Genomic DNA, 66,662 nt, shown 5'->3' with positions numbered 1-66,662 from the left:
ACCGCCCCTTCGACACGGGTTTGGCATTAGAACAATGTTGCGCCACGGACGTGTTAATTCTCTCGTTCTCTCTATCTCTCGAGCCACAGGAGGGCCTCACCCGTCGCCGATGACAGATGACATTTGATCGATAAAGTGCGAAAATTAATTTGTCATCCTCCGTCTGTACTTGAACCGCGCGCGGAGGTCGAATTCCGTGACACTCCCAGCACCGGGAGTGCAAATGCATGCCACGTTTCGGTATTACGGTTGCCCCAAGCCTGCCGCCAGGGGCGCGTGATCGTGGCTCAATATATCATCCTCGCGGTTGTGAGTCCCGGAATTTGCTGCCCTTCTGTTTTTCCCGCTCGTAGGGCGAGTTAGATCGCATATTTGGGAGGCCCGGTTTTCTTAATAGGTCAACCGATTTTCGTTCGTCCGCCCCCGGGCGCGATGGGTCACGGAGAATATCATCCGCGTGAAGATCGCGCGCCGGCACCACGCGCGCTAGCAAATTGCCAGCGATGGTGAGGTGCGATAGCGAGCGACATAAATTTTAGTGGCCCCTTTGCGCAAACAGGGGTGTGCGTTTCTGCGCTCGCACTCCGATGAGTTATGGCCGCAACGAAATGAAAAGTAATCGCTGGTTTTTGCGGACGAAACATAGCAACAAAAAAAAAAGGGAAGAACAAAAAAACCTCCTCACGTCGGCGCTGGAACGCTCGTTTTGGGGAGAAGTTTTCTCACGCTTCTTCGTTCGGTGGAGGTGATGGATATTTATTGGTGCGGTGCTTACCACAAAAAGGGATAGCAAAGGGCTATGACAAAGGTCGGAAAGATGTGCCAACGAGCGGTTTAATTTAATTCCACCCGAAGCGATGCGAATTAAAATCGACCATTTTCTCGCAAATGACCAACAGCGTGCGCTTCCCTTTCGGCTTTTATTAATAGGATATCAGTTTATCGGCACGAAAACGGTTTTTTTTTGTTTTAATTCAACCCCCAATCAAACGCCACCGCTTACGCTAATGGTCGATGCGGTCGTGCCGTGGAAATTATCCCAAGCCAGTAGCGCCAGTAGGTGGAAAATGCCGGGCTGCTAGCGAGAAGGATAATAACGAACCGTCGCTAATGCGGCTCTAACGGTGGCAAATTACGATTTGCATCGCCACCGACGCCGTATCGTATTTCACCGCCAGCGCCAAGCCCGATCCATCAAAGCCACCCCATTTGACATGCCCATCGTTGACCCCGCGGGTCGGAAGAGGCGTTTAGGGTGGCAAAATTTTTACACCCCCCAAAACGACGTGCATTGAGAAGGGGTTTTTCTTACAAAAAAAAAAAAGAAGCACTAGTACAATTATTTCCCTCGATGCAACCAATACAATGTTGCTCTCCGCGGGGTGATGTTTCGCAATCGGCGTGAGCTGCGGCATGTATCGGAATGAAAGCTCCCACATTTCACGGCTCGTTATCGTTCGCGATCGCACAAATCCGCACCACCGGCCAGAACCGTTCTCCTGGCGAAGTGAACGGGTTTACGAAGCGGGGGATTTTTCTCCCAGCTTAATTTTTGACATTCGCTCCGTGATTCGAGAGGGCGAAAATATGATGAAAAGCCCTTCGGGTGGAAGAGATGAGGAAGAAAAAAAAGCATCTCCTCCTGTTCGGGAAACCTCGATCCCTTTCGAACTCACCTTTGAGGTTAAGTGTTACGATCCAGAGTGTTGCGCGAACGCCAACCGAACGTTACGTACTTGCAAACCATCCTACCTACCTACCTACTCAGGCGGACGCTTCGTGAAAGGGGCCCCTTTTTCGGAGAGCACCCTCTAGTGGGCCGTAAAATTACTCTATCGCGGGGCGGAGGTGCGAAATTATCGCGATCGCGAGAAAATTCAATCAAAGCACCCAGCGCACGGCTCGATCCGTTTTCCAGCCATTTTTCCAGCCGTGCCGTAAATATTTACCGCCTCGCACCTTACCCACATCGCAGCCGGGCACGAAAAAGGTGTTAAATTGCACGTACCCCACATCAATCATCACATTCGCTGGAAGCGATCATCAGCCGAACCGCGAGCGTTTTGTTCGCGGGGCGACATCTTCACGGCAATAAAAATGGGTAGCTCGGCGGTTTAATGGTTGGCAATTAATTTTCGATTAAGACAAACCGAATGACTCCCAGCCGCGAGTAAACGGCGTGAAGGTGAGTAATAGCTGCTGGCGCACGTCCTTGACAGCCGAAATGTGGTTGTAAATATTATTACAACTCGTTGCTCTTTTTTTGCAGTTGCCTCGAGTGTCATCGATTATTTGTAATTAATCACACCTTGAGCATTCCTAGTTTGGAAGGAGGGAAAAAGGCGCCATTCAAAAAACCCCCCTTTTAGCGAGAACCTCGTTGGCAAATTCTGCGCATATGGAAAAATTCGCACAATCCTTCCCGGGGCTATGCAAATCGATAGAAAATGCAGCGAATGATTGATGACACACGTCCTGCAAAAAGGCCCCGTGTAATAAAAGGCAATTGCACGCATTTACTGCCCACCAGTGTGTGTCCCCTGTGTGTGTGGGGGAGGCCAGCTTTTATGTATGCGCTTTCTTTAAAGGATCAGTTCAGCAAATTGCCGCCCCGGATGGGCACGCAAATTGATTTCGATTTTCCATCCCAAACGCTCGCCCGTCGGTCCCGTTCGTCACTTATGCAACTTTTATGCACCAGTTTCCCGTGGTATATTGCCGCATGGTCGTTGATTTATGGCCACCGAGCGGCAGAAAAAAAAGCAAACACCGTGGACTGGAAAAGCTCTCAAGCTCCCAAGCTCGTTCCCTTCCCGACGCGGGTGAAATTGAAGCCCTGAACACCCGGCTGACCGTTGCGACAGGCCGATCGGTCATAAATCATTGCGCATTGTAATGACGTTTCTGAACTTTCCGGGGTTGCCTTGCCAAGACCCGCGGGCTCGGTGACAGATCCGACGCTCCGCCAGGACCTCCTCAGGTAATTGATCTGCCAAAAATACATACACACCCTTGCGAGAGCGTCCGGCTCGGGGCCGGCGCTTCAGTGCGAACCGAGAACAAGTTGCTTCACTTGACATTTCAATCGCGACCGCGAGACCCTGGGAAGCGCTTGGGTGCAATTAAGCGCCCCCGGAGGCTGGCTGGACCGTTGGCTGAAGTTTATGGAAATTGTTACTCTAATGTCCCGGTAACGGCCAGTGCCGAGTGCCGAGAATCTTTGCAAGGTCACTGGATGCGATCTTCGGGCGTTGAGAATCGATGAACTTTCAAGCGGACGCTCGAATCCGTCCCCTCAGCGGCGACATCGTTCTGATGAGCATTTAATAGTGACCATTTTATTCTTCTGCTCTTCTTAAAGCTCACTGAAAGCTCGATGAAGCACTGAAGCGATCGCGCTCGCGAGGATCTCGCTTGCCGGTCAATGGGATGGTTAATTCAGTTCACCTTTGGCCGGCTCCGGTAGCTAATTCATCTTCATCGCGTACCGGACTGGCATTTTGCGCGAGACATTCCTGATCCGTCAGCGGGCAGAGATGGTTAAGATGTCGGGGAACAAAACGACGCCAACCGACCGGTCCATCAATCTGCGGTCCGACGTTCAGCACGCGTCGAGCAAGGTGTCAAGCGGTGGTAAAAAAAGGGTGCTTAATTAAAACCGTTTGCAGGGAAATTTACGAGCCGCGAGGAGCTGTTTTATGGCGGTCCAGTTGGGCGCGAGCGTACACCACAGGTTTGACTGCCGTGGCCGTGGCGAAAGGGTTTCGAAATCAGCTGTTCACACGATCAACCTAAACAGTGGGGTGTTGACCGATGTTCAGGTTTATGGCCGTGTATGTACTTGTCTGCAATTAATACAAGATTAATATCTGGCTGACATATGAGATCTGATTTGGAGGGACTTCCGAAGTTATCTCAAACCATGGAAAGATGAAAGGAACCTAGATGAAACGAGACACAATTCAGTTTCAATTGGTTTACAACAACGCCAAGTGATATTTTTTTCTAAAAGACAACATAGCATAAACGTTTCGGTAGCGTAATGACCCGAACCGTCGTAATCTAAATGAAAAAGCTCAATGAAAGCTTTTAAAAGCTCTTTCATAACCAATGCATGTTATCCTTATGTTCCACTCATTTCTTATCGTATGCTTGCGAATATCTCTTTATCATGGCTTTCCAGGTTTCCCAGGAATTTTAACTTCGCGAAACTAATGCACAATGTATCCCCACAGGATCTTGGCACCGTTTGCATCGGAACTCAGCCGGACCTTCCGGATAAAGAATCCGATCGCACGTTCATTGCAACACCGCGGTGCCCGCTGGCTGCGGCGCTATGGAAATTGCTCTATCGACCCAATCGACTGCGGCACCGATGCACCCAGCTTTCAGCTTGCCGATGATGCAATGGACAAAGTGGTTTGTGCGCCACACAGTCGGGAGGATCCACCTACCCAGCCAACCGACACGAGCGCCATACCGGGGCCAGGCGTGCGCGCGTAAAATTGACTGACATTTAGCCGTTCCGCCAGGTTGGAATAATAAACTAATAATTTGTAATCGCGCTAAACAACCGGTGGTGCACCGGGTGGAGCAGCTTGCTCACGCGCGACCATCGCGAACGACATCATTAGCCAAACGGGGGTTTGGTTCGAGAACGGCTGCATCTTGTAAAAATTTTCGCACTGTGACAGCATCCGCCGCAGCGAAAATGAATGCATGAAACAAAAAACCCGGAGGGTCCCACCCCGACGAGAGACGCCTGGCCTTTCGATCAATCAAAACGGATCACGGTGGTGGCCCGCGTCGGTGGCCATTAGTTTTTTAAGCCCATTTCGATTTCGCACCTGCCCGATAAGCCTCCTGGCACGATCTGGCACGGCGGCATTCGGCTCATCATTCGGGGTGGTTGGGAAACGCGACCGCTCGATCCCGATCACGGACCGTTCGTGCTGGAGCTGGATCGTTCACACGTTCGTGCGTTAATGTCGACCCAAATCCACCCAGCGCTAAGCAACACCTCATTAGTGGGGGCAGCTTAAGCAGCCCAAATGGGGGGGGAGCTTTTTACTCTCGCCGATTCCGAAAAACCGATAACCGATTCTAACGTAATTAATTACGTCGCTCGATTTGGGGCGTAAAACCGTCGAAGAGGGTGGAAACTTTTTGTTTAGCGCCCACTTAAAGCTGCCTAATAATTTGTAATAATTTTTATTCCCACCCTCCAACGCCGTCCAACAAGGCACCTTTCGATTCCGTCCCGTCGGATTGCATTAGCCACGAGATGGGGGGGTTTTGAGCTTACCCACCGCATGACGGCTGCCGATCACGCCCCGAAAGGCGTTTTTATGCAACAACACCGAACACCGTTCTAATAAAGTGCGGAAAAATCCCTCATAAACGTGTCCTACCGCTTCTCATCGGTGGTGAGTCAGATTACCATACGAAGGCAGTCAATTATGGGGGATGGGCGATTGCATTTACCGCGCTCCGAATCCCCCTAGGGCTGATGTAACAACCGGCATGGCCAACCGAAGCGGCTGGCCTACATCCGGTCGGTGTTTGGTGGTGGTGCGCAATTACGGGTGGAATCTGTCAGCTGGCTCATCAGACGAGCGGGTCATCCAGGAAAAAATGTCCGATCTGTATCTCGAGGCCACGGCGGATCGGTTTTGATATTTAGTAATTGGGCAGCAAGACAACGAATGGCGTGACATTGGAGCCTCTAGTTCTTGAATAACAAGCTTTTGCTTTCGTGTACGATGGAGCACAATGTCCGAATAGATGGAAAAATATTAATAACACGCTTCAAAACCACCACAATTAGCTCGAATGACTTTCTTCGTGGCATTATACCACGCGAGCGTCACGATCACCGTGACACTCGCTCGATCGTCGCTCGATCGCCCTGCCACCGGTAACCTTTTCACTTTAGAAATCGATAGCGGTTTTGGCTATTAATTTAAATTACGATCGCTACTCCATTAAAGCCACCCTGGGCACGCTTATCCGTTTGGCGAGCTGCAACCGCAAGCAGACACCGCGAGATGACGCTTAAATGTCGAAATCCGAAGGATGAGTTAGTACTTTGTAGCGTTGCGATGAACCACGTGCGTGGGAAACACCGCCAGAGCCTGGGCCCTCTAGCAGAAGGGAGCATGGTGATGAGGGCACTGGTTCTAGACGAAAGGGACAAGGCATCGGTGGAGAAGAAGGTACTTACTCATACCACCCTGCGGTGCAGCGCAATATCGTAGGCGGCATCAAGGAGCGGAATGCGGACGCTCGTAAACATCCGGTTTAATTGAGGCTAGCGTTCGAAGTTGGCAAGCAGCGCACTTCCAAGGAATACGCCGAGCGCTTTTAATTGAATCGATGATTAATGAAGTTAGAATATAGCTGCCTCTTCTAAGTCCTTTCGGGGAAGGCTACCGGTTGTGCAGATAAAGAGCATTAATACGACGATGGCGCTCGAAAAACTCTCCTCCGTTTGCGTGGATTAGAACGGCGGCTGTGTAGATCTAGGAATGTACTTTCGCTTTTAAGGATTATTTTTTCTCGTTACCTCGTTTCTCGTAACCTGTTTCTTTTTTGCAGATAAAGCAAAAGCTCTATGCTTGGGAGCTTTCATCTAACGAAATGCATGCTTTTGGGTGGGAGAGTCCTTTTATAGGCTTATCGTGTTAAAAATGAGTTTAACTAGCAATACTAAGCTTCCTTACACCAAAGACTTTATTATTTTTTTAAAAACATTATAGACATTATAAACATAGTATTTCTTACAAACGTTAGTTTTGTTTCACTTAGATTAGTTTTTTTTTTCATGCCTAGGTATTGTAAATTTACATAAAATAATTAAGAGGCAATGTGAATAACAATATTACTCTGTACATCTACATTTTACCAAAGCATTCATAACAGACAATTCTCTTCCACAAATTCAAATGCAATGCCTCGGAACACCTTGACCATCTTAATTTACTGTTAAAGATTTTTTTATCATCACAAGATCAACTTTTCAGATCATTTTAAAAATAATAATGTCATTTTGAAACAAACCACCGTCACAGATGTTCATCGAGCGAAAATGTGGAACATTATTTCTTAAAACTTGTGCGTCAATTTCTCATCACACTATGTCGCAGTCCTCCGCAAACAATGACCCCTGTGTCCCATCGCCAAATAATTACATTTTCGCGTGTGTTCCACCCCTTGCTCTGTAGGCGGATGCGCCAACCGCGACCACACCAAACAAGCGCAACAGTGCGGATCTTTGCGGCCAGATTAAAACGCTATCATCGGCGCTCGGGTGGTCGTTCTCGAGTTCTCCCAAATAATGGATGATTAATTACCACCCGGGGTTGCTTCTCCAAGAGGACAAGCTTTCGGGCGAATCGCCCGGCCAGCTATTAGAACGACATTTACGCGTACACCGCGGTCACCGATCGCACCAGTTTCCGTCGCACGAAACTCCCAGCGTGCGCTGATCCTACAAAAACCCACCCCACAAGAGGGCGCATTTCGATCTAATCGTTTGGCACGGCACCGAACCTTGAAAACCGCCGCTGGCCACCATTCAAATGATGATCGCACAACTTCTCGGTGCGCGAGATCGTGTCACACTCCGCGCGACTGACCTTTTGGGGGGGGTGTTTGGGGATTGATGGAGGTGAGCTGGGGGAGGGCATTTGGAGGAAAAACCCCTAGGGTGATGAAGATCCGACCCCTTCTCACTCTCGTTGCCTTCCGGAAGCGCAATCTCACAGCGTTGAGTAAATAAATGAGAAAAAAACGCGCTCCAGCTTTGGGAACACGACACGTGGTTGGCAAGCTCCTAAAATGTCTCAAGGATCCCCACCAAAAAATTTGCCACGCAGGTGCGTGTGATCTCTCGCCAATCTTCTTCCTGCGCTCCACAGAGACCCCTTTATGTAACCGGCTACCGGTCAAGACCTGGTATGGGACATCAAATTAAAGTTCTTTACCTAGCTTCGGGCCCGCTTTGAAAGGCGGGAACATTAACCGCGAAGACCACGAAGAGGTCCACCAGACCTTTACCGTATCATCCCGCGTACCATCCCCTCCACAGGAACCCCTAGTGCTACGATCCCGACGGGTCGGCCTTTGATACTAAATTGTAACCCCCTCCGAAGAGGGCGCTAGAAGAGCGTACTCCCTCGAAGTACACCTGAACTGGCACTGCAACTGGCCTGCTGGGTTCGCAGGTGGGGCGTAGACGGGCTTCTGCAGCATCCGCGGCAAGCAAACAAACCCTCCCCCGAATCACCGACCCACTGGAAAGAAGGGAGAGGGCGTTAGACGGGCCGCGCATTTAATAATAATCATATTCTTTCTGCCTCGCGCGCTCGCGGCTCCAAAGCGCGCTTGCAAGTGTCTTCAGGAAGGGAGCCGGCACGTTGCTGTGGTTTGTTGCAGGCACCGGAGTTGGGTATAAATTCGCCCCGGTTGACCCATCACCGGTATCAGACCGCCGCCGAGCTTCTAGTGCGCCACATCGACTCAGATTCAGCGTTCCAGCGTCCTGTTCTACGAGTCCTTTCGCGACACACCGCAGGATAACTAGCAGCCACTTTTGTCAGCATTAGGTGCATTCGAGTTGCCGCAGCCATGAAATTCGTAAGTTGTGTCGGGTTGTTTTTTTTTTCTGTGTTAAACCGCGAACCCCAGTGGAACTGTGAAGTGACGATCCGAGGAGCTCCGGGAGGTCCTTGGCGAGTCCTTGGTGCATCAGTGCGCAATTCACGAGATGGAAGATGGCGTTTACGCTCAGTGCGTGTTGTTCGAGAGTGTGGAAGAGCTTTCGCGGTTCGTAGAAAAGACGGAAATGTGTACAGCAACAATCTATCGGGGATTTTAATGCTTAAATCCTCATCACACGTAAACGTTGATTTTGAATCTCTTAGTCAAATAGTAAGAGCAATCTACTCGCACAGAAATGACATGCGATCGAATGCCGTAAAGCATCTTCAAGAAGTAGTTTATAGCTCCCATCCTCTATTTAAATGTGAGCTGCTCTTACTCCAGATGGTGACTGGAGATGGCCAACACTCACATCCGGGATCAACAATATATTGTGGCATAAGAAGGGAACCTAGAATCCCTCATAAGGATACTATTTTGAACTATTTATCACTTGCCGGAAAGGCTTGTGAAAGCTATAAAAGATACACTGTTAATTAAGGCTATTAGGAGATTGAAAAAAAGACCCCATTTTACACATCTTTTTGTAACATTTTTCACTTCACTGTACCTACGATCATGGCACAGTTGGCTCCTTCCATCATGCTGATCTCCTCTCGATCCCGCGATCATCAGATGAAACGACGAATGAACGCTTTATCGATCCATCTATCGACCTCCTCAAACCGATCGCGATCCTCCCGCCATACGAATTGGCCACGTTTGGATTAAACCCGACCAATCGATCCATCTTCCATATGTGTGCGTGTGCGTGTGTGTGTGTGTCCTGACGAAAGAATTTACATCGCAACTAATCGTTCAATTACCGTCTCGGAGACACACAACACGCAGTTGACATTCGTAAAAACTCCGCAGTGGATTGAATGCGGATACCTAACTCAGCGTCCCCGTTGCGCCCTATCTGACGCATCGCATCTGCGCGATTTATAGTGTATGGAAATTGCACCACGTAAGGCAGGGGGTGGGCCCTTCCGAACACGGGCTGCAACAATGAAAAGCCTGCCTTCTGTAACACGCCAAGATCCGCCATAAAACCTGCCCCATTCGTCGTCATCCGTCAGCGAACCGTCTCTCGCACTAATCACTAATCGGCAACCGTCTCGTTGCGAATTTTCCCACCCCCTAGGTCGCTCTCGTTCTCTTCGCGTTCGTCGCCACCACCACGGCTCAGATCCGCCCGCTACCGATCCCACTCCAGCGAAACCCGGTGTACGGTGGTCCGGAGGCGAATGCCGTCATCCTGAACCACGTGTACGAACCGAACCCGGACGGTTCCTACATCTACAGCTACGAGACGAGCAACGGAATTCGGGCGGAGCAGCGTGGCTTCCTGAAGAACCCGGGTACGCCCGGTGAGGCTCAGGTCATGCAGGGTTCGTACTCGTACACCGGTCCGGATGGTGTCGTCTACACGATCAACTACATCGCCGATGAGAACGGGTATCGGGCTGAGGGCGCTCACATCCCATCCGCTCCACGGTACAACCCCGCACGCTATCCTGGCCAGTTCCAGTAAGGGGTCACAGTGGAAGGGAGCGGGGAAAAGGAGGGAAAGGAGGCAGGGAGGGAGGGAGGGAGCTGATATTTATTGGCTAAAGATCGCGCCTCGAAAAGATCATCCCACCGTTGCGCGCCAACAAAACCGATTGCAGGCGTAATGACGCGAACGCTCTCGTCCTCGTGCTGAAGGATGGAGGCCTTTTGCATGTGCTGCCGCTGGTCAGCAGCCCCCGGTGGCCATTTGCATCGTCGTGGGGGGGCCACCGCCAACCCTCTCCCTCCTCCTCAACCCTACGCTCTCTCTAGCGCGTGGTCCTGCATCGCGTGAGGCGGTGTGACAACGAAGACATTTAGCTGGCGGAAACCGCGGTTCGCACTAATGATGCCTAAGTCCGAGGCACTTTTGTAAAAAAAATTACTTTATACACCTCTAGCACAGCGCCCAGCCCTCCCCCCACCCACACCGGTTGGCGTCCCACAGCAGACCGTACACTTGGTTTGTTATTGCCAGCACCGTGCATTTGAATATTGTATTACGTACCCGTATGAGAATAAATCAGCGCAAACAGGCCTTCACGAAATAGGCCACACAGAAGCCGATTGAGCGTGCGTTAATCGTTGCCGATGGGTGCGATTCATCTTCCCCACGGTTGGCCAATCCGAACACCGAGAACACACACACTTGCTAGTTGAAGATCAGATGTTTGATCCTCGAAAATTTTGCCACCCCATGAATGGGGGTTAGTGTTTTTTTTTTGGGGTAATTCTTCCGCTTTCGCAAAACCACGCAGCTATTTCAGCAACACTAATTAGCCCCTAGCGAAGTCTCTGAATCACTCGCTTCGATGTCCACCCAAATATGGGTTTCTGCGCGGTTCGTTCCGCCCGAGTGCATCCGTTAGCTACGAGCGTAAAATTGACGTGGTGGAGGTCCTGAGCGGTGCTAACAGCCATCAAACCGTATCGTCGCTAAAAAATATCCATGCGACCCATCCCGGGAACCGCTGCTCTTATCACGGTGGCCTTGCCCAGCTGGCGCGTCGGTGGGGTTCGCCATCCGGTTCCGTCGGTGGGGCGATCCGCTTCCGAGAACGAGGATGCCCAGCTTCGTGGCAGCGAACGACAACACCGGGCTCTAATTGCTACGACGTATATTAACGGATCGGTGTAAACCAGGCACCGCAACCAGGTGGGGACGGATGGCGTACGGTGGCGGCCACCGGAAATCGGTATCACTTGCGAACGGAACGCTTACAGAATAAGTGGCTTGGAAAGGATGTTCCGTTGCATCAACGGGGCGGTTGCACATGAGGAATATTTTTCAAATAAGGATAATCAATTCCTTTATGAACTCTGCAAAAATCATGAAAGAAAATTGTAAACTGTGACTGTTTATAGCCCTGGAAATCCTGGACAAAATATACAAAATGCTTTAAAAAAATTTATTATAAAAATTTGTGTAGAGATCGTGAGAGAGTACACCACTGTTGCATCGCGAAAGACCACCTATTTGTTGTTTTGCTCCCGCTCCGTGTCTGTGGTGTCGAAAAATGGCCCGATAAACAAGCTGACCGCAAAGGACGAGATTTAAAAATATTTACCCACCGAACCCGAGCCCACTTATTTTGCGTTCGCGAACGACGCAACACCCTGCGTAGCGTAAGTGCACACACTGTTGCGCCTGCCGTTGGTATGTGGGCACGTTCCCCCGAAATCTCGTGCTAATGCGCTCCGGTAACTTCCGCCTTCATGCCCTAGCCCGTCCCTGTGGGCAGTTTTCAACCCCCCGAAGCTCGATGGCGCTAATCGATTCCTCCGAACACTCGATGTGTACACTAACCATCAGCAATGGGCAGCGAAAATGTGCTGCTCAATGGTTAACGTACTCGGGGAAGGCTGGCCTGGGTATGTAGTATACAGGCCTCGAGGCTTTTCCGGTGGGTGGCTTCCAGAGGTAATGGTAGTAGACGCGACCGCAGGCAAGGATAGCCGAACAAACAGCATAGTACAGGGCGAGTGCTAATTTGCAGCATGCTCTTTAATTTGCACTGTATTCCCTACGCCAAATTCCGGCCAGGTGGGCGGGGGATCGCTCCGAAGGCGTCTAGTTCGATATATATAAAGACCCAACGGCGCCATATTCTGGTGCAATCGATTTACTCGATCCGTGGAGCGTGTGATAAGCTGTGCTAAACTGAAGCTAAGCAACGAGAGACGATTCTTGTGTTTGCTAGAAATGCATAATTTGTATAAAGCGCTACAAGCCTTGTGTGCTGTGCTGGTGTTGTGCTTACTGTTTTCTGGAGAGGCGTCGAGTTCACCTTTGCCACAGCAAGGCATCCGAACAGTCGATGCTATCGATCAAGGACGAATTCTGTTCACCAGTGGTATCAGGCAGCGGGGCCATCGTAGGAAGTTTTTCCCAGCACCACCCGCCATTACTGGCAAATAGTGGAGTTCGGGGAAACTCGGCACAAAAGGACGTTATTTATAACATTCTTTGGAACTCTTACTTTGCATTCTTGCGGCCGGACGTGGCTTGATCGTGTTAAGAATCAGTGTGATCAGATCGATCAGTCGGTAAATTTAATTAGCGCATCGAATGCGTGCGTGTTGAGACGTGGAGTCGCGGATCTATATAAATTAGATCGTGCTTGAAGAAGCTGAATCTAACGTTCGAACGACTTCAAAGTAACGTAACGCACGGGAACTACAGTGCAGTTAAGCCGAAATTGCAATGGAGCTGCGATACCTTCTCGTCCTTTTCTGCCTGTTGTGTGCGGTGTTTGACGCAGTGGAGGGTCAGCGTTCGAATGGCTTTCCGACGTATGACGATCATCCTTCGCCGTTCCGGTTCAACAGGCCAATTTCAACGAGGAAACCGCGACGAAAATTCTTCCCCGCACCGCCTGCCATAGTGGGGTGATCTTTTACGAAACAAAAAACGGTGCCTGTGACTGTACCGTCCGTATTTGGCAGTAAAAACCTACTGGCCAGTAGTAAAATTGGAACAAACGGAGTTGTGCAAATATAAACCATTCATGTTTAGATAAGCATCCATGTATATAATAATATTTAAGAATTTATATGTTATGTGATATTTAAAACCATTATTATCCATAAAATTCGCTAATGTTAGCATATGATTTTAAAGGTATAATTTTTTCAATTCAGCACCAAATAATATCGAAATAAACCACCTTGAAATCAGCATTCATATTTAAAAAATGTGCTTTGATTCCTTACACGAATGATGCCATAGTGTAAATTTGAATTAAAATTCCAACTCGGTGAAACATCCAAATAAATAGCTACTGTTGGTTTTGAATGAAGCAATTCCCATATTTATTGGAACATAAGCAAGACTGGCAAAGTTATATCTATTTTATATTTTTTATGAAAATTATTTTCCCAACAGAAAAAGGAGGAGATTTTTAAAATCAACTGGTTTTCCCTATTTGACAGTTACGATGTCAAAAGAAGTTGCCGGTGTATACGCGCGTGTTGTGCATTGTTGTTTGGCTCTGTATAATACAAAGATTTACTTTATTAGTAGATTTATAACATTCAAAATACCCAACTGCATCGTTTCGTAGATTCTGTGAGAAAATAGCCGAGTAATTCTAATATTTTTTGTAGCGTGGTAAGTTAGTTGTTCAGCGTCAGAGAGTTTCAAATGATCATCAACAAACATTTGCCGGCAAACTGGTCAGTAAAGTTCAACATTTAGTATGGATCCTATAGATTTGAAAATTGTAAAGAAGAACATCGTCGATGGTATTGCTGAATGTGAAAAGCGCTGCTTAATGCAATGCACAAAGTGGTTGGCCGAATTAAACCATGGTATCACAGAGGCGCCGGTCGTGAGGAGCACCAAAAGCACGATAGATCAGTCACAAAGTGGTATCGCTGATTCTGAATTCGATTGCTACTTACTGTCGAAAAGCTATTTTCATGTACGCGAGTACGATCGTTCTGCATACTTCACAAGGAACTGCGTGTCACCGGTACCTAAGTTCTTGCATCTGTACGCTACGTATATGTCGAAGGAAAAGAAACGATTGGACAATATGACCGACAGTTCAGTCGTAAGCTCGGTGGCCCATGCGAAGGATTTCTCCGAGCTGCTGAGCACGCTACGGACCGAGCACAGCCAGAAGTCCTTAGATGGATTTTGCTTGTATCTTTATGGAGTGATACTAAAGAAGCTCGACCTCACCGAGATGGCAGTACGTGTGTTTGTCGAGGCGATCAACGCCGAACCAACGCTTTGGAGTGCCTGGTTGGAACTGGCCCCGCTTGTCACGGATAAGCGAATGCTGCACAATCTGAAGCTTCCGAATCACTGGATGAAGAGCATTTTCGAAGGGTACACATATATTGAGCTATTCCAGAACGATGAAGGAATCAAAATCTTCGAGCAATTGCAGAAGAACGGCTTCAGCAAATGTATATTCATACCGACCCTGCTTGCGATTGCCTATTCGAACAAACGTGATGTCGATCGGTCAATCGATATATTCCAGCATCTGCAGCACGTGGATCCGTATCGATTGGATAATTTGGATTCCTACTCGAATTTGCTCTTCGTTAAGGATATGAAAACGGAAATGTCCCATCTGGCACATAGAGTGGTTGAGATCAATAAATACAGCCCCGAAACATGTTGCGTGATAGGCAATTACTTCAGTATTCGATCTGACCACTACAAAGCCGTGTTGTACTTTCAACGTGCCCTGAAATTGAACCCCCGGTATCTGTCCGCCTGGACCCTGATGGGGCACGAGTTTATGGAAATGAAAAACACCAATGCAGCGATACAAAGCTACCGCCAGGCAGTCGGTTCGTAAATATTTGTTCACCAACGGCTATAGTTATATTAATCATATGTTTAATTAATTTTCTATCGCACAATTCACTTGCAGAGGTTAACAAAAGGGACTTCCGAGCCTGGTATGGACTGGGACAGGCGTACGAAATTCTCAAAATGACATTTTACAGCTTATACTACTACAAAGCCGCACAACAACTGCGTCCATACGATAGCCGCATGCTGGTTGCGCTTGGAGAAACATACGAAAAGTTAGATAAAGTAGCCGACGCATTAAAATGCTACCAGAAGGCTTACGACGTAGGAGATATCGAGGGAGTAGCCCTGTTCAGTATGGCAAAGCTGTATGAAAAGCAGGGTGAGATGAATAAAGCCATACCAGCCTACCTAAGCTTCTGTTCGGATGATAAACTGATAGCCGACAAAGCTTCGCTATGTCACGCTTACATTACGTTGGGAAATTATTACGAGAAAAATGAGGAATTCGACAAAGCATCCCATTTTGCATACAAGTGCTTGGACTATGAGGATACGAAGCGGGAAGCTGAATCATTACTCAAAACGATCACCAACAAACGAGCACATAAAGCAACTACATCAACGGCAACAGCTGCAGAGGCCGCGAAACCTGCACCCGTCGAAGGAACATCCGATAGAGATAATACGCAAAATTATGGTGAAGATATGGATATGGATGAATCCAACGCATCCAAACGAGTCGATATGGTAATGAGTGAAGAGGTGGCAACCGATGAAATGGTGGAAAGTTCTGGGATTCCTGAGTTTCATATGGAGGACACGTACGATGTGAATGAATAAATGAGTAATCACGTTGTCCAATTGCTGTTTTTTTTTACTTTTTAAAAGTTTTAAATTGATAACATGCTCCACAGTGTGGTTTGGTAATGGAGTCAAATTAAGGAACATCGGCCGCTTGCTATGAATAAATTTTGAAAGAACTTGACGATTTTTTTCACACATTTCTGTCATAGAAAATGAAAGATATGAAATTCTGACAATGGTGTTTTACGTTTGGCGATGTAGAAATAGCTACCATTAGTTGCCTAGCAACGCGCTCTCTACAACAAACTATCAAGAACAGGTGGCATCGTGAGGTTTTCTTAAGAAGGATTCAAACTAGCATCAAGCCATGATACGCAGCGCAAATACGACGACGATACTGTGCGATGAGCAGACAAAATTCATCCTCGAACGGATTAGTGCCGTTGAGAAGCACTTCGGAGAGCTGTGTGGAGCGTTCGCGGAATACACCAGAAAAATCGCCCGATTACGCGATAAAACCGACGAGCTGGCCCACGCAACGCAAGAGTACTGCGATGCGGAAAAATACAGCAGTACGCTGGGCACTGCCCTGTCGAGTCTGGCCAAGGCGGTAACACTGATAGGGGATTTCCACGACACGCGTGTGCGACGATTGGAGACGAAAATCATAGCCGAGCTTTCGCATTACGAAACCGTCTGCAAGCACAGCAAAGAGAGTGTTAAGGAAGCGCTGCTCGTGCGGGACAAAGATCTGACCAAGCGGAAGCACCTTGATCAGAGCAAAACCCGCAATGGACGGTTGAAACGAAATACGAACGACACAGAGATCATCAAATCGAACCTGGAGGTGGAGAAATCGCTGAAGGAGGTCGAACAGCAGGTGGAGCGGTTCGAGAGGCAAAAGCTGCACGATCTGAAGGAGTTGCTGTTGAATTTTGTGATGATCGAACTGAAAATGCACACACAAACGGTGGAAGTGCTTTCCGCTACGTACCAGGACATCAGTGACATCGATGAGTCAAAGGATCTTCAGGTAATTATCACCCTTATTTAGCCTCTTTATAGGAAATCTGGGACCAAGTATATTATTCAAATTCATTCATTATTCGCTTACACACTGTCCGTTATATCCGTACGGTAGGGAGTACACAAGGAATTGAAGAGACAAAACCGGGTAAAGCCATCCACCGTGGACCATCGTAATGGATGCAAATTTTTAACACACACGTGTTTATGTATGTTTCCAGCAATTCAAAAAGTACCTACAACAGGATACTGTTCGTGATCGATATTTTCTGCAGCGCATTAAAAGCCAATCGATGGGAGCGCTGAACGCAACGCTGGCAGGGTTTTCCACAAGTCGCAAAAACAAAAGCCTGAGCTCTAACTCACTGGAATCATCTCAGGAACAGGAGCAGGAACAGGCTGGTTCCGAACCAATGGAACGTACCCAAAGACAGGTTCCCGTTGCAAGGCGTTCCAACAAAACCTCGGCAAATTCAATCGAATCATTGGTATGGTACATCTCACATTATTCTGGTAAAAAAATTTTAATATTCTGGAGATTTCTAACGTTTATTTCCCAAAGGATTCATTGAAGCGCGATATATCTTCCGAATCTAAATCATCATCAGAAGAAGACGATAGCGAGGAGAGTGAAACCCTAACAGAGGATAACTCGGACCCTCCTGTCAACCCGCAAAGGAATGTTCCTCCATTGGATCGTACTAAAACGAGTCACGTGGATTCAAAGTTTAAAATTATCAAGCTAAAGGACTGTAACTCATAATAGCGAACAGTGCGACAAGGTTGCGTGCAATTTAAACCTATTGATATGTCTTCGTACAATTTGGAAAATTATCTTCGTAAGCCAGAGCTTTGCATGACGGGAGCTGTTACAAAAAGAGATTGTCCCTTACGAAAAATGAATCGCCGTTACATAGCAACGGAGGTCGTTGAATCGAATCCAACCATGGTAAGCGTAGTAAACGTTACTGGAATTGTGCTGTTCTGCATTGCCTTATGGTCACGATCGATAGGCGGATGGCTAACAGGGTTGCTATGGATTCATAGATTTATTTACCGCTCCAAATGCATTAAATTGCAGTACCAATGTTAAGCAGAATTTATGAACAAGAAACATTTCTCCATCTTATAAATGATTGCTTTTTACGTTTGGTCTTACGTGTTCTATATTGTAGATTCGTTCTTAGTGCTTAGTGTACATATTTTCTTTATCAATAATGTTGCCATTCCATGCATGATCTGTGCAATAAATTTTCATCCGAGGACCATATCTGAGGGTGCCGTTCTGTTAATTGAACGCTTGCAAACCGATTAATTGCCAGCAGCTTGCCAGAAGAAGCTCTCCCTTTGCTGACGAGTTGTGTGTTTTTCAATGATCCGATAATAAATGCATACGTGTTGGTGAGGAATAATGTATAGCAAATGATGGAACACAGCGAATCCCAACGGATGGCCTACATCCCGCAGGACGAGTTGTTTCCGTTTGGAGCAGATTATTTGTCCTGCCCTTCGACGCCGGCTTGCTGCATCAGATCGGCGATGCTTTTTTCAAGGTCATCTATCCTGGTACCCATGTCGTCGATGCGGGAAATGATTTGATCCGACATAGTCTGGAACTTATCCTGTACGTTTTGGAGCAAATTTTGAACCTGTCGATAAAGATCAAACGCAACGATCAAATGGTGAAACAAGCTCCTTAACTCATAGCAATTCTGGTAAACTTACGTATATCGTTAGTTCCTGCATGTTTTTTGGATCAACGTTGCTGTTGAGCGAATAGTTTTGCTCAGCATCGCTGTCGATTTCCGACTTTGCGTCAGCCATTACACTACTTGATAGTTTCTGATTCTTACGAGTATAACGTTCTGTTGTACGCCTCTCGCTATCCGTGGAGCTTATGCGTGCAGTAGTTTTAGTTCGCCGATCGAGGCACGGCACGCATATAAAAACACCCACCCACTTTGGAATCGAATAAACAAACCATAGGAAAAAGGCAAGCAGACGGTCTGCCTCTTTTTCGTGCTTCTGTCAAAGTTACATCTTGACAGAAGCCGGCATCGTTGTAAGTCGCAGTGTTTCTCAATCATAACAGTGAGTCTAGATTCTAGTGTGTTCTGGAAAATAATTCAAATTAGCGTGTTTCATGAGCGCGAATAGAAAATAAGTTTAACATTTCCAGTTTATTTACATTGTGTATTGCTACTACTATCGTTCCTATATAATTTGTTAGCCCTTTAGTGTTCATCGATTTCAACACATTATAATTTGGAGATACTGTTGGTTACAATAAAAAAGAACCAAATAAATTAAACAACGCGTTTCTTTTTCCATAGTTACAATGAGGAATTGATTTGAATTAGATTTTGGTTCAGTTCTATTTTGATTCAGTTATTGCATCAAATTTCTCTCATGTTACTTATTGATCCCTGCAAAAAAGCATACATAAATGATCATCATGGTCAGTACAAATAGCTGCCACATTCATTATCACGGTTGTGGAGAAACATAAAGTAAGCATATATCTACTAGGTAAGTAAGATCTACTAGGTAAAACGATTGCAAGCTACTCAAGGATATTTTACTTGCGACGGCTGCCGCCACCGGCGAGAATTGTTGCGATTCGAATGAAAATATTCAACGTATCCATGTAGATCGAAATAGCACTGCAATTAGAAGAATGAACCCGGAATACGCAGGCATAAAATAGCATCTTCAGTAAATAGCATGTCCTTCAGCAATACTCACCAGTTGACTGGATCGAATGGTCGAGCGGCGTAAAGCGGATGCATTTCTGCCCGCTTCACGATCTTTTGCGTGTCGTATAGCAGAAAACCACTGAAAAGCAACAGACCTCCGTACAGAGACAGCGACGCAATGCCAGCGCCGAGAGCCGTTGTTGGGGGGAGCCACATCGAAGCCAGTGAAGACGCAAACACCACACCCAACCCGATCGCTAGTGGGCCTCCCATGTAGAGAAATTTGTCGCTTGGTGCACATACAGCCACCGTTGACAGGCCACCGACAATACCCGCCGTGTACCAGGCTGCGCGAGTTAGAATAGCACCTCCGACGAAGCACATCGGTGCAATCACTGCACCGAGGATAGCCGAATGCGTCGCCCATGCAAGCTGCTTCGTCCCGAGTCCTGGACTGTACGGGATGGACTGTGCTACCATGCCGGAACCAATCATCAGCGCGACCGTGCCGAGAATCGACTAGCAAAGGAAAGAAGAAAATGGTTGTAAGTCATGCTGTATGAGAATCATCGTACGGTCGTGTTCTAAACAAGTTACCATCCATCCATTTCTCGACACAATACTGAGCAGTCTGGGCGAACGAAATACGGCCATGGCGCTGGCCGCTGAAATAGCCAGTGATCCACCGAAATATAGGTACGTATCTTGGATACGCTGCTTGACGAATTCCGGCCACAGATGCGAATTTTCAAGTGTACTTGTTCCGCTGCCCAGCCCGAGGCCATAAAAACATAAGGCTCCAAGTCCAAGGGCCGCACCGCCCGCCACAGCACCCTTTCCGATCGCGTAGGCATTTGGACCGGGTGGGGCCATGGAACGCTCACGCAGTGACGTTCGTTCCGCACGAGCCGTCCATCCCGTGTTGCTTCCGCCCTTTACATCGCGTGCGTATTGTCGGAATACTTGCTGCTGACGTCTTGGAACCGTTTGTAGCGCTGATTTCACCAGCGCCGACGAAACCTGTGGTCTAGCACACGCCAAGCGAGACAGCATTGTGGAAAGGGCTGCCGAGGAAAATGTGAAAATATAGTAAAATATCTAACGATTATATCAACGATTGATACGGTTGCGTAAATCCATTTTTGAGCGTTGGCTATGCTTCCGTATTCGCATCCCAAACATGATGACGAAATCGCTTGCAAACATTGCATCTCGAACGATGCAATAGATTTCTAAACTACTAACCTGTGTTATCGTGAAAAAGGATGAAAGGAGGTATTCGTCTGTTGAAAATTCGAGATGTTCGATGTATTTCACAACCACTGCAAAAAGAGCGCTTTAAGAATCACGTTTGATAACGCAAAAATGAACAATATTAGTCACTCTTCTATGCACCCTGCTGTTTTCATTGCGTTTTACAGATGGAACAAAAACTTGGCTTTGCCAATGACGTTTTCTAGAACGTCCCTTCAACAGAGCATACGGGTGCCGGGGCTCTCGAACCCTCTGAGGCTGCAGCTACACGTCAAAATAAATATTCGCACAATTTCAGATTTCAAATAGTTCGTTATTGTTGATTATTCTATCAGTTATATCCATATAAAACCAAAATGATGTTTCATAAATTTTTAAAACCAAAATCACTGAATTTTTTAAATAAGGCCTACTTAATTCAAAACGTTTCTATCGCAACATATTTCTGTCAACCAACATGGAGAAAATACAAATAAAATTTTACGGTTTTAAAATCGAGAAAATATAATTGGAAGCATGAAACAATGAAGCTATGAAAAAGAACCAATCCATACTCAACGAGATATATAAAAGGCTTTCAGCTGAAAACAAGAGGCTTGTTTAAACAAAAGCTTTTAAGGATGTATGTTTCAATGGGAGGAGCTGCGGTCACAGCAGGTCACAGCCTGCTACGAATATTAGTGTTTCCATGGTAACCGGTTACATGGTCGTTATATAATAAAGTATTCCATTGAAAGGGTCAATTGACAATAGCACCTAACATTACTATAAGTTCTTGTTCGTTGCTAGCCGGTGGATCTATGCAGAATAATTCTTAAGAAACGGGTCAAAAATGGTGATTCTAGAAAAAATTAAACAGCATATTGAAAAACTATGCGCAATCGAGGAGATTCCTGATTTGTTGAAAGCAACCGAAAAATTTTTAACCTATTTCCATAAATGGTTGAGAGAAGAGCTTGAGGTTGATGAATATTTTTTTAGAGCGAATAGATTATTCGAAGTAAGTATGCACCGGTAAGAACTGTACCACCGTAAATGATATTTGTCAACTTTCCCGCCTATCAGCTAAGGTTTTTTCTATTTTTTTCTGTGGCTGGATTGAACTATTTTGCAGACTGCTGTACTGGATTGCGATGATAGTAACGACAACTACGAATATATTTCAAAGGGCTTGAAATGTTTGTTCGACCTGTGCCAGCAGGATTTTGTGCGACAAAACTTAGTGTATGAGATTCTTAGTACCATCAGCAGAACTATCGCCAATCTCAGCCAAAATAAAGTGGAACAAATGAAGGAACTCTTTAATATAAAAATGTAAGTGCAATGTTTATCAAATTGGTCACTTGTACTTCAATGCGAAAATGTAACAATTTCATATCGTTTGCTTTCTTCTTTAGCCCTAAACTGATGGTGCATTTATCACGAATGGATAATTATGGCATTATGCGTTACGTACTGGTAATCATTTTCGAGTATCTCATCAAATTTGATGAAAAGGAAAAACATGATTCCTTTATCAAAATTGCGCAAGGTATCAAAGGCCAGCAACTGCAGCTTCTAGAGGCGTCTAATATAATGGCTTGGTCGCCGGAGTTATTTGAAATTGTAAATTGCAACAAATGTATAATAGCAGTTTTTACGCCGTATTCTAATTCGCTTTTGCTATCTTACTACAGAGATCAAGAACTTTCCTGAACTCGATACCGGACAAGAAATGTTATTCCCTCGCAGCTACTTCCGCCATCCTAGGAGTTGTGAAGCTAGTTCCCATTCCAGTAAGTTTTGTGGACCAGTTTAAGTAATCATTTTTTCACTTCGTACTTTCGATCATTTCTTTAGGGACGTGACTTTATATCATTCGAATGGAACAGCAATCCAAGGGAGCTTCACTTCGAGGCATTGATTGGCGGCGATGATACCGTAAAAACGATCGAGGCTAGTATAGAACTCGATAGCATGAAGGATTTAATCATTTTAGGGTAAATTGCTAAAGTAAGTGAGGTTTGTAAACCAAAACTCATATACGAAATTGTCTTTTTGTTCCTCGACAGCAACGACAACAATCCACAAATAAGATGCTTTTACGATAAAATAGCAGTAACGGGTTATATAAGCGAAACATATGAGCTGCTCATAAATGTGCTTAACGAGAACGATGTGCAACAGCTGGGATCTTTTATTCGACCACGGATGGAGTCCGTGAAGATCATTAACGCAAACAATAAATGTGATAGCGTTTGTGACGAGCAGATGATACGGCGAGAAAAGTTTTACAATACAGCGGATTTAAGCATCATCTGCGCTTCGGCTGCAAATTGCAGTAAGACATCAGCCGCCTTCCATTCGGTCTCAACCAATCCAGTTGAAGCTCTAAGCATTCAGGAAAATGAAAGCATTGGTCCAGTTGCAGCTCAAAGTATCCCGGATAACGAGAACATAGGGGCACTAGCAAATGAATCGACTCATAAAGACACCGGAAATACCTCCGGTAACGTTTCCGGTCAAAAGAACCAACAATGTAATAGCACCATGCTAGCAAATGTTGGCCATTTAAGATCCACACCCGTCGAACAAAACAGATCAAAAGCAGAAAACATCACATATGACCCGTATGATCTCGAAAACTATTGCGAGGACGAATCGAGCATATACTTAAAATCAAGATCGAAGAAAAGAACGGGAAAAGGCAGATCGGCTAGCAAACAGAAGATGAGACAGGGCAGTACAAAAAAACCAATAATTAATCCTCGATCTTCCACTCCAACTAAGCGACCGATAAAACCACTATTGGAACCAACTATTTCTGCCATTCGTGCGAAGTATATCGACGACTTGTCATCTATCGAAAGCGGTAGCGAAGTTGAGAAAAGTTACGATAGCGATAGCAGCTTCCAACCATACGAAATGTTGAGTAGAAAATTCAGTTACATTGCAAGTGGCCCGAAACGAATTACACGTAGCAGTGTATTGTCTAATGATCGGAACAAAAGCTCAAAGACATTGGATTGGGTTAAACAATCCTTTAAGACCAATCATGGTAAGTCGTGAGTTTTCGATACGTGCAAATGCGTTTTGCAATGTAATTTTCCTTTCTATTCCTTGTTTTCGTTAAAATATTTTTAGAAAAAAGCTCGTTGAATCCAGAAAATACAAATCAAAGCGGTAACAAACCAAACACTGGTGAAGAAAAGCATACCACGGATGATGGCGAGTTGAATCATTCGCTTAATTCAAAAATACTGCAGCAACACCGAAATATGAACATGATCCTCAATTCGGAAAGTTTGTCTTCAAATTTTCAAACGCAGTCTCTAAAAAGAAAACAACAAATGTTCTCCCGCACGAATCAAATTATTAGCATCGATTCAACATCTGTTGAGCCAACGATTAACTTATGCTCGCCACCGAAGCGTAGCTCTCCTTCTCCGTACGCGCCAAGGCGAAACGGAGTCGTGATGACCGGACAGTCGCTAATGGATCTAGTTCCGAGACAACACGTGGACAATTCTTCCTTTTTAGTTGACTCTGACGAGATGCAACATGAAGGAACAGCGTTCACGCATGTGCAGCGTGTGCTTGATTCCATTATTGAAACTAACGTACATGGTATAGAAAAATCGTATAAAGAACGCGTGGCGAAGATTTCTGATATTGTGCAAAAGAATATTAACTCTCGATTGTCCGAGTATAACAACATCAAGCAAAAGTATGAACGATACGTGCAGAAGAAACAAGACATGCTTAATGAGAGGAATGAGCTGCAAAAAATGGCCATTCAATTCAAACGGTAAGTAGGCTACTTTTTTCTTTTTTGTTTGTTATACAGGCTGCGAAGGACATCGCAAGAATTTTAACTTTCCTTTTCCGTTTTCGATTGCTTAAGGAATCGTAAAAACTTTGACGAAATTGATCGCATGATAGCTAATTCTATCCAGAGCGACACAATGCTTGTCGAAAAAATTAGATCACAGAGCGCGGACATGCAGAAAGTCTTCCAAGATGCCAACGCAAAGGATTGGCAACAATGCAAAGCATCTTTTTTGCGGCAGGTGCAGATGGTGCTCTTTGGAAACGACGCCGACATCCTGTAAGGCATCGGCCAGAGCCTTTTTATGATTTAACGCTATCATAATCGGAAGTTCAACTAGATATAATATTTCATTTCCTCATCTTATTTATTTTGCATGGTAAATCTCTAGATTGAGATAAACCATCATGTCGATAGGGTATCCCTTTACGTTTCATTCGCTAATACGCAGTTAATAAATGATTCAGATAACAACACGTGGTTCCTATACAATGATTTGTAATATATATATATTTTTAGTGTCCTAAAATCTGTAACTATTCAAATATAGCCGTTGAAAAAGAAAGGAATCTTAGCGCTCTTTTCGATACGATGCCGATTACATGCCCAAAAGTACACTGGTGCTAGTTGGAGCGACAATTGTCGGGTTTGGCGAGCAGGCCTGTCTTACCGACATCTCCCACGTGTCCAGAAGATGCGACAACGTGAAAAGTCCCGGTAGCTTACAGATACGCGCCATCAGCGATTTCTGCACCAGAATTAGGAATGGTGTCGCGTTGTACTCCTGCTCTATCAGCGAACAGCTCGGTGCTGTGAAGGGATAATCTTCCGGGATGGTGACGGCTACCGGCGGCACGCAGGGCAAGTTTTTATCGTCCAGCCAGCAGATCAGCTTAATCGTTCTTGTGCCACTGATGGCGCATTGGTCTAGTGATACCTTAAACTTCTGGTCAAGTCGTGCAATTTCCCCCTGCAGAATGTGCGGGATCTCTTGGGGTGTAGACATGGTCGATACGGTGCTGCTACCGCTAACCGTCGTTGCCGTCCCGGTCCCGCTAGTTGTGCCCCCATTGGACGCATTAGCAGTTGAATCCTCTTGCGCTAGTCTCACTTGTTTCGCCGGCGGGGGCAGATTTTTGATGTCCGGCCCAAACAACGCTTCTAAGCAGGGCCGGAACGTTCGTTGCAGCGTATGGTTCCCGGTTGCGCTCTGAAGACTGCTCGAAACGGCTTCCACCAGCGGGTTGTTGGTAGGTGTCTCACGGATTGAACCTAGTTGGCTCGTCAAAGCCGCCTCACACTTGTGCAGCGTCTCCAGCGGAATGCGAACGCTTGGATTGCTGAGAATCTCGAGCAGCCGCTTCATCTTGGCGATCTTATCGATGTCGTCGTTTTCCATCTTGGCAATCATCCGCTTCAGTGGCTCGATGTATTTCGTTAACGATCGATACTTTTCCCGGTAGAGCTGCTCGTCCTGCGGATTGAGCGGACTCGGTACGGCGCCTCCAGGTTGGCCGGGGGTGTTAAGCGATCCACCGGGTGACTGGCCGATTGTCGAACGTTGACCAACGCCGCCCATGTGCGGATTTGGCGAAGGGATAAGTGCCGGCGATGGAATCATTTGGCCCGGGTGTGACTGTGGTCCATGCGCACCAGGTCCAACGGGCGATGGTACGGAAGGGGAAGGAGATTGGCGCAAGAAATTGTTTGGCGTTACACTGCGCACCGCTCCACCGCTCCCAGGGTACACATTCGCTCCAGGCATCATATCCGGAGGCTTGCGAACCATTGCATTTGCTCCCATCCCAACAAAATTACCCTGTTGTCCGGCCGGTCCTCCACCACCCCCACCCAGCATCTGACCAGGACCGGGCCCCATCACTCCACCACCGGTAGGGCCCACTCCTCCCGGTCCCATTCCAACGCCAGTGTTCATTTGATTAGGTCCTCCCGCACCCATGGCAGCCGCCTGCTGTTGTTGCTGCATTGCTTGCTGCATAGGAACGTTGGGGCCACCGGGTCCTCCGATTGGTCCCCCCATTGGCCCAACTGGTCCAACTCCGGCCCCTTGACCGATGGCATTCAGGAGAACCTGCTGCTGTTGTTGTTGCTGCTGATGTTGCTGGTGCTGCTGTTGCTGCTGCTGCTGAAGTTGAGGATGTTGGCCATGCTGCGGCAACTGCTGATGTTGCTGCGGATGTTGTGGATGCTGTTGTCCTAGCTGTTGGTGCTGCTGGTGTTGCTGATGCGGTTGCATCTGTTGATGCTGCTGATGCTGCATTTGTTGTTGCTGAAGCTGTGGTTGATGCTGCTGCTGTTGTTGCATTTGTTGCTGAGGATGCTGTTGCAAATGTTGTAGCTGCTGATGTTGTTGTTGTTGCTGTTGGACTACAACTTGTTGCTGCACTTGCGCCATATTTGGGCCAGGACCGCCATGACCGACATTCCCTTGCACGGCAGCACTCAGCTGCCCCATCTGTCCCGGTCCCAGACCCATCTGTACCTGGTTCGGGTTGACTACTTGCGGCATTCCCTGCTGTTGTTGCTGCTGGCGAAGCACCTGGCCGGGACCCATTCCCATCGTTTGGGGGTTCATTCCGTTATTAGCACCCACCATCGGTCCCATCTGGTTTCCGGGATTCATTGGACCACCGACCGCTCCCATCTGCTGACCACCCATTGCGTTTTGGTTCTGTAATTGCGCTTGAATTTGTCCCATCACCATTGGATTCATCTGGCTTGGTCCGCTCGGTCCTACAGACATCTGCTGCACAGGGCCACCGGAAGCTTGAGCCATGCCACCCTGTTGTTGCTGCTGCTGTTGGGACATTCCGCTCTGTTGCTGCTGCTGCTGTTGAGCCTGCTGCATTTGGTTCACCTGCATCGCGTTCATTTGCGCCATCTGCTGCTGCTGGCCGCCCATGCCCACGATCTTTCCGCCACTCATTCCTCCGGGACCAATGCCGACGCCCATCTGGCCCGGTACCATTCCTGCAACCATTGCACCACCCGGTCCACCAGGGCCTTGCATCTGGTTCGGTCCCATCATGCCACCCATTTGATTTCCCGGTCCCGGACCCATTCCGACCCGATTGCCCTGCATAGGACCTCCCATGCCTCCCATCTGCATTTGCGGGCGCAGAGAATGTAGCAAATTTGAAGCGTTACCGGCACCCCCCATCTGACCTCCCATGGGTCCCCCAGGACCAACACCCATTTGTCCCATCATTTGCGGCCGGGTTCCTTGCGATGCTAGGTTCTGCAAGGCGTTGATCGGATCCGGCATACCTCCGCCACCCTGGCTCGTGTTACCGGTTCCGTCCTGCTGTGCTTGCTGGGCTGCTGCCGCTGCAGCGTTTTGCTGGTTTTTGTGTTTTGTATCTAATCGTGTAAGAAGGTATATAAGTTGACAGTTTAGCAACATAAATCAATGTTATTGTTCACTATATACAGATGCGTCTATGTACTTACTCATTTCTCGAACGTGCAAGATTAACCGGGCTACGAAACCAAGATATTCGTCCTTGTTGCGCGCCTTGTGAAAAACATGGTTTTCCATTTCGATTCCATTTTTTGACGACGTCATACCCGTCTGCTGAATGGCTTCATTGCTGCAATACCAAAAGAAGAACAGCGGGTCGTTATAGGTACTTTCTTCCGAAACATGAGCCACGAACGAGAAATCTGATGAGTTTTAGAGTAACCCACTCCAACAATATTAACGATGCTTACATTTTATTAACAACACTTTGTCGAAAATTGCTCGTTTTCCAGGAGTTATCTTCTGCCATCTTCAGTGTGAGATATGCTACAAAATCCGTAAAATGCGTAAAATCGAATCAACAATTGCTTTTTGCTGCTTCTTGCAATTGGTTTTCTATTTTTTGTTCATTTTTCTATGTGATGTTGAGAAAATTATGACATTTTGTTTACTGTACTAACCTCAATACTTTATCAGCTCACCCATTTAGATTTTTACACTGTGGTAAATGTGAATTAAATAAATATTCTTCACAATTTTATTTGCGCGGTTCATTTCATTATTGTTTTAAATAATTTTTATAACATTTCTCGTAGTTGAGTTGCAAATTTATAGTTATTTACTCTTTGACTTTATGGTATAATCTGATCACATGTAGCTGATAGATTTTCACCTGTCAACGTGAACTGGGAAGTCTTGGAAGTTGTACACTTCAAATCAAAACAGGAAAAGCTAAATTGTTCATATACATTTCGTCTGAAACATTGTATATTGCTGATGCAAGAGCGTCTGATTATTAATTGAGTCCTTAATCTTTGCAGCGTCTCTTTTGTTTAAGTACACGACGACGTAGCGTTGACTAATCCAGTTTCTGAAAAAAATGGCGAAAACCGAAATTCTAAAGGGCAAAATGCCAGTTGCTTTGCTGCAAGAAATGTGCTTTAAGGTACAAGGACCGCCTCCTATTTATCAGTACTTGGGAGAGGAAAGTGTTCACTTTAGCAACACAAAGAAATTTACACACGCCGTTTCTGCTCTGGGCAAGATAGCAAAGGGGGCCGGAAGATCAAAACAGGAGTCGAAACATGAGGCTGCGTGGCAACTTATACGCCAGCTATTGGACCTCCCGGAGGCTGACACAGACACAGGAGCTGACAATCAAGACGGAACGGCAGTCCCAGACTTGTGTTTGGATCGCGTTACCCAAGTGCGAGATATTTGCATTCAGCGTAATTTTCCTTTGCCTGAGTTTGAGCTAGTACGTAGTTACGGCCCTTCACATGCACCGGTTTTCGAATATGAGTGTCGTATCCGTGATATTGTACGACGAGGCACCCATTCCACCAAAAAAGGCGCAAAGCAGAATGCTTGCCAAGAAATGATTGCAACGCTTCAATCGGTATGTTTTTCATCACAATACTTACGCGATAATGGTTAATTTATGTGCTCGCCTTTCTCGTAATGTTGATTTGGGGGTGCTTACTTTCACGTTTACTTACTTCTAGATGCCAGTGGAAGAATCTGCATTGCAGATCCAAGTACTAGATATGGCTCTAGAAGCGGTAGAAGAGGACGTCGAAAATGTTGTTCGAACGTACCGCGAATACACTCAGTCGGATAACAAAAAGAAGCTTGGAGTTAGTATTGCAGATAGGCATACATTTTTCCTCGATTTACCAAAGGATCGGATCGAAGAGTCACGTCGAATGTTGGAAAATCCTGATTTAACGCTTAGCGAGAAATGTTATCAAATCCCTCTATCGCTTGGACTGAAGACGAAACTGACGATATCTAATGGCAATATGCCCACCATAAAGGGTAGCTGTCTGAACACTTTCGAGCTGCTTCATCCTGAGTATGACTGTTTCATATATGGTCAGGGAGAAGCAATTTATCAAAAAATATTTGATTATTTTGAAAAAATGCTTAAAGCTCAGGTAAATTGAAAAAAAGAATGTTCAGAGAACATGCTAGTAAAGATGATAATAAGTTTGTGATAATTAACAAAGCTAATTTAACTATTTGTCCACAATCACTTATATTTTATATATTTGATTGTGTCGACATTGCACCACCCGGTCCACCAGGGCCTTGCATCTGGTTCGGTCCCATCATGCCACCCATTTGATTTCCCGGTCCCGGACCCATTCCGACCCGATTGCCCTGCATAGGACCTCCCATGCCTCCCATCTGCATTTGCGGGCGCAGAGAATGTAGCAAATTTGAAGCGTTACCGGCACCCCCCATCTGACCTCCCATGGGTCCCCCAGGACCAACACCCATTTGTCCCATCATTTGCGGCCGGGTTCCTTGCGATGCTAGGTTCTGCAAGGCGTTGATCGGATCCGGCATACCTCCGCCACCCTGGCTCGTGTTACCGGTTCCGTCCTGCTGTGCTTGCTGGGCTGCTGCCGCTGCAGCGTTTTGCTGGTTTTTGTGTTTTGTATCTAATCGTGTAAGAAGGTATATAAGTTGACAGTTTAGCAACATAAATCAATGTTATTGTTCACTATATACAGATGCGTCTATGTACTTACTCATTTCTCGAACGCGCAAGATATACCGGGCTACGAAACGAAGATATTCGTCCTTGTTGCACGTCTTGTGAAAAACACGGTTTTCCATTTCGATTCCATTTTTTGAGTTATCTTCTGCCATCTTCAGTATGAGATATGCTACAAAACCCGTAAAATGCGTAAAATCGAATCAACAATTGCTTTTTGCTGCTTCTTGCAATTGGTTTTCTATTTTTTGTTCATTTTTCTATGTGATGTTGAGAAAATTATGACATTTTGTTTACTGTACTAACCTCAATACTTTATCAGCTCACCCATTTAGATTTTTACACTGTGGTAAATGTGAATTAAATAAATATTCTTCACAATTTTATTTGCGCGGTTCATTTCATTATTGTTTTAAATAATTTTTATAACATTTCTCGTAGTTGAGTTGCAAATTTATAGTTATTTACTCTTTGACTTTATGGTATAATCTGATCACATGTAGCTGATAGATTTTCACCTGTCAACGTGAACTGGGAAGTCTTGGAAGTTGTACACTTCAAATCAAAACAGGAAAAGCTAAATTGTTCATATACATTTCGTCTGAAACATTGTATATTGCTGATGCAAGAGCGTCTGATTATTAATTGAGTCCTTAATCTTTGCAGCGTCTCTTTTGTTTAAGTACACGACGACGTAGCGTTGACTAATCCAGTTTCTGAAAAAAATGGCGAAAACCGAAATTCTAAAGGGCAAAATGCCAGTTGCTTTGCTGCAAGAAATGTGCTTTAAGGTACAAGGACCGCCTCCTATTTATCAGTACTTGGGAGAGGAAAGTGTTCACTTTAGCAACACAAAGAAATTTACACACGCCGTTTCTGCTCTGGGCAAGATAGCAAAGGGGGCCGGAAGATCAAAACAGGAGTCGAAACATGAGGCTGCGTGGCAACTTATACGCCAGCTATTGGACCTCCCGGAGGCTGACACAGACACAGGAGCTGACAATCAAGACGGAACGGCAGTCCCAGACTTGTGTTTGGATCGCGTTACCCAAGTGCGAGATATTTGCATTCAGCGTAATTTTCCTTTGCCTGAGTTTGAGCTAGTACGTAGTTACGGCCCTTCACATGCACCGGTTTTCGAATATGAGTGTCGTATCCGTGATATTGTACGACGAGGCACCCATTCCACCAAAAAAGGCGCAAAGCAGAATGCTTGCCAAGAAATGATTGCAACGCTTCAATCGGTATGTTTTTCATCACAATACTTACGCGATAATGGTTAATTTATGTGCTCGCCTTTCTCGTAATGTTGATTTGGGGAAGCTTACTTTCACGTTTACTTACTTCTAGATGCCAGTGGAAGAATCTGCATTGCAGATCCAAGTACTAGATATGGCTCTAGAAGCGGTAGAAGAGGACGTCAAAAATGTTGTTCGAACGTACCGCGAATACACTCAGTCGGATAACAAAAAGAAGCTTGGAGTTAGTATTGCAGATAGGCATACATTTTTCCTCGATTTACCAAAGGATCGGATCGAAGAGTCACGTCGAATATTGGAAAATCCTGATTTAACGCTTAGCGAGAAATGTTATCAAATCCCTCTATCGCTTGGACTGAAGACGAAACTGACGATATCTAATGGCAATATGCCCACCATAAAGGGTAGCTGTATGAACACTTTCGAGCTGCTTCATCCTGAGTATGACTGTTTCATATATGGTCAGGGAGAAGCAATTTATCAAAAAATATTTGATTATTTTGAAAAAATGCTTAAAGCTCAGGTAAATTGAAAAAAAGAATGTTCAGAGAACATGCTAGTAAAGATGATAATAAGTTTGTGATAATTAACAAAGCTAATTTAACTATTTGTCCACAATCACTTATATTTTATATATTTGATTGTGTCGACGGGTACGAAGACAATTGAGCGAGCCTTCTGAGACACGCGAAATAAAACGATTCGCCAGTTTCTGGAACTAAGCGTTCTACGTGAACTGTTCTGTTATCGATAGCGGCCATATAAGCAGATCAATCAAATATCATCCTGCGTATCGAACTGTCCAGAAGTGGGTCAAATGTGTACTTTTCCAATGCGTATATTAATGTGTGCGTGGAAGATACCTTTGCTCTTGTCTCTACCTAAAACTAAGAAGATGACTGTTAAGAATGATTGCACATGAAGTCCCATGAAATAGCATAACGGTTTTCTACAATAAACCAGCCAAACAAATGACAAAACTGAATCAACTGTTGACCAATGCATTGTTGTAGACAATCGTGCTGCTTCCATGGTTTTCTAGACTGAATTGTGATAAAAATCTGCTTAAAATGCTCAAAGTGACCCTAATAACAGTCTTTTCTTCTCACATGAACTCCAGCAAAACAACGGTGTTCGAGCGATGTTATAGATTGGTAGAAACATACTGGTTACATATTCATATAGAAACATACTGGTACATATTCAATAATTCATATTGCAACATTTTACAAACCTATAGTTTTAACTTCTTTCAGATTCCCAAAAACTACGAAAATGATTCTCCCGTCAACTTGTTGACGATGAATCTTGAAATGATCATGATATCAAATATGGTCCCACTTGACTTGAAAAGACGCGCAAGATGCTCCGACTATGAACATAAGACGATAAAAAAACCGAAAATAGAATAGATGCATTTGATTATTCGTTCCAATAAAAATTATTAGTAAGATTTTGTTTATGTTAACATGTAGGGTGTGAATACGAAATCCTTATAAAAAAATCGAACTATAACGTGTGTTGCTAGATATGTTTCGAATACTAGCACCTTTGGAGTATCCTTTCATACTATAACACAACCTGAAAATAAGATTATGAACCGTGTATAATTATGGCTTAATCAGGCCACAGTTGCAATTCTCATGTTCGTTATTACCATTTGAAAAAGGATATTTGACAGATCCAACGCTCTTGATTCCTTTTAGATTTCCCATTTAGACGTTTGCATTGACAGTTCGTTGTTTACTAACGATACTTTGCAGAATTAGCATCATTTATAACGAAACAGCTAAAGAGGTGAAGCTTATTACAGTGAATTATGAATTCTGCTACGAAGGTATAGATTATACACTCAATCCGATCTCTGCGCAAATAAACACGCAGTTGGTCAATGAACATGTTTTGTTTTTTTTTAAAGGTAGGAGAGATTTTTACAGCAGCCGGCGCTGCATTCAACAGCCTGGGAGAACTAACAATGCAACTTCATCCTTCGTCAGATTCACCAACAGGGTAAGATAAGCATCGATAGTGTCTTTCGAGGTTATCCTTGCGATACCATGTTAATCTGGCGTCATTTTATTCTCAAATGATCCCAAGGAGCAAATGGACAGATGAAGAAATAGACATGCTCCGCTCCGCAGTCACACGTTTCAGTGAAGATCTTAACAAAATCAGCCAACGTATCAAGGGGAGAACGGTGTAAGTGTTCTTTTTTTGCTAAACAATTTTGCTCGGTTGTTGTTCTATTTCTTCATCTGATCCTACCGGTACTAACATTTGGTTGGCAAATATTAAACTTAAGCTTTGCTTTATTTCAGCTCTCAAATCCGACACACACTTAAAAAGAAAGCTTTCGAAGATGCTGGTCTCCCTATGAGACAAAACTCACAAGCTTCACATATTCAGCCGCCCCTTCAGTTACAACAGCAACCTCAACAGCAAATCATAGTTACATCGACGCAAGTTGCACATTATGAAGAAGCTGGTCCACCCTCGACCGTGATCGCCGATCCGATGGTGATGGAATCGGTAATAAAAGACGACAATTCCGATTCCACTGGACTTTTGTGCCAACCGGCGGACATTTCCATGACACTGAATCGCCTCAATACCCAGGAGCACGAGGCAGATGTAGTAGGAATGGGTTCGGGTGAAATGAAGCTCGAGTTTGAACCCGGAACAGAAGAAGTAGCCGGGTGAAACGAGGAGGACTACTATTACAGCGAACCGAAAGATTAGTGTTGTATAAACAGCTCTTTTCGGACGGCATGTTCCTGGCACAGGCACGATGAAGGCAATTAAACGGCAATGGGAAATCGTCAATCGAGAATAGGTTTAATAAAGCCATGCTACACAAGAGATTCCTGCAAGGTTAACTCGACGGCAAATGGATGGCTGCGATGAGCTGTTACTAAATTATACCGGTAGGATGTTGCACGTTCGGGTTGTGCGAATTCTTTGCGATGATGGTATGCGTTTACTTTGCATGTGCATTTTCCAGAGATCAATTACCTTATACTATAGTGCGCTAACGTGTGGAAATAAATTTGTGTATTTTGAATCAGAATATCGTAAAGTGTTCATACACAAAATATTTTTTGTGCTATTATAATATTATGCTATTTTAAAGCTTCTCTTGTTAACTAACTTTTAAATGTTGGCAATCAAATCTCAGTATGAGAGATAGTAATAGATGTAATCAGATCCCAGTACGAGAGATTGTAGTCATAGAATATTTTTTTACTACATATGATGTAATATTCCTTTCAATTCCCTCTGGGATAAGTTTTTTACATTACCGTTAAAAAGGTTTAAATAATTTTACCATCACTAAAGTATCACAAAGTAGTTGACTCGCATACGAAGTAAGAATAAGATTCTCTTTCCATTGTAACACCAAACAAGCTGTAAGATGCTATCAATGTGTATCATGGCCAGGCCTAGGGTTAACGCTGAAACAACAAACAAAAGCTTCAAAACATCTCCAACCGGACCCCTGCTACGCAAATACTTTGTCATCTAGCCTTGAGAATCAATACCCCCCAGTGTAAAGAGTAAACACACAGGGTTACAGCACCCGCATCACACATACCAAGGTTGCACCTGGACAGCTTAATTTCTCTCCCAAAGCGTCTCATTCCGGCTTGAGGAAAGGTTTCAAACAACGTGGTCAGTGTAGCAGCAATTGAGCATGCGAATTTGCCCAGGTTTTGTGAGGTGTTTTATGTGCAAAATGTGCTGGAAAAAGTGCCGAACCGTAATGCAGAAGAAAAGAAGCAACAATCAATCAGAATCCCCGCCGTGACCGGTGTCCATTACCGATCGGTTTGTAGCGTACGCGTTCCACAAAACCCCTTCAAGTGAATACGTAATGCTCGACCGTCTGACCGCTGGAACAAAACAAAAAAAGGTATACCCCACGAAGAAAAATGCGCAAACCGCACCGGGGAGTGGATTTTAAAAACATCACAACCGGCTCAAAGTGGTTTCTCTAACCGGCTTTGCAGACGAGCCGGTTATTTTTGTTCCGTGCTATCAATTCAAGCGACCCCTCGTGTTCGCTCTCTCCCTCTCCATGTCAGCATGTCGCACCCCTCGGACCACGACGCTGTGCTTAATTCGATTTCCTTCGTGACCCCCTTCATTCCGTGCCGCAAGCCAGTAAACCGGGTGCGGGTTGTTGTTCGTAAACATTTCGCGCCAACGGGCCTCCTCCGTTTTGGGTGGGATGAGAAGCCCACACCGTCACGCCGGCACAGTAGCGCATCAGTGCCGGTGTATGCGTGTGCGCTGGCAGAACCAGATTCTACCGGTTCGCCCGCCATTATGTAGATCAGCGGGCGCGCACTGGAACCGGTTGTGTTTCGGTGCTGGTGGCGTCGTCGTCGTCGCCGTTGTCTAGCGGAAGTGACTCGCCCCTCCCCACTATCACCCCAAGGGTGTCGTTTTTTTCTTCTTCTTTGTTTTCGTGCGCGTGGATGAACGAACTGTGACCGACCGTGGGGTAGCGCACGTCGCCCAACACACGGCCACAGTCTCCGGGCGAAGGTCCTTCGCTTTGTCGAAGGCCAACGCCGATCGTCGCCCGTGCTGAAGGAAGTTCAATCGATCAACACATTTACTTTCCGGTGTGCTGCAGGTAAATGAGAGTGAAAGTGACGGTTCACCATTCCCGGAGGATGCCGTTGATTGTTTAAATGCACCAAAATGCATTTAATGCACCAGCAGGAATTTGGATGCATTTGTGACCTAATTCCTGCTGGGTCTGGGCTTGACAGATCACGCTTGTGTTGAGTTATCAACACCGGCTTCTCTTCACGGCAAAAAAAATCTGTTCTGTAGGGGGCCACTGTTGGGTGGGGGTGGCGAGGGTGCGCCAATAAATTCCGCCTCTAAAAATAAACCCCATTCGCACGGGTCGTGTTGCGCTTATCATCCATCCCGTCCAAACGCCGGCTACGCAACAATGTTCGGCCCATCGCGATGGTCACGCACGCATACACGCACGAACGATCTTCCTCTAGCGAAGGGAGCACCGGCCATCGTCGATGACGCGATGGCCTTTTCAGACACACAACCGTTGCTAGGGGGACGGTTGGCCTCCCACGAGCTGTCACAATGACAGTCCGCGTTCATGCACGTGCCCCGTGAAACCGCGTGACAAGGTTAACCCAAAATCCAGCCCGCAACCTTGACGGTGCGGTTTTCCGAACCAAACCTTCCGATAAGCGAAACCTGGCGACCGAAAAGACCATTGTCCGACGCCAATGCCAGCTGAGAAGGGCGTGTGTTTTCATCCCTCTCTCTCTCTCTCTCTCTCTCTCTCACTCTCTCTCTCTCTCTCTCTCTCTCTGTTCTTTTCCCTTCCGTTGTTGTTGTCGTTACTGCGTCGCTTATCTGCATCACACGTTCGTGATTATTCGTTTTGTCTTTGCTTCCGCGCGGTTTGCTTGGGGCTCACCTAAATTTTGTGGCCTTCCGCGCGCGGCTAGGGTTAGTGCACCAGCGCCAACTAGCACGCCTGCGTGTGGCCTTCTTTCGGTGCCGGTGACTCGCGAAAAGTCACTCGCGGTTATCTGTCAACGGAGCGAGCTACTATATAGGCGTGTGTACACGGAGCCCGTTTCTAGGTCGTTCACGTTCAACCGAGAAGCGAGAGCAAACGAGAGAGAGAGAGAGAGAGAGAGAGTGAGACAGCGCACATAAGAAGCTAGAAACCCTACTCCCCACAGGCTATCAGCAACGCTCAGTGGCACGGTTTCAAGAGGCAGGTCTTCAAGCACAGGCACACACACACACACACACACAAAACGCACGAAAGATAGGACACAGGACCTTCCATCCCATCCCGTCTGACCCCACCGACCACTAGAGAGGGTGCATTGTGATGGGCGAAGGTTTTTCGGTTCCGGTTTTCGACTCTCTCAGCCAGCGTCGCATCGGAAATAAATGAGGGTGGAATGACCACGGCCAAGGCTGCCAAAACAGCGACGTTAAACCCCAGCATACACACACGGGGACACGCGCATCTTCCGGTGCATCGGAGGAGTGTGGTGCAGCAAAAGAAGCAAAAAACCAACCACTCGCAAAGAAATCCTTGAACGCCGCCCCATTCGCCGGTCGTCGATCTCTTTTTTTTTCTTCTCCCGGCAACTTCACGGGGTTGGAACTTTGTCATTAAAGTCAGTCAGTCAGTCGGTCGGTCGGTCGGTCGATGAACGTGAATGATGGGGCACCAGGAAGCGATGACGCTCTGTGCCAAGGAGGCAAGCCACCGTGTGTGTGTGTGTCCTTCAACGCGGACTTATCCTTCGGACCGCGTGGGTTCACACCCGCTTTTTGCAAACGCCACAACGTGGAAAGCAAACCGTCGTGACCTCCCTTGACCACTTGTGTGAGGGGGAGGGAGGGTGGTAAAGGCAGGTTGGGTTTTAGGGGGGGGGGGGGGTTTGAGTCCACTTTGGAAGCGCCCACAAAAGTGTGCCAACTTATCTGACACGTTGGGGATGGTTGCTTATCAACCGGCGCTGTGAAACCCAGCTAGTGACTGTGAACCACCCCTTACTTGGGGTGGTTCTAAGCTCCACCCTGTCGTCATTAGGGGTGCGAGGGTGCACGAAAATTAGCACAACGCCCTTCCACTATCAGCTAGCGTGGTGCGTTCCCAATTCCGGGCTCAGCCTCAAACCGCCCATGATTCGCATTATTCGAGCATTATCAATCCACCCCACTGGTTTCTCAGCGGGAGGCCCATCATCGATCCCCCACGATCACCGTTCTTCGATCACGCTCCGGGAACGTGCCGCACGCGTGATCATCCTCGCGATCAAGGATCTTCAACCTCGGGTCAAAAAGAAAAAAAAACCCGCGGCGCACAATCACTCCCGGACCGATCTTCCGATCCGGCTGTGCTGCTCTCGAGCTTCTGGCTAGAGGCCACCGCTGGAATGTGAACTTGCGCCGCTGTTGTCGGCGATCCTGCGCCAGCGACAGGGAGAACCCGCACAATCAGATCTTATTATTTCGCGCAACCTCCCGCAGGCCGAACTCAAACCAACCCTGCAACGCACCCCACTGGTGCGGCTGGTGGCTGGTCGATTTTTCCCACGCGTTTAGCTAATGTGTGGTGGCTTTGGTGGGGGGTCGGGAGGGTGCGGGCGGGGGAAGGGAGGGGGGAGGGGGAGGGCGGAGAATCGGGACTATCTCCGGATCCCATTGACGTCATCCTGGGGCGGATCTAGCCGGCTTCTAGCAGGGCCATCGTTTTTTTATTTGTTTTGCAACTACTTGATTATGTGTGTGTAGGGGGGGGGGGGGAGGGAGAGGGATGGTGAAAGAGGGGAGGGGAGGTGGGGGGCTCGAGTGAAAACCTTTTTCTGATCCCGATTGCAGTTGCGACCGGTTTCGCGAGCCGTCCTTATCAGGCTGTTGGAAGGGGGTGGTGGGGTCAAGAGATGGAGAGGGAGGAGAGAGGGGGGAGGGAGTGGAGAGAAGAAACGCTCTCTTTCGCACCTCCCTCTTGGGGGAGGGGGGCGGATTTTGCAGGCAATTGGCAATTTATCACGCCGTACTATTGTGGGGTGTGTTTTGATTATATTTGCCCTTTTCTTCGTTGGATCCGTTTGCTCCTTAATCTCCTTTTACTCCAGCTGCGAACTCGGCGGGTGACCCACCGCCCTCCCCTTCCTTCGCCTTGATAAGGAGCCCTTGATGTGGCCCTTCTCTTCCCACTCCTAGCGAGAAGCTGGCGCGGAATGCCCTCGGTGTGACACGAAATTGCGCTGTGCAATCGAACGAATCTAGCGTAAAATTCCTGACGTAAATCGGTAGGGTTGAACCAGCGAAACCACCCCCTTGCTAGGGAAGCAAATGAGGATGAGGATTTTTTGTTTCTCCTCCAAAATCCACCACCCGTGAACAAATTTCCAATTTTTCCAACCACAAAACCGCCTTCCAGTTGTGGCTCCAGATGGCACACAAATGAAACGTGCATTCGCTCCGTGCGTGATCGATGCCGTTATCGGGCGGCTTTTCGACGTTATTCTTTTTTTTATCTCCTTCACAGGGCTGTGTGTGTGTGTGTGTGTGCCCTCGAATGGTAAGAGGGCCAACCCTCTTTGGGGGTTGGGTGGAAAACATACAAAAAAAAACCTTCCCTCGGAAGCCACACGGAAGGTAAACACTCATAAGCCCTCAAAGCCCTACGAAAGCGCACCCCTTTCGCCAATCGGCCCTAATCAGCTGACTCGAAGCGGTCGAAGTGGTCACGATGACACGATGGTTCACGATAAGCCACCCAAACCAAACCGGTTGAGCAAATTGTTTGATAAAACAAAAAACCGGTATGCCCATAGCAGCATAAAATAGGGTCTTTGATCAATTGACAATGGGGCCCTTTCGTCGTGCGCAATCGCATCGCCCCACCGGGGTTCGCGGTTATCGTGACACGCACGTTCAAGGGTTCAAAGTCTCAAGGCACGCGCGCGCGCCCGTGTGTATGTGCGTCCTTCAGGGCGTGTTTTGGGGGGAGGCCTCGCCTATCGCACGAGCCCTACGCGTGATTCCAAAGTAAAAACGCATCACCGGCGTGTTGGATGGAGGCCGGCATTTTGGTGACGTGTTGCCGTGTTGCCTGGCCCTCGAAGGGCCAGTGGGATCCTCTTTTTTTTTTGCGACGCAACCGCCGCACCCGCACACGTGGAACTTCCTGCTGGGCAAGGGATGGCCTTCCTGGCAGCCGTTTCGGTCTCAAGGTTGCGTTTTGAGGAACGGTCGCCTGAAGTAGGAAGTAAACATGTTTACCCATCGCACGCCAGCCATTTTGCGCCCCCCAACCCCGGAAGTTTGACCGGCATTTTGTTTTTTAGGGCAAGCGGGTGGGAAGGCCCTTTTAAGATGTTTACGGGGTGTGGATTTGATGGACGAACGAGGAAAAGACACCCTCAAGATTCCACGTGGCGTTGTTTGGGGGGGTGATCTTTTTTGGGGGCATCAACGCTGTTTAATATATGTTATCTGTTATTTTCGTTTTTGTTTCTTTTTTGCATAAAAAATGGCGGTTTAATTTATATCTGTTATGACAACAATCAGGCTGTGTTGTCACAAAAATGTCTGTGTTGCCAAAAAACACCTGTCTACCTTTATTAGAGGGATTTTAGGAGGCTTTCTGTTATCAGCAAATTGCATGTAAAATACTAAGAGATACAATGCTTGTCCCAAGGTTTAAGTGGACCAAATATATGCTCTTGCTCGCCGCGAGCCAGGCCAGTTCTGGGAAATGCAATTATCTGCCAATTCTCGGAACGCGCGGAAGGCCTTCGGGGGGTTTTATTTTGCTTTATTTTGTGGGTGCACATTTTTTTTCATCCTCCCACCCAACGCATCGCTTCGCGGAAACATCGCGAGTGCAAACAACGTGACGGGGTTTAAGCGAGAGTAAACAGCGCGAGGATCACACGCCCGTACGGCGTGTAATTTTTCACACACCCCTCCGGAAAAAAAGAAAAGAAAAAAGAAAGCAAAACGAGTCCACCATCAAAACGTCACCGCTTTCTTCGGGGAATTTTCGAACGGCTTTGTATTTGGGCCATCCCCAACCGGAAGGGGTTGGCGCAAAAAGCTAGCAAAAACCAGTCCGAGAACCGGTCTGGAAAAGCCGGGTGTGGAAAATCCCACCGATCGGTACCGGTGGGGTTCGATTCCAAGCCTCGAAAGCCTTCGTCATCGGGCTATTGAACCTGTTAAGGGTGTGTGAATGAATGAATGCCTTTTACTTATCTTTTCTATGGCAACCCCCGGAATTGGAAACTAATTTCTGGTGACGAGATTGCACGATTGTTTATTTCATTTTATTTCTTTCCAAACCTCCCCAGTGGCATTTGGACGTCATCTAGTAACGATTGTGGGTAGACTAATTGCATAAAATGCCGGACTTATTGGCGATGTACAGAAAAATCGATCCTTTCCAGCCGCTGAATTTACGTCACGAATTGGCCCTTCCACGCCTATATCCGCTGACGCATGCGCGCCCTGGCGAGGGTTGCGTATCGAGTTTAAAAGGGTGTTACACGAAGCAGAAGGTTGCGCTGATAAGCAACTGTGAATATATGCTCAACGATTGCTCAAGCCTGGTTTTTGTTCCAGCTCGCCCTTTTGTTTTCTCCCAGTTTCTTTCGATCTCCTTTTCCGCTCCCCACAAGTAAATGAAACACAAATTTGTTTTCGATTGATCAGAAGAATGTATATTACTGGATGCTTTTTTGTTTGCAAACTCTCGAATTAATATATGTAATTTTTGCACGCTTTCTTAAGCCTTGCTTCATTCATTTTCATAACATTCACCATTAATTTGGCATTGTTTTTTTTGATACATTAATGAAGAGTTTAATACAACGCATCTTTCCCTCTCTCTTACTTCTCGCACTGTCACTCACATGCCTACCTCTTCGCTTTCTTCCTTGCGCATCCCGTCTTACTGTGGCATCATTAAAAGCTAGCGAATTAAGGGCTAAAATAAATAAACGATATAACCTTCAACGGAGGGGCCTGGCCTGTGTGTGTTAACCCTTACGCCCTAGTGAAAAATGATACAGGAACCCAACCGTCCCTAACCTTAACGTTACAACAGTGAATAAAAAGGAAAAAAAAAACAAACAAACACGTAAAGGAAATTTCCGTCGAGCGCGAAATTCAACGACATATAGCTAAAACATACAGGCGCTTAGGTAAATCTTACAAAAAAACAGACAGTAGAACCAAACCGTGGCGAGTCTTCTTTTCTGTTCTCCTTGTGAAGCCGTTTGTATCTCTCTCACTCTCTCTCTTTCTATTTCTCTTTTTTTTCTACACTCCTACCACTCGTCTTTGTACACAACCCAACCGTGACCTTCGTCTCTGACTACTAGATTCTAGGACTGGATCGCTGGTTTACGATAAAGAGTTAGAGAGTTAACCGCTACTACCGCTGGTCAGTGTGTGCGTTCGGATTCTTGACGGGGAAGGGGGACAGTGGGGAGTTGGGTGTTCCGAACACACACACAGCCACACGCACACACGCACATTCACGATCACAGATAGTGGGAACCTAACCCTCCCCCCCAGCGGTTGGGAGAGAAAGAGGAAAAGTCAGTCGCGCTGAAGTTTTTAGGGGTTTACGGGGATTGGGGTCGCTTGAAACGTGGCGGTGTGGTGGTGTTGGTAAAGGGCCGACGCGGCAGCAGCAGCTGTCGCTGCTGCCACCGCCGCCGCTGCCGCTCCCCGTCGTCCTGCCGTCAACACGCCGGCCGCTTTTCCACCCGTGTCCTTGTTGTGGCGCTTGACGTGCTTCGACAGGTGGTCGCTGCGCATGAATCGCCGTTCGCACACGTGACAGATGAACTTCTTCTCGCCGGTGTGGGTGCGCTTGTGGCGGGAAAGCTCGTCGGAGCGGGAAAACCGGCGGCCACAGTCGGGCCACTTGCAGTTGAACGGACGCTCGCCGGTGTGGATGCGCTGGTGCGCCTTTAGGTGGCTCGATTTGAAGTAATTTTTGCCACAGTTTGGATGATCACACTCGTATATTCGGCGCCGTTCCGGTTTGCTGCCGGTGGGGGCGTTTGGTGTGCCGGTGGTTGGGCGTTTTTCCAGATCGATGGGTTCCGTGGGTGAGCGGGGAGATGCTGCTTTTGGGGTGGCGGATGCAGCGGGTGGTGATCGGTGAACGAGCGGCAGAAGAAGGTAGCCGTTGGGTGTGGCCAGGATGAAGGGTGATGTGGTGGGCGTCGGGTTAGCCGCCATTTTGGGCGCTATCACAGGAAGCGTCGTTGGGCTGACGGCAACCGGGCCAGGGGATGGAAGGACCTTCGGGAGGAGGATCGGTTGCGTGGAGGGAGTGGTGGTTTCCGGCTTCTTCTTACGTCGAGCTGCAACGGGTGCGAATACTGGGGTGGAAACCTTCGCGGGTGAGGAGTTCGTGTCCTTCACATGACCTTGTTCGCTTGTCGGGTGTGGCTCCACAGGAACGGCGGGTACGGCCGGTGGTGGAGGTGACATGCGAGGTCCCATTTTGAATTTGTAACTGCGGAAAATGTTTGGCCCTTGTTCGGTACCACCCGCCGCATCCTCCGTGGCTCCTCGCGTCTTCGTGCACGAACCATCCTTGTTGATGCGCATGATGACGCTTTCGCGCTGGGGTGTGGTCGTGTCCGGGAAATAGCAACGCTCCTCATCGGAACCCGACTTTGTGGTTTCGTCCTCCGAGCCGGAAAACTCCGACGGTGGTGGCGTTGGCGCACCATTGGAGCCACTTAGCTGGCGTTGGCGCTGATGCAACTGATGCAATTGCTGCTGCAGCGCTGCGTGCGATTCCAGCTGGTCTGGGTTGCGTACGTACTGGCGCTTGCGTGGTGGTAGATCCGATTCATCCTCCGACGCGTCCGATTGGTTTGGGGTCGCAAACCCACCGCTAGGTGGCGCTGCTGTACTCGTCGTCACATCGGCAGGTGCGTTTTCCAACTTCCGCTTCAACGCCTGACGGATGGCACTGCTTGTCTATTGAGGGAGAGCGAGAGAAAAAAAAGGTGAGGTTAGAAACCCTATCATTGAATTCCTTTTCCCTCCCCCCCACCAAGGGTGTGGTCATATGAAAAGCGATTCATTACTAGAGTGTCATCGTGCGAGATAAGCTCGCTGTTTCACCATTTTGCGTTAGTAACGAAAAACCTACACACACGCACGCCCTGTTCGAGCACTTATCAATCGCACACGCGGGCACGAGACCCACCAGATTGGCCGGGATCGGGATCACTGCCCCCCCCCCCCCCCCCCCACCCGCCTGCTGGGGGAAAAATTTCCTACAATCGCGCAACCGAAATATGGGGGTGTCTCGGGCTTTGAGCAGGGTGGCTATTATTCATCCCACCCTGTGTCTCAAGCAAACAAGCGCGCGCCAAAAGCGAAAAAATCCGGTTCGCCTGTGAAACGTCGCGGTCGCGATCTCTCGCGGACGGGTGCGAACGAGGGCACACACCTTACCGAGCCGTGGAGGCGAGTGAGAGAGAGAGAGAGAGAGAGAGAGAGATCCCGTGAGCGTGCCGGTGCGAGTGAGCACGGGCTGTCTCGCCAGAGCGACGTCATCGCGTGGCGCAAATGTGGATTAACCGAGCCCCAAAGCAGGCGGTGCGAAAATAGGTGAATTTCGAAGCGGCGAGCGAGCGAGCGAGAGAAAGAGAGCGAGAGCGAGAGAGTTTGAACGTGCGCCGAGACACGCAGGCCTGGGGGGCTGAGTCCAAAGTTCGCAATGGCCCTCGCTTTGGATGGTGTTCACGTGAACACCAGCTGATCGCGGTCGGGTCGCTGCGTGATCCGAGCGTGATCGTGGTTTCTCGCTCTGGCGTGAGCGCGACGGAACGATGTTTGTGTTCAAACTGTTCGCGCGCGTGAGCGAGCTGGTGCGATCTCGCGTAAACGCGCGCGCACACACCTTTTTTCCTTTTTTTTCGTTTCTCTCCCTCCGCGCATCGATCGCGCACCCTCCCTCATTCGCTCTCCCACTCTCTCGCTCTAGCTCAAGCGTGTTACTCTACGGCCTGGCGTGGGGTGGTTTTTTTTTTTGCGCGCGCGTTTGGGCGCGTCACGCTGCTCCACGCGCGAGAGAGGTTTCGGAATTTTTGTGCTGACGTACGCGCGGCGCTACCGGTTGGGGTTGCCGTTTATGTCTTTTTTTTTTTTTTTGCTTTTGGAGAATGCGCACGAGATAGAGGGGAACAACAAATGCAAGAACAAGAACGGGGCCCCAAATTCGCTCGCTGGTGGTGGCCTTGGGTGTAAAAGGCGCAAGGGTGGTCCACATCCGGTTCGCGTACGAAGTGCATACCGCGCCCACTATTAGGGGTGTGTGTGTGTGTGAGTGTGTGCAGGGTGGTTATTTTTATCGTGCGCGCCCTGTTCCACCCATCTCCCCCCCCCCCTTTCACCCACCATCTCTCGCGTCGTGTAAAATGCACTTGACACCGAGAAACGACGAATGCATCATCGTTGGGTGGATTCTGTCCACAGACGTTTTTTTTCTTTTGCTGGTCGTGCTTCAATTTATCAACCCCCGCGCCACGTCACCTCTTCGGGTTCACTTCCCTGGCACTACCCCACCCCAGGCCAGCCACTGTGGAATGGGGCAAAGATTTGTTTTGTGTGGTTTAAATTTCACAAGAATTAAATTATCACGCTCGCGGCGCGTGATAGAGAGACCCCCTAGCGAAGAAGCGTCTGGGATTGATACACACGCGCCACGACGGGCAGGAGCGAAAGGATGCTTTTTAAAAATAGTTTGCAGCAAATTTCACCCGAATTTGTCAGCTGTGCTCCTTTTCCACACGCGTGCGGAGGAGAAGAAAAGCCCCATTTCATTTTCCGGTGCGAATAGGGGAGCGGGAAAATAAATGAAACACGCTGAAAAATTCACGCCACGAGCCACGCCACCCCTTTTAGTGGGGGGGAATAATGGCTACAGCCGCCTCGCTTAAGGGCACGTGTGCTCACTTTACTTTGCTCTCATCCGCCAGCTGCTGGTACCGTTTCAGGGACGTCCCCACTTTGGCCCTTCGCGAGGCCAATTTGAGAATGAATTTGAAAAAAAAAATACCGTTCTCATTGAAACACACTCAACAAAAGTAAATTGCAAAAACACAAGGTGTTTTTCTTCTTCAAAAAATAAAACACTTTCAAACGTTTCAACACTTTGCGTAATCTACACCGTCTCGAATATTCTGCGTTCGTGTGATGAGTCAAACATTGCACCGGAGTTCCCCTATTAATTCCACTTAAAACACTTCCTTACCTTCAACATATCGTCCTGTTCCGGCTCCTGCTTCACCTTTTGCCCCTGGCTCGCATCCTGTAACGGTGGTGTTGCCGGGGGTGATAATAATACCGCGGCCGTATTCTCCATCATGCACTGTTGTCCCTTTGGTTGTTCGCTCCTTTTTTTTATTATTCTCAAAAAGGACCGATAGTTTTTACTGTTCACTTAACACACACTTTGCGATTTTTTAAAAACTTTGTTTCTTTCAAACTCTTTCGCACTACGATTTCGATGTGGGTGGGACTAACCGAACACACCAGAGATCCTCTTCTTTGTTGTCTGGTTGGTTGGTTAATGTGTTTTGTGCACTGCTCACTTCCTGCTCAGCATAAGTTTCGCTGCTACTTTGACACTCTGTTTTTCATAACAATTTGTCACTCAAACCACACACACACACTCTCTCTATCTCTCTCTTTTTGTCACTTGATGGTACCTGGTTAAACTCGCTGTCACACAAAACTAAAACGCGAGTGCACAGGTTGCTTCGATGCACAGGTTCACCGCACCGATTGAAACGTCCTTTTATTTTTTCTTCGCGCCTACTCCGGACTTAAAAGGGTGATTTTGGGGGGTTCACCAAAAACTACCGCGACTATGGTCAAGTCAAACCCAGCCAACCAAAACCGTCTCTCATCAAACAAGCACGTCCGTTCGCTTCGACGGCACAAAACTTTGTAAGCGTTTTGTTTGGGGCTCGCACAGCTCTTGAATGGATTCTGCCGCGCGATTGACGCGCTCTCGCCGACTGCCTGTGTGTGTGTGTGTGCGTGCGCTCGCCCTTGTGTGAGTGTGTGCATCCGTGGGGGGAGGGGGTTGTGTTGTCGTCATCGCAGGTGATGACGACCCAACGAACGTGCCGAAGGGAACGTGTACGCGCACGCGCATCGTGGTGCCCTTTTACGCCATGGCTGGCAGCCTCCCCCCACGGTCGGGGTGTTTGTGTGTGTGTGTGTGTGTGTGTGTGTGTGTGTGCCTGTTGGTGTGACTCCCCCAGTCAGCGGTGTGCGTGGGTATGTGCGTATGCGCCATACGAAATGCGAAACGCGTAGGTCTGGTTTTGGATGCTGTGAGCTCATCGCGAAATGGAGGGTGGGTTGCGATGGCCCTGGGGGTGGGGGAAATGTGGGCGCGTGCATCTCCTCCCCCCACCTGCGGATCCACGCAACAGGGTGCGATGGTACACGAAAGAAGTGCAACAACAGCAACAACGACCGGCACAGCACGGGGATTTATTTTACGAACTTCGCCGGGGGAATTCCAAAGTCCTTCAACTTGCGCGCGGACTCTGGCGCTTGGGGTGCGTTTTGTTCGCGCAAAACCTTCGCGTGGGGGATAGGGGGTGGTTTTTGTCATCACGCAGATGGGCAACCAGCATTTGCACCTGAAAAAATTGGAGCCTTACGCACGTAAACGCGGTTGGAGGCGTTCAAAAAAGCTGAGGCCCAAAAATATCGGCACACACTCTGACGTCAAGAGCGCCTCCGGGTGGCGACGTCACGACGCGCGTGTGGGTGGGATATGTGGCGCTGTAACACCCCCGTTTGTGGTGGGTGGTAGGCAGCGGCCCGCTTTCTAAGCCACCCACATTCCAGCGCATTCGCGTGTGTTGTTTTTGTTTTTTTGTTTTTTTTTTTGGGGCCGGTTACAAACCCCCACAAACGTGTGTGAACGAGAGAGAGAGAGAGAGAGGCTGGGAAAAAAACAACAAAAAAAAACCCCTTCGTGGAGTGTTCGAGGAAACACACCCCACATTTTTGTTGCTCTTTTCTTTTCTCTCCTTCTTCTGCTTCTTCTCCTTCTTCTTCCTGCAGCGCGTGTGACGGCCGTTCACACACGGCGGAATTCTTTGCCCTCGCCGGATGACGATGCAGCGATGCGTTAGAGCGAGAGAGCGTGCGCTTATGCGTAAGCGCGAGAGAGCGAGACCACTCACCGGGTGCCCGATCACGCATCGACCGACCGGCATCACTCGCTGTTCACGTGAACAGTATCCGCGGCTTCCCCACACTCACACAACAACGGCAGTCATAGCGTTGGCATCATCAGCCAATGGGAGCGATGGGGGCTCGGTCGGTCGGTTGGTCGGTCGCGGTCGTGTCGGTGGATCGATGGGGTGGTGGAAGAGTCAGGCTTTGGGGAATCCGTGAGGGGGGACCACCTGTGCGGCCTCCACACAGCTCCAACCGCTCCAGCGGGTGTGCACGTGAACAGTGGCTGACCGAATGTCGGTGGTTGCGTCGTCGACGGAGGCCGGCGGGCGGCTTCAAGGCAGTTCAAGGTGACTGTTGTCCGTGTGGAAGGGTGTGCTGGGGGGGAGTAGAAGGGGGGCGGGAACTGCCGCCTGCGTGACGTCACACGGCGTTTTGGTCGTCGATTGCGTTGCCATCTCGGGTTTGGCGCGCGCGCGCGCGCGTTTGTTTGCGAGCTTGCGCTGCGTTCACCACTACACGTACGCAAGTGGGCGATTTGGCATGAATGGGGCGCTACGTCCGGTTTCCATCTAGCCGTTGTTAGACGCTAATGGGAGAGTGCTGCGAGGTGGTGCGTCGATATTTTTTCTGCTTCTTCTTCTTCTTCCGCTTCCCTGGGGCCTATTAGAAGGGGGTGGATGGTTGATCTCGCGCCCCCCACGGGAGGTGTGTGTGTGTGCTTTTTGACGTTTGACAGCCTCGAGCTCGAGAGATGTGCGGGTCTCTGTAATCTGCTGCCTGGCCGTACCGATTAGCGGAATGACCGCGGATGGTGAAATTCACCCCAAAGGCGCTAATCGCGACTCGGAGCGCCCATCACGATCGGAACCACCCCCCGGCCGAGGGGTGGGATCGATGAGTCACGCCATTTTTTGGTCGAACGGGGGTAGCAGTGAGCAATCTCGTGCACTGGTTTTACTGATGAGGGCGAGTGCCTTTTTTTGTTTGTTTCTTCTGAGTTGCCCGATGGAATCTGACGCAATATGATGGGATCGAATCGGTGGCTGGCCGTTTCGGAAGTACCGGCTGGGCCGTATGGGGTGGGTATTCCATCTTCCGGTTCCGGTGTGCCAGCAAATGAGGGTTTTGTGCGGGTTTTTTCATGCTCAATTCGAATGAAACTTGCTGGAAGAGATTCTCTTCCAATCGAGCTTGGGGCTAAAAATAAATGGCACGGTTTGCATCGTTTTGTTTAATCGATTATTGTTTCATGGATACACTGTCAAAACTAATGTCTATTTTGTGCTGCAGGATAAAGGCAACATTATTTAGAGGTTTTTTTTTCAATGGTATATTGGATGCGAAACATGAATTGCTACAAGAACATTATGCATTTACTACCTTTTCAAAAGTCATTTCATTAAATAAATTTAAAGGAGTGAAATTTAATTCAAACATATAATTACGCATGTATAAATTACATCTCCTTTTGGTTTTGGGGCTTGAAATTAGGGAATATGAGGGTCTTAAAAGTGGGAAAATAATGTATTGAAGTCATAAGCAGTCGTGTAGGTGTACGGTATTTGAAGTTCGTTCAGCTTAACCGTTAAATTTCTTGTTACAAATGTCATATGTGAATCAAAGTAGGCCATGCATTCTAAACCTTCAGAATACTATATTTTTATTTATACTACCGTGCCGTGTTGATCGAGCTTGGACGTGAAACGCACGATTTAAAATCCACCCATTCCCAACCGATCACATGGCCGGATCGTTCCTGGTTCATTGAAATTCTCCCCGGCACTACGGCGCTTCTCGGAAAACGGAACCAGCTTTTCTTCGGGGCGTAAAAGAAACGCTCTACACCCTCCTACGATCGATTTGCAACCGAGCAAACGGACCCGGCGCCGGGTGGGTTTCATTTTCAATCCTACGCCAACCTCGATTCTCGGAACTTCATAAAGGAAATTTACCCCGTCCCCAACCCTCCCTGCACCACCAGGGAGGTGGGTGTAGCGCGTTCATTCATGGAATGCAGGCATCTGCGGAGCCCAAACGGAGGAGCGCCCATGCGCATGTCTCGCCCCCATTTCGTTGTGTTTCATTCAGCAAAAATCCCACTCCTCCCCCGTCGACGACGCTTCACCCGGCTTTCCCGGCCCACCACGCGTATACGTGCGCACACGATGAAAAGGACACGCGAAAGGTCAACGAGACCGCGGAGGGCCACGCTTTTCACAATGTGGCGCTGGCCCACTTGGGAAAAGGTCGGCGTGCCGGTGGGTGAAAAGTGTGTGCCCACGCGTCAACCGAGTGACGCACATCGGGAGAGAGCGAGAGAGGAAGATATAACGCCAGCGAGGCCCACGTAACGCAAGGAAAACCGTACGCGTCATTGCGAAGCGAATGGAAAAGTGAGCCTTCGTTATGGGAGTTGATCGCGAGCAAAGCTAACCAAAAAAAAGAAGGAAAACACATACAGCAAGGAAGGAAAAAAGGGCAGGGTTTTCCGCCCCACGGTACATTCTCGCCTCCCACCCCCGCCGCCGGGGTAGGGCTCGAAATAGAAGCCGTTTGCTTTCGACAAAGACGCCACAATGGGCAGATGTTCCCACGCACGTTTCACCAGGGCCACGTTCGTTCTTAAGCCGCGCTGGAGCTTGCCTGGAGCTAGCTACTCCTGCGGATTGATCCTTTTGCCGGATCTCGGTTGACGTCCCACGCACGTCCCGGGGCTTTGCAGCTGACATTTGGCGTAGGGTTTTTGGGAGACATCCGGGGCGGCTCATTGATTATGAATGGAGGCGCCCCGAGCGAGAGCTGGTGGGCGCGTTTTTAAGCCCAACCGGCCCGACGGCGTGTGTACACACTTTCCGGGACAAGTGGTCGACCTTTTGGTCGGCAGGATAATGGGAGGCTGCCGTTTTGTTTGAGCGGGGGGTTTGAAAAAGTTCCAGTAGTTACGTTTGAACGCCTCGGTTTAGAGGATATTTTTAAGCCAGCCATGGGAGAGCGAGAAAAATGCATGAGGGAACAATATTTACGACGTTGCTTCCACTTGAGAAGATTGGCACATCCTGAACTGGGGGTTTGTTGTCAAAAGAGCGAGTTTGTTTGAGTAGTGACATCGTTTGATTAGCTGTAATAAGCTGGCTTGTTTTTCCTTGTTTTCGAAGGAATTTCCAGCGTTTACAAGCAACACGTAATGGAATGTTTTTGGCGTTAGGAAATGGTTTGAAATAGTTTATATTAAAGTGACTTATTGTTTAGTAAACCTAGCCAGTATTTTTCTCTTAATTCTCAACAAATTGCTAACCTTCTGTGGTTCGCCGATCGGACAATGTTAGAATTATTCATCAGGCGCTGGTTTCGAACCAGTTTTTGTGGTCCCATTTGTGCGTTGTGGAAATCAAATTTTCATGCCCCTTAAAACACACGCACACAACCTGGAGGAAATTGGGGCAAAAAATACAAAAAATATTCACGGCGTTACGTGACGCTGGACTTCGTTACACGAGCCGAAATTTGAGTTGATTTTCCATCGGCAAAACACAACCAGAAAACCCGTCCCAGATGGAGCCCGGCAAATGTCGATTCCGGCCAAAAATCAGCCCTCGCCTCAGAAACAGAATAAAACCCAGGCCTGGAAACAAACCATTCGCCCGAAACCGAACCCCATTTGCAACGGTATGGAGCGAAAAAAAAAGCGAAAAAAGCTTATGTTTTCGTTTCCGAACGAGGGCTGCGCTGTAAACCCCGCAAACCCTTTTCTCGTGCGGCCCCTGGGTGGCCTTTTTATTTGTGAATGAATCCTTTCGGCCCGTGGCGTGAGTATTTCCCATCACTCGGTGCTCGCATTGACGTCAATCGGGAAAATTGAGTCGCGCTGTGGGCCCTTTTCGGAGGGTAGAAATGGGTGGTCCGGTGGAGGGGACGCGTTCGTGTGGGTGGGAAATGAGTTTCACGTGCCGAGCGCTTTCGTTTTTTCCCCACTTCTCCGTGGCCTTTCCCCATTTTCCGAGAAGCATTCCCATCCAGCAGGAGGAACCCAAACAGAGGGCGCTCGCGTGGGTTGGTGCGTTGTTTTTTTGTTTTGGTTTTCAGTTGGAGAAAAACCAAAGGGAAAATCGATCGCTTTTCGCCCCAAGCGCCCCAAAGTGTGAGCAGGTACGGAAGCTTTCGCTCTTTTTCTCTTTCCCGCGCGCCTCTTTCACTTCATTCATCAAATTACGCGCGCATGCCCTCGAAGGACACGGCCTGGAACGCTAGCCGGTTGACGTCACTACGAGTTACGTTGCCGGCCGGGTTCGCTTCCAAAACAACGAGACCACTAACGCACACACACAGAGACATCATGCCCGCAGGACATCATGCGAGCGAACGGCCATGCGCAGGACCTTGATCTTTGCCTTGGTTCGGCTGCCTTGGCACTGAATCCTGGCCCTGGAGCACCGGGAATGGCCCTGAAATGGCGTAGGTGTACCGGGATATCCTTAAAAACGACCCCTACGCGCGTGTGTGTGGGAAGGTACGCCGGTATTCTCTGCTCTCGAGCTGCATGATTGTGGGCGATTCTCGGAATCGTCCGATGACGTAAGCCCGATCGTCCTTTCGGTGTCCTTCTCGCTGGGGTGTTGCGCTTTCAGAACTTTCCGAATCCTTGCTTTTTTGTGTGTGCTCTTCTTCCCAGGAAAAACCGGGGTTGGTCCCGTCCCGGAAGCAATCACTTTCATTAGTGGGGCGCTGGATTGGTCCCCGCGTGTTTGCGTTTAATCGCATCATCGCTTCTGTGCTCCATTTTGTCTAATCAACACGCGTGCAAACGTGGAATATCCTATCCCACGGCTGTACGTGGGCACGATTACGCAAGAAGGCGTCCTAATGGAGGAGCTCGGGATGGAACCCGTGGGTGTGTGGGAGGTGTCCTTTCGAATTATTGATCCCCGGTGTCCGGGAACGCAGACTAGAGCTATAACTTGTACTTCTTTTTTTTGCTGTTGCTTGAATGACGAATTTTCTGTCCCACACTATGAGCAATAGAATATCCCGAGAACTGTATCCTTTTGTAATGATCTTGTAATTGGGTTAGGGGCAGCTTTGAGGTTGGGGTTTCTTGTGACTGTGAGCTCAAAAAGATACACCGTTTGCATCCATGAGGCATTTCGGTTACATTTCCACTTGCCAGTTCAGCTAGGTTCACTTACAAATGAGGAAAATTCTCGCACATCTAGCAAACGCGGCATCTCAAATTGTCACCATTTTCCACGCTTTATTCCTTCGCTTTTTGCTTGTCGCAAAAATAATGTATAAATAAAACGTCACCTAAGGCGCGCCCGCTGAAGGAAGAGACCAAATACGAAGAGCTGCAACGGAGCGAAAACGTCACACGGGCGATCTCGGTTGCTATGGGATCTTCTAGAAGCATCCGATCATGGATGGGGAGGTTTTTGCGATGAAGCAAAAAAAAAAACTCACTCCCTCGCGGTGCTTTTCCATTCCTACTTATCTAGCGGGGTACGGGCTCTTTTATCTGTCCACTCTGCTTGTCACTTGGCTCGCCCTTTGGACCCACGGCCACGGGCTTTTGGAGTCTGTGGGACACAGGTTTATCGTTACCAAGAGCGTTTTTTCTTTTGCTTCACTCACCCCCGGGATCGTCTCCGTCGCTTTGTGAATGTTAATTTTTTGTACAAATTGACCAGAGCATGAATGGAGGGGTTCGCGGATGGCCACGGGTTTTGGGGTGTTTATTTGCCCAATCCTACTAACAACGGGCGCTGCTCGGTGACGATTTCGGTTGTTTGCGGAAGGTTGTTTGTGTCCCTAAGCGTTGTGGTTTTTTTTTATTATTGACGACTCATGCCCCCAGGATGCGCGGGAAGGTAGAATTGGGTAGCTTGCTTCGCTTTCCAAACCGGATCGGACCGAATTCTTTTCCCCCGGCGACGGAGGCAGCTGCAAAGGCGAATCTCCGCTAATGATTCTGGCTTTCTGGCGTGTTCTGCCCAGTTACTAACGATTCGCGGAATTTCGGGAACGTTCACGTTGCCATCAAAAACAACATCCGCATCCACGAACGGGGATGAATGTTGAGCATGCGAGCTAAAAGACGGCTGCTGCGAAACGATGACGCACTCGTTCGCGAAAGTGTTGGGGGCGTGCAGGGAGGCCAGTCGGTGGCAGAAAACCGGTTCCTGTGGTGGTTGAAACCATCACCAAGCCGCCTATAACGACCATGGTGCGGCGTGGGATACAACATTCGAACCGATATGGCCAACCGATGACGTGCTGGTAATGACGCATCCCGCGCGGCCATTGCGAGACTTGGGTTATTCCCGTGAGTCATCGTTGGGCAGAAATAAGCCCGTTGTAACACGTTCGGGGCGTTGTTTCAGCGAAACAGCAGCGAAATAACGCAACCCCAACGGCTCAGCACGTCAAGTGCAGCGCCCGATCGGGAGGCATAAACACGCACGCACTTGCCCGGTAAACGTCGCAACCTGCAGGTGGTTTTGTTGACGAAATAAAGCAAACGTTCGAAACCGGCTACAGCGGGGGAATACCTGCACCGGTCAAAGGGCAAAAGGGCATAAGCATGAAAAAAAAAACCTAACAGAAGGCTTCCCTCGTGGGCCGTAATTAATTCGAAATAGCCGTGGCTATTTTAGCGTTTGTTGCAGCACGCCCCAACCATTCGATGGCACACGGTTCATTCATCTGCCGATCACGGCCAGACGGTGTGGTAATTATGCACGTTACCGTGCGCTATTTCGGGTGGGGGTGTTTTTTTTGTTGCTCCTGCTCCCGGGTAGTGGCCCCCAGCGGGTTCCCTAATTAAAGATGTATGATGCAAAAATTAATCACCCCAACAGTCCGGAAGGCGAGAGCCCTACAGCCACCGGGGAGGGGGATTCACCGCGAGACACAGATGAGGGCGCTTTAATTGATCGTCACATTGCCGGTGGTGTGACGTAAATACCGGCCGCTTTTAGTCGTAATTGATCAGCATCACTGGGGTCATCCGGTGCGATAAAACAAAAGCCCAGCTGAAGCCGGAAGTGACCGTAGGGTGGATTCCCATCGGCGATGACATTCGCGGAAAATGCTGGACGTGAATGCAAGCGTTGATAAGAGTGGACGCGGGACTTTCGTTGGGGGTGGTTTTATCGTGAAATTCCGCGGGACGTTCCCAACAGGAAGTGAACGTTTTCTGCGTTGTTTCACGGCCCGGGAGAAACCCCGAAAAAGCAAGCTGTAAACACCCGCCCGGTTGTGGGTATTTCGTCGAAACGACCCTGTAAACAACGATCGATCGCGACCTTTGTGGGGTATGGCTAAAGGCACACGCATCGGAAAATCTTCACCGATCGGTGTAAACAAGATGGCCACACATCAGCACGCCCCTAGCAAGCGCGCTATTGTTTATCGGACGGGCAAATTCGGTCAACAAAATCGTCAAAATCTAGTCCCGAACCGGTTCGCACCGGTCCATCGTCGTCGATGTCGGTTTGTGGCGTGTGTTCTTACTGGTTTGCGCAGGATCCGTGGTGTGAGAGGGATCGGTTCTGGGACGACGTTCAAGGTTGCCACAGTTGCATTCCTGCGCTAGCTCACGCGGGAAATTGGATGCCAAAATGCGTGGATCGAAATTTTGCACCCTTACGTTTGGAACACGCGCAAGCCCCAACGTTTGGTTCTAGGGGTTTGGGGCGATGTGTCTCACAGGAACCGGGGTTGACCCACATTTTGGGACGAAGGCAACAAGTGACCATCTGTGTGCATGAAGCTGGGCACGTACGGGCGGATGTGACGGATGCTGCCGACCCATTGCTGCTAAAAATAAGAACCATATCGATCAGCGAGGGTTCGCGGTTTGGGTTGTTCTCACTGAACCCGGTTGGCGGAGTTTGGTTGAGTGAGGTAGCTTTAGATAGAATTAAGTTAACGTTTCTCAACTGTAGCTTTAGACTGCTTGTGACGGGAATATATCGTAATAACATGTTTTAGGTAAGAGAAAGATTGTTTTCCTTTTTAAACTGTGTCTGCTTGTTTTATTACATTAATGTTCGTTTAAAATAACAAGCTTATCTGCTACTTTCGCTTGATATCTAAATCACGTTAAAGCTAATGTTGTGGGTGTCTATACAGAATTAAGACCTTTGACAACAACTTCAACAACTATCAAACAAAATGTAATATAATGTGTAGCATAATGCTTAATATATAGTTTTTATTGCTTATATGAAGATGTGCTATACTTGTGAGTTTCTCAGAGCACGTTTGATTACATTGGTGATAATTACAGTGCTTGTAACATGATTATGTTTGAAAACAATAAGATGATTTTGTTGTTTTAACTGTGTTGTAGATTTATTTGCATATAATGTGAATCCTTGTCATTATAGATCATTTTGTGTATTGGAAAATAATTACACTATTTTACAAACAAACTAAAAGATGAATGCATAATCATATCCATGTATCGGACTCTTGATATGCTCAGTTTATGCACCATTTGCTCAACTATGAAGCTCGTCTCCAAATCGCGCCATCTGTCGTAGACTAGTGAACAGCACCGCGCTGTGCTTTTATTGCATACCTCTGAAAGCTCCATTGCGTGAGATGATCTTGTATACATGCTTTCACGCAACACATGATTTCAAACAATCGATAGTAAAGTGATGGAAAATTGAATCCCTAATAGAAATTATTCCAGCTTAGTTTTTGGCAAAAAAAGTACACTTTTTAAAATACTTTGTTGAGTTGTTCAATGAAACGTATAACTTGAATTCAATTTAAATACTTGAAGAATCACATTTGAATCACATCATTTTGGTTTTATTGAACTTTGCTGTGACATGCATTTTTTTTATTAGAACGTTGGTGTCACAAAGAACACATTACATAGAATTACTTTAATAACTAATGAAAAAATAAGAAAACGCGCCAGTTAAAACAACGAAAAAAAAACACTCTTTTAAAAATCTATTCATTGTCATTGATTTATCCGAAACACACTGTAGAATATAAATTCATTAATTGTTGAATGTCAAAGCAGTCGATCTATCTGTAAAACCGTCTAGCAATGTCAACTGGATAAAGGACCTGGCGGCTCCATCGATCCGATCGCAATTCAAATGTTCGACCACGTGGGAGAGTGAGACGGATCAAATTTTGCAATGGCGTAGCGCATTGCTGTGGGGCCAAGAATAAAAATAACACATAAAAAAACGATAATTGAACGGACGTCATCGATCATCGCACAACGCGGCGCGATTGGCTCGGTTTGGCAACGACTCGACAATCACCTTCCCCAGTCGGTGGACTCGTTCAGCAGCTCAGCTGCCGTCTCTTTTTCGCTTCCCACTCGTTTTGCATTCTCTGGCCGGAGGGGAAGTTTTACCGGTGCATAAATTCAAACTTTTATGATCATGTAGGGGCGGCAAATGTTTCGGTCGCGAGAGCTTTCTATGTGGGAGCAAGAACGTGCGTCCATTGCTGAGGTTTTTTTTCTGAGCGGTGCAACTACAGTTTGGCACGTGTGTGTGCTACGTTTTTTTTTTCGAATAGGGATCAGAAAAAGCGAATGTTTAGCCAGATTTTGTTGATTGAAATAGCTGTTGGGATTATTTTCAGTACAAACCGATGATGCTTTATTAAGAATTGAGCAAGAAAGAGTTTTAATTGAATTGCAATTTTTTTGTTTTTTATTCCTGCCCCATGCTATTTTTCAAGCTCTTTGATTTTTTCCATTTCTTTAACGTTCCAGATAAACAAATTGTTATTCTAAATTAAGTTATAATTGCGTATGTTGTTTGATTGGATTATAATAGTAAACTTTTTATAATTACTTTTGAAAGGATATCAGACGATCTAAAGCACTCTGTGGTCAATTTTTGTGTATATCAGAGCAAATTTATTTTGCCAAATAAACTCATGTTTTGTTTTCCGATCATCATTGCAGGTTATTACCCAGAAAAATTTATCTCAAGCAGCTTCAACCCATCCTTAAGCGCAAACGATGGAGCGTCTAAAGATGACCAAAGCAGCACGTCGAGCGATCAAAAAGGATAAGCCTCCCGCATCGTTTCATCGACCGATCCGACACCCCCGGGCTTCATCTCCAACCGAAAAGGGGTGAAATCTCGCGGCCCCCCCATTGGTGTACACGTTCCGGCGTAACCAGCCGTCTCGCTTGTCGATTAATTTAATCGCGCGCTCTGTCTCTCGCATTCACTCCCGGAAAGGGGAAAACCCGAACGCCCAGCGTGCGTGTGGAGCCGTTCGGTCGCAACCGAGAAGCCGAACGAAGCGCGATGGAGTTTCCTGTGGTGGAAAGCTCCATGTGCGAGCAAGAAATAACGGACGAGTGTGAGCGAGAGCGAGTGCTAGTAAACCGGTCGGTTCTGGTGCCGAAACCGATGCTGTGGAAAGCGCAAACCGTGGGGTCGAAAGCACCCGGGTGGCAATGTTATGCCATCGGTGCTGTTAGTTGAACGTTGCTGCTGGTTGGAACGACGACGTCGACAACCCGACGCTTTCCGTGTTACGGGTGGTCGCTAATATTGCGCTACTTTCGACGTCGCTTCCGTCTGACCGCGTGGGTGGGTGTGTTTTGCGGAACGTGAGCGTGTGTGGCAGTGAAGCGTTTATTTGAGGAATGCAGAAAAGGAAGAGGAGCGAATTTTTGTGACGTATTTCCTCCGGTGCACAATTAAACTAATCCTCTTCCCTCGTGATGGCCGTTCGATCCCATTCCGGGTGGGTTTAACGGACACAGACGTCAACAGGAGGAGGTCCTTTTTTCCTTGGGGCTTCTTGAACGCAACTCGAACGCGGTGTATCCAACGATCCGGCTGTATAAACGAAAACGTTCCCGCCATCCAGTGTGATCCTTGCGTGAGGGTGAACCGATCAGTTCCTCGCCAGTTGAGTTGAACCTTCCAACTGCCGGAAGACAAAGGCTTCCTTCCGGAGGCGAGTTAAATCGAGATCCTTGATCCATCGCGGTTCTCAAGGACAGGGCAGCATCTCGATCCCGTACATCCTGATCCTTGACGAACGTGCGTGCGTGTGATAGTGAGATAGTGAGACAGTGAGAGTGCGTGAATAATTCGTGAAAAGCTTATCAGAAGCCACCCCAATTGTGGGAACGCCAGAGTCTGCAAACCAGCTCGAGCTGTTGATCGACCGTGCTCTGGTGCGGGTGTGTGAGTTTGTGTGTTTGTGTGCGTGCACGGTTTGCTGGCCCGTGCTGTGGTGGATGTGTACGTGTGCGCCAGCCGTGCGTGAGTGCGTGCCAGTGCCAGTGACACTGCGTTCGATCTTCTTCATCCACTTCTTCACGTCGCCAAGGTCCAAACGGCAGCTCCATCAATGATAATGTCACGTAGGAAGCAGTCCAACCCAAAGCCACTTCTTCAGAAACGTAAGTAACGATCGTGCGCCGCTGGGCTACCAACTATCGCAGTTAAGCGATCCGCAGAATAGAAGTGTGTAGTTGAAAAATAAAAGCAGCAAACGAATGTAAAATGAAATGATAATTTTTTTAAACGCCTTTTGAACATTTTACGATCTCTACCGACGAGCTAAAGGCTCCTCAAATACGATCAATTGATCGAAAAAATGCCGTCGGCTATGTTTTATCGCAATTTATACACATAAATTAATCAGCACCTTAAAATATAGGGATTATGTTGAAAAAAAAAAATACACATGAAATTTTTACAATTTTATGTGATTTATTATCGCCTTTCAGTATACGTATTCTAATCAATTTAAAACACGCTTTAAATCAAAGCGCAAGATCGCCCCAAAGGTTACCTTAAAACCTCTCAAAACAAATCAACATCCTCACCAAACTGCCCTGCCAAAAGTGCGCTGCAATCTCGATGGGTTTGTTTTTCGGGGCCGTATTTTTTCGGTGCAGCAATCGGCATCCCTGATATCGCTCCTCCATTGGGTGGGACTTGCGTGGTGGGGGAGGGGGGAGGGAAGGGGGGTGATAATGGCGCAGAACCGGCCATTCGAATTTCCGATCCCGATGGTGCCAAGCGATCGTGGCGGACTTCTATCCCGTCGCTGGTGGTTTCGTCTGAAAGCAAAGGAGGAAAAAAAGGAGAAGAAGCATATAAAAAGGTCATCCGTTCAGGACGCGCGTGACCTGCGATTGCATGTGACCTCTGGGGCTGGGTTTTCATCTGGTGGTCTATCTCGGTGGCACGTCGAAGTTGATAGAACGGTGCGATAGGAGCCCGATGAGAACCATCGAGAAGCGATCGCAAGCGGCTAAATCTCCGGGCCACGGATGACTCCGATCGAAATCAAATCTTGCCCTCGGCTTACAGAAAAAAAATCCCGTTGGCCCCGCCGGAACCGGATTAAGGCCGATCACGGGACACGGGCTGGGATCCGGCAGCCGATAAGCCGCCTGGCGGACCAACGATTTCCATTTCCAATGGCACGGGCTTATTACGCGCTTTTTGGACCCGCGGAGAGACCCGCGCGGACCGTTCTGCTGGTTGTGGCTCATTTCGTTATCAAACCGCTCGAAAGAAGCCGATTAAACAAAGAGCTGCGCTATCAAGCGTCTCTTCACTTCTAGAACGAACGGTTTCAGTGTAATTAAAAAAATAATCCCGCAACAAACCCTCCCCCCCCTACACCCCGCACAGGAAGCACCCGAGGGATTTGGGGAATTTTTTTGTTCTAGAACAATTTTTCGTGGGGTGAGTTCTGCCGTTTTTTGTCGTTGTTGTGTTGGTCGTTTGGGCGATAATTGGCAAATCCTGCACGGAAGGGCACAAAAACTTGGCGTATTTGGGCTAAGTTTTTTGTTTTCGTCACTGCCCTCCTGCTCGAAGGCGTTGGGTGCGACCTTGAAGGTCGTGAAGAAAACGTGTCTAATTGAAATTGGACACTTTTTTTGTGTGCGCATCCGAGTGTGTTTACAGTGCGATCAGGGGAGGAATTTAACGGTAGCTGATGAATAATTTGTGGGGTTTTTTTTCGTGTGATTTCAGATAATGTTACGCAATGGGATGCTTTTTTACGTGAACGCTAGACTTTTCTTAACGGGGAGTTGAACCGATCTAACGTGTGGTTTCTGAACTGATCAGTCTTGTGGGTATTTAATGGTACGGGTAATTAATCACTCAATGAGCGTGAATTTGTAGGCTACTCCTTTTTGCTTCAATATTAGACTTGAGTGAAAAAGTATAACGCTTTTTTGAGCAAAAAAAAAAATTTAGAAATACGTTAAGTTTTGGATCAGAAAATAGCAAAGCGTTTCAATCATGTTTTTTCAAAGCTTACGTATAAAAAATACTGTTATAATTATAAAAAATTATAAAATTGTTTTAATTATAAAAAATAAGCCTTTAATTGTGCAGGTTTGACTACATCGAGGTTTGGCGAATTGGTTGTTTTAACTTTAGTTATGCTTATAAATGTATATATAGATATTCTCTAATTACAGACTCTAGATCAACTATACAAAAAAAAGATAGAGAAAAAGCAATAAAAAATAGTCATACCTTTAAATCATAACACATACCAAACATAACCAAAAAAGGGCAAGTTTCATTACAAATTGTAACACGAAATTGTAATCAGCAACGAAAGGGATATTTTTTCTCATCAATACACTCTCCCAAATCAATCAATTAAAAATCGTTCGGCTTTGTTGTCCTTCCCACCGTCTCAAACTGCATCGCGATGGAATTTCCACACCACACTTGCCTTCGAAAATCCCTTCTACCATCGCCTTAAGGCAATGATTGATAGCACACCAACACTAGGCTCCAGCTACCTATGGTTGGGCCGTGGGTGGCATCCAGCGATGATCGCTGACGAGAGATCGATCGATCGCCTCCAGCGCCTCCCCAGAGAAGCCAGGACTTTTTTCTTCCATTCCCACCGGCTAATGAAGTTGTCGCTGCAATTAGCCTACCCGTTCGTGGCAGGAAGAACGCATTCGCAACGCCGGTGAGGGAATGGCGAGACGCCAGGGGCCCGGTTCAGTATGCAAATCAAAGCGAACCGAATCACCCCTTCGCGGAGGGGATGGTCCGCCTTGCGTTTCACCCTTCGGAGGTGTTCACCCCGAAACCGAAACGGTTCACAAACACGCTCTAATTAACGCACGTTCCTTCGACCGGTGGAAGCAGAAGGCCCGCAGGTTTCCCCGGGTGCTACCGGTACTCCGCAAACCCCCTCCGCCATCGAGGTTGTGGGGGTGTTAGTTATGGCGATTGCGCAGCAATTAATTGCCTCCTTCCAGCAACCCCCTGATGTCGGGGCGCATTTCGCCGCCGGTCACTCGTTAAAACGGCCAGCCCGCAATAATATCAGGTGTAATTTATGAAGCCTCGCTACCATCGGGAGGAAGGAAAAAGCAAGAAAGAGAAGGAACACACCCGTGACGTTGCTAGAGCGGGATGATGGGAGCTTTCTTGTGCTTTATGTTGCTTCGGGGGAAAGATATATAAAGCATTTCTTTTTCGTTCTAATACGATAACAGAAGAAGATGGAAAAAAAAATCCCAAACCCCTACACCTCGTGGCTCGCGGACGATGGCATAAAGTGTGGAAGATATGTTTTTGTTTTCCGTGATTATGATTCGTCCTGTCCAGTCCCACATCCCCATATCACCCCCAGGGTGGGTATGTTAAAATTTGACGGCCCTAGCGCGACCTACCGCTGCGACAAACCGTGCGGGCCGCGTGATGATAAGCCGAGGTAATGCTATTCATTAGATTTCAGAAGCCAACCCCACCGGGTTCGCCCGAGGGGGCTCGTTGCAGGATTTTCGTCGTTAATGGTCCCGAGACAGGTGACGGTGAAGGTATTTGGCCGCGAAAAACCGGCTCTTTAAAGCGGTTTCCATATTTTTTTTGATGACTAAATCAGGTATAGGCTGCCTGCGGCGAAATAACTGAGTGCATGTTGAGCTGTGGAGGGGCAACAAAATACCCCAAAAGTGGAAATTCGATCCTGCACCACACGGGTGCGATTTGGCGTTAAAAATAAAAAAAACACCGTGTGTGTATTAAAAATCATTTCGATTCTACAGATGCCGCTGCTTCCGAAACGCTCGCCCATAAATAACCACCCTTAACACCTCCTTCGAATGGCCGGTGTCAATAATTTGATCACGCGACCGATGGAGCAATCGAAACCGGAAGGTGGGGAGCCTTAAACGAGGACATTCCGTCGGGCTCGAGAAGACTGGCGAACGGGCTAGGGGTTTTTTCTTCTCTTCTTTAGCTTCAAATTTTAGAAGAGACATCCAAAACGAATGAGCGGATAAACATGTAAAATGTTTATTAATAACGTTTGACGTTTGTGTGTTTGCTTGCGCGTCCCGTGCCCGGTTGCTTTGTTTTTAATGTGTGGTGAATGGAACTGTCACTCGCCGGTAGCACGAACAGAGTGATAGAGAGAAAGAGAGAGAGAGAGAGAAAAACCGCGTTCAACCGAGTGCTCGTAAAAAAGAAGAGCGCAGCACATAATCAAATTTAAATTACAAAGTGCCTACTGAACGTGGGCCCGCGTCTGGCGAGAGAGTGTTGATTTAATAACCGAAGCCGAGCGCTGTCAGCGGGCGAATTAAATCCGGCCCATGGCGGACCTGACAGCTACCGGGCACTGTTGGACGGGTGAACGGGATCGAGATGGAGTGTGGGCACCCCTGTGGGGGGAGGAAATGCGATCCTCGACGCGGCTCGATCGGGAATTAGTTCGTTATTAAATGGCCTCCCGTGTGCCTGTCATTCGTTGTGTGCGCGAGTCCGTTTTGGGTGTTGCTTTCGCAGGCGCCTCCGAAGGATCGGGTTATTAGACCGCCGTTTTGACTTATTATGGACGATCCCGGTGTATGCGTGTGTGAGAGAGAAAAAACAGCGAGCTCTCGTTGGCGGACAAGGGACTCGTGGGGATGTTCCGCAATAAAAAAAACCCTAACCTAACATCTGCTTGTCGAGAGATCGGTACGCCGAGATCAGTTGTGTCGGTTTAATTTGCTTTACGATCGCGCTATCCATCGCTCGCGACCTGATGGCTGATGAAACGGCAGCTTATCGGGAACTGTCCTGGTGGAGAAGAGACAACCCAAAGGGCGGCTGGGGGGTGAGTAAGGCGGTGTAACGCGTAACGGGGGTTGCGCTGGGGTGCCACCGTTTTTTTTTTCGATCTTCAACGACGATTAGCGCCACCGATTGGTCGCTTGATTGGGCGCTGGAGCAGCTTCTGGTGGCCATTTCGGTGCGCTCGGCATCGAGCTTACATTAAAATCAATTCTCGCCGTGTTCTGAGAATCATTAGCGAGTGGGTTGTTGTTTTTTTTTCTCCTTCCCTTATGGTCCGTCTCATCGCAGTCATGATATTCCTCCTTGCCATCATTAGTGGCACCGTGGTTTCGAATTTTTGACGCATCTTATCGCAAAAAAAAAAAACACACAAAAACCGTGCCCCAAACTATCATCCAATCGGGACGCATCCGGACCGGGCAATCGGGGTGGGCAATTGTTTTCCAGAAAATGAGTCCCCACTCGTGCCACCTTCTGCCTTTGTTCGACAAAAGGAAGGCCTCTATCAGCTCCCGGGCTCAGCCACTATCTGCTTCGGTTCGGTTTTAATGACTCCCTGAACGCGATTTAAATAACGCTACACTTTAATCGCATCACGCTGGAGCCGTATCGTCGCAAGCGGCGTAATCGCGCCGAGACGCGATGTTTGAGGGAAAGAAAACGTTACTCACCGTGACAGTTGTTTTTCCAGCACCCTCGTCTAGGGCGAATGAAGTTATGGCCGTAAAGTGAAGCACCTTTGAGGAAGCTCTAAAAAAAGGGCGTTTGTCGGAATGCACTTTTCGTTTTTATATGCCTTCTTTCACGTTTTAAAATGCGATCGTTGGCGCGTATGCAACGTGCGCGCCCTCTATCGGGGCGATTTTTTTCACGTTGGCGCTTTTGACGAAGACCCTCGATGGTTGCGATCGATCGATCGATTCGCCATCGCCTGCTCACGCGTATCCGATCGTCGCCTTCCTTTGCTTCCGTTCATCGCTTCCACGAAGGAAACGCGACTCCATCCCTCCTCACGGGGTACACGGAAAATGAAGGCGCGCTTCTCAAGGTGCATTCGCCCGCGACGGCGGTCCTGATCGTTATCATAATTAGAAAACACCTCGGCCCGAAAACAAAACCAAAAACAGTGGGAGCCAACAAAAAAGAAAAGGGCCCGTACAGCCGAACGGAATGGCCGCACCGGGGAGAACCGGTCGGGCCGAAATTCAGTCGAAATCGCACCGATCCATCGACGCGACGCGATCCGTCGCAAGATCGTCGGGGCGCGATTGTGGGCTGCGTTCGCTTGCGCTCGATCGATTCCGGCTGCGTCCAGTCGAATCGACGCTTGCGTCCCAGTGACGGATGATGTCACTTTGGACGGTCCAGGGCACCACCGAAGCTTCGCCGGTGTCCTCCTCCTGTTTGGTTTGGAGAGGGGGTTTGGGTGGACACCGGTGTGGTTCCGATATCTCTCCATCAGCTCGCTCCCTTCGCTGTACGGTTGCGAGGGTATGGGGAGACCTGCGTCTTACTTGTTCTCATTTATTCTCTACTTACCCGGTCCGAAACGGCTCCAACGGTTGGGACACGATTTTGGCGCGATCATCACGCGGATCGGACATCGCGTCCGGCCACCGCCGTGTGGCCTCCGCGCGCACCCGAGCTTGATTAAAAAGGCGCGATAAAGCCAAACTTATGTTAATTATTTATTGTGCACATTTTTATGGCCAGCGAGAGAGAGAGAGAGAGCCTGGCCATGGATGGTTGCTCGAGTGCGCGCGCGCGCCCTACCGCACGGTTGTCCGTTCGATTTTAACCTTCGCATCAGATCGGAGGTGTTCCTTCTTGCTTGCCTTTTTTTTTCTGTCTTCCTGAAGGGGCATTTTTTTCTCTTGCTCTTGCTTCTTGGGCGGGTAATTGGGTGCAGTCTGGGAGTTCGATCGGGATTGTGGAACGCATCGGGGTGCAGCACTGGTGGGAAGCG

The 66,662-nt window shown here is 47.9% G+C and overlaps 12 protein-coding genes across 12 annotated transcripts; 7 read left to right on the top strand and 5 right to left on the bottom strand.

Annotated features, from left to right (window-relative positions):
* Positions 1-8,497: 8,497 nt before the first annotated feature.
* LOC128727313 (cuticle protein CP14.6-like) lies at positions 8,498-10,776 on the top strand. Its single transcript, XM_053821207.1, has 2 exons — positions 8,498-8,637; positions 9,848-10,776. The coding sequence occupies exons 1-2, from the start codon at positions 8,629-8,631 to the stop codon at positions 10,235-10,237; spliced, it is 399 nt and encodes a 132-aa protein (XP_053677182.1). The 5' UTR covers positions 8,498-8,628; the 3' UTR covers positions 10,238-10,776.
* A 3,176-nt stretch (positions 10,777-13,952) lies between these two features.
* On the top strand, positions 13,953-15,871 carry LOC128726064 (cell division cycle protein 23 homolog). The gene is made up of 2 exons (XM_053819846.1): positions 13,953-15,063; positions 15,147-15,871. Exons 1-2 carry the CDS (start codon positions 13,953-13,955, stop codon positions 15,869-15,871), a joined length of 1,836 nt encoding a protein of 611 aa, XP_053675821.1.
* Positions 15,872-16,202: 331 nt separating this feature from the next.
* Positions 16,203-17,624, top strand: LOC128723753 (CBY1-interacting BAR domain-containing protein 1-A). Its single transcript, XM_053817519.1, has 4 exons — positions 16,203-16,868; positions 16,977-17,009; positions 17,083-17,349; positions 17,424-17,624. Exons 1-4 carry the CDS (start codon positions 16,203-16,205, stop codon positions 17,622-17,624), a joined length of 1,167 nt encoding a protein of 388 aa, XP_053673494.1.
* A 344-nt stretch (positions 17,625-17,968) lies between these two features.
* LOC128723701 (heat shock factor-binding protein 1) lies at positions 17,969-18,781 on the bottom strand. Its single transcript, XM_053817466.1, has 2 exons — positions 18,587-18,781; positions 17,969-18,510 (listed from the first exon to the last, which is right to left on the bottom strand). The coding sequence occupies exons 1-2, from the start codon at positions 18,683-18,685 to the stop codon at positions 18,355-18,357; spliced, it is 255 nt and encodes an 84-aa protein (XP_053673441.1). The 5' UTR covers positions 18,686-18,781; the 3' UTR covers positions 17,969-18,354.
* A 220-nt stretch (positions 18,782-19,001) lies between these two features.
* Positions 19,002-20,958, bottom strand: LOC128722826 (growth hormone-inducible transmembrane protein-like). The gene is made up of 4 exons (XM_053816508.1): positions 20,803-20,958; positions 20,155-20,621; positions 19,607-20,076; positions 19,002-19,524 (listed from the first exon to the last, which is right to left on the bottom strand). The coding sequence occupies exons 2-4, from the start codon at positions 20,608-20,610 to the stop codon at positions 19,440-19,442; spliced, it is 1,011 nt and encodes a 336-aa protein (XP_053672483.1). The 5' UTR covers positions 20,611-20,621; positions 20,803-20,958; the 3' UTR covers positions 19,002-19,439.
* A 685-nt stretch (positions 20,959-21,643) lies between these two features.
* LOC128723752 (uncharacterized) lies at positions 21,644-22,794 on the top strand. The gene is made up of 4 exons (XM_053817518.1): positions 21,644-21,753; positions 22,209-22,416; positions 22,488-22,586; positions 22,651-22,794. The coding sequence occupies exons 1-4, from the start codon at positions 21,644-21,646 to the stop codon at positions 22,792-22,794; spliced, it is 561 nt and encodes a 186-aa protein (XP_053673493.1).
* Positions 22,795-25,039: 2,245 nt separating this feature from the next.
* Positions 25,040-28,410, bottom strand: LOC128723519 (mediator of RNA polymerase II transcription subunit 15). The gene is made up of 3 exons (XM_053817273.1): positions 28,352-28,410; positions 28,091-28,230; positions 25,040-28,000 (listed from the first exon to the last, which is right to left on the bottom strand). The coding sequence occupies exons 1-3, from the start codon at positions 28,408-28,410 to the stop codon at positions 25,218-25,220; spliced, it is 2,982 nt and encodes a 993-aa protein (XP_053673248.1). The 3' UTR covers positions 25,040-25,217.
* A 570-nt stretch (positions 28,411-28,980) lies between these two features.
* Positions 28,981-30,046, top strand: LOC128723751 (uncharacterized). Its single transcript, XM_053817517.1, has 2 exons — positions 28,981-29,499; positions 29,606-30,046. Exons 1-2 carry the CDS (start codon positions 28,981-28,983, stop codon positions 30,044-30,046), a joined length of 960 nt encoding a protein of 319 aa, XP_053673492.1.
* A 97-nt stretch (positions 30,047-30,143) lies between these two features.
* LOC128723750 (mediator of RNA polymerase II transcription subunit 15-like) lies at positions 30,144-30,834 on the bottom strand. Its single transcript, XM_053817516.1, has 2 exons — positions 30,638-30,834; positions 30,144-30,547 (listed from the first exon to the last, which is right to left on the bottom strand). Exons 1-2 carry the CDS (start codon positions 30,756-30,758, stop codon positions 30,144-30,146), a joined length of 525 nt encoding a protein of 174 aa, XP_053673491.1. The 5' UTR covers positions 30,759-30,834.
* A 494-nt stretch (positions 30,835-31,328) lies between these two features.
* Positions 31,329-33,012, top strand: LOC128723749 (uncharacterized). Its single transcript, XM_053817515.1, has 3 exons — positions 31,329-31,847; positions 31,954-32,385; positions 32,983-33,012. Exons 1-3 carry the CDS (start codon positions 31,329-31,331, stop codon positions 33,010-33,012), a joined length of 981 nt encoding a protein of 326 aa, XP_053673490.1.
* Positions 33,013-33,681: 669 nt separating this feature from the next.
* On the top strand, positions 33,682-34,929 carry LOC128727038 (chromatin complexes subunit BAP18). The gene is made up of 4 exons (XM_053820898.1): positions 33,682-33,699; positions 33,781-33,872; positions 33,960-34,061; positions 34,181-34,929. Exons 1-4 carry the CDS (start codon positions 33,682-33,684, stop codon positions 34,560-34,562), a joined length of 594 nt encoding a protein of 197 aa, XP_053676873.1. The 3' UTR covers positions 34,563-34,929.
* An 8,064-nt stretch (positions 34,930-42,993) lies between these two features.
* Positions 42,994-46,785, bottom strand: LOC128727031 (Krueppel-like factor 14). The gene is made up of 2 exons (XM_053820890.1): positions 46,675-46,785; positions 42,994-44,390 (listed from the first exon to the last, which is right to left on the bottom strand). Exons 1-2 carry the CDS (start codon positions 46,783-46,785, stop codon positions 43,005-43,007), a joined length of 1,497 nt encoding a protein of 498 aa, XP_053676865.1. The 3' UTR covers positions 42,994-43,004.
* Between the last annotated feature and the right edge of the window lie 19,877 nt (positions 46,786-66,662).

Source organism: Anopheles nili, chromosome 3 (genome assembly GCF_943737925.1).
Source record: "Anopheles nili chromosome 3, idAnoNiliSN_F5_01, whole genome shotgun sequence".
Taxonomy (NCBI): Eukaryota; Metazoa; Arthropoda; class Insecta; order Diptera; family Culicidae; genus Anopheles; species Anopheles nili.
Note: the sequence above shows the minus strand (reverse complement) of the source record. Positions and strands in the feature narration are given on the sequence as shown.

What these genes read in the sequence shown, in the direction of transcription:
- LOC128723750 (XM_053817516.1), bottom strand. Translation starts at nt 30,758, where the DNA reads ATGGCAGAAGATAACTCAAAAAATGGAATCGAAATGGAAAACCGTGTT. An exon ending in CTTGCGCGTTCGAGAAATGA is followed by an intron (nt 30,548 to 30,637) that starts GTAAGTACATAG and finishes TTACACGATTAG; the next exon opens with ATACAAAACACAAAAACCAG.
- LOC128727031 (XM_053820890.1), bottom strand. Translation starts at nt 46,785, where the DNA reads ATGGAGAATACGGCCGCGGTATTATTATCACCCCCGGCAACACCACCG. An exon ending in AACAGGACGATATGTTGAAG is followed by an intron (nt 44,391 to 46,674) that starts GTAAGGAAGTGT and finishes CTCCCTCAATAG; the next exon opens with ACAAGCAGTGCCATCCGTCA.
- LOC128723749 (XM_053817515.1), top strand. Translation starts at nt 31,329, where the DNA reads ATGGCGAAAACCGAAATTCTAAAGGGCAAAATGCCAGTTGCTTTGCTG. An exon ending in TGATTGCAACGCTTCAATCG is followed by an intron (nt 31,848 to 31,953) that starts GTATGTTTTTCA and finishes ACTTACTTCTAG; the next exon opens with ATGCCAGTGGAAGAATCTGC. An exon ending in AAAAAATGCTTAAAGCTCAG is followed by an intron (nt 32,386 to 32,982) that starts GTAAATTGAAAA and finishes CATGAACTCCAG; the next exon opens with CAAAACAACGGTGTTCGAGC.
- LOC128723751 (XM_053817517.1), top strand. Translation starts at nt 28,981, where the DNA reads ATGGCGAAAACCGAAATTCTAAAGGGCAAAATGCCAGTTGCTTTGCTG. An exon ending in TGATTGCAACGCTTCAATCG is followed by an intron (nt 29,500 to 29,605) that starts GTATGTTTTTCA and finishes ACTTACTTCTAG; the next exon opens with ATGCCAGTGGAAGAATCTGC.
- LOC128727038 (XM_053820898.1), top strand. An exon ending in TCGTCAGATTCACCAACAGG is followed by an intron (nt 33,873 to 33,959) that starts GTAAGATAAGCA and finishes AATGATCCCAAG; the next exon opens with GAGCAAATGGACAGATGAAG. An exon ending in CGTATCAAGGGGAGAACGGT is followed by an intron (nt 34,062 to 34,180) that starts GTAAGTGTTCTT and finishes GCTTTATTTCAG; the next exon opens with CTCTCAAATCCGACACACAC.
- LOC128723752 (XM_053817518.1), top strand. Translation starts at nt 21,644, where the DNA reads ATGGTGATTCTAGAAAAAATTAAACAGCATATTGAAAAACTATGCGCA. An exon ending in CGCCGGAGTTATTTGAAATT is followed by an intron (nt 22,417 to 22,487) that starts GTAAATTGCAAC and finishes ATCTTACTACAG; the next exon opens with AGATCAAGAACTTTCCTGAA. An exon ending in TGAAGCTAGTTCCCATTCCA is followed by an intron (nt 22,587 to 22,650) that starts GTAAGTTTTGTG and finishes TCATTTCTTTAG; the next exon opens with GGACGTGACTTTATATCATT.
- LOC128722826 (XM_053816508.1), bottom strand. Translation starts at nt 20,610, where the DNA reads ATGCTGTCTCGCTTGGCGTGTGCTAGACCACAGGTTTCGTCGGCGCTG. An exon ending in TGTCGAGAAATGGATGGATG is followed by an intron (nt 20,077 to 20,154) that starts GTAACTTGTTTA and finishes TTCCTTTGCTAG; the next exon opens with TCGATTCTCGGCACGGTCGC. An exon ending in CCATTCGATCCAGTCAACTG is followed by an intron (nt 19,525 to 19,606) that starts GTGAGTATTGCT and finishes TTCTAATTGCAG; the next exon opens with TGCTATTTCGATCTACATGG.
- LOC128723519 (XM_053817273.1), bottom strand. Translation starts at nt 28,410, where the DNA reads ATGGCAGAAGATAACTCCTGGAAAACGAGCAATTTTCGACAAAGTGTT. An exon ending in CAAAGTGTTGTTAATAAAAT is followed by an intron (nt 28,231 to 28,351) that starts GTAAGCATCGTT and finishes TTGGTATTGCAG; the next exon opens with CAATGAAGCCATTCAGCAGA. An exon ending in CTTGCACGTTCGAGAAATGA is followed by an intron (nt 28,001 to 28,090) that starts GTAAGTACATAG and finishes TTACACGATTAG; the next exon opens with ATACAAAACACAAAAACCAG.
- LOC128723753 (XM_053817519.1), top strand. Translation starts at nt 16,203, where the DNA reads ATGATACGCAGCGCAAATACGACGACGATACTGTGCGATGAGCAGACA. An exon ending in AATTGAAGAGACAAAACCGG is followed by an intron (nt 17,010 to 17,082) that starts GTAAAGCCATCC and finishes GTATGTTTCCAG; the next exon opens with CAATTCAAAAAGTACCTACA. An exon ending in CAAATTCAATCGAATCATTG is followed by an intron (nt 17,350 to 17,423) that starts GTATGGTACATC and finishes TATTTCCCAAAG; the next exon opens with GATTCATTGAAGCGCGATAT.
- LOC128723701 (XM_053817466.1), bottom strand. Translation starts at nt 18,685, where the DNA reads ATGGCTGACGCAAAGTCGGAAATCGACAGCGATGCTGAGCAAAACTAT. An exon ending in TGCAGGAACTAACGATATAC is followed by an intron (nt 18,511 to 18,586) that starts GTAAGTTTACCA and finishes CTTTATCGACAG; the next exon opens with GTTCAAAATTTGCTCCAAAA.
- LOC128726064 (XM_053819846.1), top strand. Translation starts at nt 13,953, where the DNA reads ATGGATCCTATAGATTTGAAAATTGTAAAGAAGAACATCGTCGATGGT. An exon ending in AAGCTACCGCCAGGCAGTCG is followed by an intron (nt 15,064 to 15,146) that starts GTTCGTAAATAT and finishes ATTCACTTGCAG; the next exon opens with AGGTTAACAAAAGGGACTTC.